Source organism: Paramisgurnus dabryanus, chromosome 6 (genome assembly GCF_030506205.2).
Source record: "Paramisgurnus dabryanus chromosome 6, PD_genome_1.1, whole genome shotgun sequence".
Taxonomy (NCBI): Eukaryota; Metazoa; Chordata; class Actinopteri; order Cypriniformes; family Cobitidae; genus Paramisgurnus; species Paramisgurnus dabryanus.
This window is the reverse complement of record NC_133342.1, coordinates 19,595,111-19,667,199: the sequence shown is the minus strand read 5'-3', so window position 1 is coordinate 19,667,199 and position 72,089 is coordinate 19,595,111. Positions and strand designations below refer to the sequence as shown.

Here is a 72,089-nt window from a genome sequence, read left to right as displayed (position 1 = left end):
CCTCATGAAGAAACCAAAATTTTGAACAATTTGCTTGTTATTATTTACCATAAGTACACCGTTACTAATAATACAAATATTAAAATAATACACTACGACAAAATCTGAGTATATTGAGGTCTAGCCTATTTGACAACACAAGGAAAATTGCTTACAGACATCTAGACATGTTATGTTAAGGGAGGAGGGAACTAGTTTCCGTTAACTTTAATGTACTTATGTAAATAGACTTCTGTCCCTCACATTAAGCTATGGAATGGCTTCAGATGACTTTGTGAAATTATAATCCAACCCTCTCAGACCCAAGTCACCCAAACTGACGTTTAAAAAGCGTGAGGCGCCGAAAAGCGCGCTGTTTACAACCCTGTTCTATATCCACGGATTCGCGAAATCATACGGAGGAGTTTGCTTTTAAATCGCTCTCGCGGAACTTTGACATCATCCGGCAGTCGGTTCTTGCGGCGCCGCATGAAGTCGAACAAGCGTAATGAAAAGATAGCAGCAACACCACGCTTGTGCGTGCTGCGTAGGATGCATTCACGTCCGCTGGGAGATTTGAGAAATGTTCGTAAAAATCTAACAAAGTAATGTTTTCAGCGGGGTGGCAACAGGGGTGGCAAGGACTTCGTCTGGGGTGGCAATTGATTAGCCCTAACTAATTGCTAGTTAGTCAGAATCATTCTTAAGACGCAGTCTTAACATCACGGCTATGTTTATGCAACCGGCCACTGATGTGCATCTTTAGACACTACAATGGCACTGATACATGTTAAGATATGTCATTACAAGGTGTTTTGAAATTAAAGTAGCTCAAACTTGCGTTTTAGTCTGGGATTAGGATAAGCCCTGTACGGGAAACCGCCCCAAAATGTTTCAATACAAGCATTTCAGTCAAATGTCAAACCTTACACCTGCCCTTTTTTCAAACTTTAGTTAGTGTGTAATGTTGCTGTGATAGCACAAATAATATAGCCTGGTAATACCATCCTCTGCTATTTTGCTTCGCTTCATAGACAGAGTCTGGCTGGGCATAATTGACAATCGTTTTCCTTCTCGTGGGAGGGGCTTGTCTGAAGTTTAAAATCATTGGTCTAAACGTAAGCCAATCACATAACGTTTGGACATGATGTGCGTTATGCGCCGACTCAGCCGCATCGAATTTCTGCAGTTTAACACCGTAAAACACACGTATGATGTGAAAACAAACCCATCGAGCGAAATACCGGAGTTAACATGGTTATGAACGACTTTTGCAGATTATGTAAAGTAAATCAGGCCAGAGCTAGAACACGATCCTTACGGTGTCTTTCCACTCACGTCTAAGTGGAGGAACGTCCCTCTCTCCGCTCAAACTCTTCCACCAGACAGCCATAACCATATGTAAATTAAATCTTCCTACCTTATTTTCTGGTTAATCAGGAACGTCACCAAAGAATGTTTGCCCACGCGTACTCCACCATTAACTGTGAACAATGAAATTCCCTTCCATGATTTCTCGATCGTTGTGCAAGTCAAGCTGTGCTGCACACAGTTTCTCGCTGACGATCGGTAATAGTTGATAAATTAAACTTTTACCAAAACCTGTCTGGAGTAGGGTAATATCCATTCAAAATGTTTAACAAACACTCTTCTTGTTCGGGTTTAAGTTGGCAAGTGCCGGTTCTCCACAACAGAGCACATAGCTTTCTGTGCCTCCATGTCCACAAACAACAACCGTACATTCGCGCTTAGCGTCTACGTCACGGCTCTCAGCCCGCCCTCTGTTTGTTGATTGGACCGGCGTTTTGAGACCGGAGGAAAACGGTTAGAATGGGAGCTATCTCAGACAGAAGCGTAATGAAATTTAGCAGAAGTACAAAGTCTGACGTAGTCAGGCTATAAATAATACCTGCAAAATGATAAAGCTCAAAGTTCACTGCTAGGCGATATATTTTCTTTAACAGAATTCCCCTTTCAAAGCCTACAGAGAATGGCCAGTTTGGACTACAGCCATATTTTTCCCGATTTAATGAAGTCAATAAAAGAGTTTTTGACTAAACTCCGCCCACAGGAATACATCAGTTGCCAGCTAAGCTCAAATGACTCAGGCTAAGCTAAGCTGCTATCGCATCACAACACACTAAACAAACTACACAATCAGAAATCGTTAAGTATTTCTGAAGGAGGGACTTCATAGAACAAGGAAGACATCAGCCCGTTTTTAGGACGGTGATAACAGCGCTATACAGATAAGTAAATTGTGTAAAAATAATGTTTTTTACACGTGAAACATGAACACGTGTTATACTGAGCACCATAATCATAGCTTCAAAAACACAGGAAGAACGGGACCTTTAATTTGTTTTTCCAGGTTTGAATTGAGAACAAATGAGACTGTCAAGTCCCTGTTTCCCAGATATATCTCCAGAGACAAAGACACCATCAGTAAAACAGCACATGTCTAACCTCATTTTATTTTAACACAATACCAGGAGAGTATTGTCTCTTTGAATAGTTCAGGATGGCACATTGTGATTTAAATAACCAGTTTCTCTCAGCCTCGAAATTTGTATTTACTCATTATCTCAAGTCAATCAGAATCTGCACAGCTTCTGCATGGCTGAGTAGACAAAGACAAAGCACACCTGTGCGTACGTTTTATGGGGACACTGCTGTCATTTACTTTCTGTCAGTGAGTAACATTTATATCAGGACCTCTCATTAATTTGCATTGTGTGCCTCTGTGGATCCTGCTAAGCCTGCTTGTGTGCTCTTATGTGCGTGACTGTATACTCGAACTGATAGGTGAATGTGAGCTTTTCATTCAAACCAAGGTAAAAAAAATTCATTCTAATTTACAAACATCAGGAACAAAATCATGTTTTTGTGAAAATATAGGTGCAGTTTTACTGAGAAAGATTTAGATAGCTCAATCACACAATAACTGGTAGTTATATGTAAGGAAATCACAGTATAACATTTATATTTGTCAAGACAACAATGTACATACATTTATAAAATTATGTAAAAAGAAAGTCAGGGCCACTATACCTCTGGAAATTATTTTCAATTCAGATTCAGGAGATTTTTCATTCACAAAGATAACTTATTTTGCATAGAAACCATGGTTATTTAAGGTGATGGATCAGGCTAATGAGTGCTGTCAGTTTGCATAGGAAGAAGTGCTCTGTGAGAAGACAGTGAATGTCATCACCCATCTCAGGAATATGTCACTCTCTTCTGCAGATGCCAGTGTGCACTGTGGAAGGTCATCATCTATAAATGTTTCAGTCCCTCTTTTGACCTCACATGATTTTGTTAAACACTCTGGACCTTGTGTCAGCCAAAGGGCCTTCTTAAATTACATCTCTTATCATTAAATATATGCTTATTTTTTATTAGTTCATGTTTATAATAATAATCAGAAAAAAGATCTCTGCAATGTTTCTCGTAGACCATAAGATAGAGTTTAAATGGAGACTCCTACAAAATCTTCTGTCTCACTATATCTAGTCAAAACCCTCACACTGAAAAAAAATGATTCATTCAATTTACTCAATTTTTTTAAGGTAAGTGGTTGCAATCAATTTATTTAAGCTACATTTTTAAAAAAATTTAGAAAAAATTAGAAAGGCACAAAGAAAACAAAACAAAAAACTTTTGTTTAAATGTAGCTTAAATAAATTGATTGCAACCACTAACCTTAAAAAAATTGAGTAAATTGAATGAATCATTTTTTTCAGTGCAATATCACATGTCTAGTACTTCAAAGTATAAAAAGCTAAAAAAAATCTAACCAGTGTCTTACACTATGCTTAGATTCCCAAAACTCAAAAGTTTTATTTTGTAGAGTTCATCCTCAGATTCTAACAAAAACAAATAGCCTAGCTATGCTAGTCACAGTTTACAGCTTACTCTTACTTTGTCAACACTTGACTCATTTGTGCGGATTTTTATTGTTCGTAAAGACCTTTAGGTGAAGCGAAGGAACATTGACCAATGTAAATCTACAGATTTCAACCTGGATCTGTAGGCTTAAGGTAAAATGTTATATTGTATATGCTGGGCCGTTTCTGGTCATTTCAACATATTTTGTTTTCAAATGGTCTTTTCTTTACAAAAACATTTTAAACTTTTTTTTATAATAGCCAGAAATGATCCAGAAACAGAATAATTTCACCTCTGGATTTGCTAACATTATAGGGCATAGATTTAATTTTCAACCCATTCTTACTGATTCCTCTGAAACCATTACAAGTCATTCTCACAACTCCTAGAAAACCTAATTTTATAAGCCATCTAGATCAGTGGTTCTTAAACTTTTTCAGTGTAGGGCCCCCTTGTGTACAGTGCATTCCTTCGCCCCTCCAAAAAATTTTCATGACAAATTTGTTCTAACACAACATTTTAAAGGGGTCATATTATGAGATTTTTTTAAAGATGTAAAATAAATCTTTGGTTCCCCCAGAGTGTCTATGTAAAGTTTTATCTCAAAATACTCTTTGTAGGCAATGTGTCATTTTGGGTGTGTCATTTAAAATGCAAATGAGCGGATAAAATGCAAACACTGATCACAATGATGGTGGTTTGTTGAAATTGAAACTCAATTGTGCAGAGAATTATTTTCTCTCTCTCTCTTTCTCTCTGCACTAAATGCCAGTGCTGTGGTTGGATAGTGCAGATTAAGGGGCGGTACCATTATAATTCGCCTTGCTACCTACCTCACAAAACAGGCGAAATTTGAACAACCTAATTTTTTACATGCTTACAATTACCCACTTAAACATGCAAAAAGTCTGATTTTCACGCTATGAACCCTTTAATTCAACAAAACATATTCAATTATACAAAGTAGTGCTGTTGGTTAGTAGCCTTATTTTTTAGGTTTATTTACACAGAATTCATGATAAATGTATGTATGTTTTTTATAAAATGTCATAAAACTGGAGCCCCACTGGGGGCCCTGGCCAATAGTTTAGGAATTACTTATATCTAGATAATATAAACTTTGTAAAGAATATCTGATGACAGTTAAATGTAAAATTAAATCCGCAAATTAAAAAATGCAAAAAATATCACAGCATCAGGTTGTGAATATTCACAGATAGTAATTTTTCTAATAAATTGACAACTAAGTTCTTTCGAGTAGGATATGAATGGAGTATTATGGAAATCACATTGTGCTATAAGAAAACAAAACCAAGAGTATGCACAACCTACTATAGTAATGTAAACATGATAGTTATTTCCCTCTCTACCCTGACTATCTGAATATGGAATTCAAAGTCATTGTATTTAAATTCTGGTGTTCTGGTACTTTGAGGGGCGGTTTCCTGAACAGGGCTTATTCTGGTCCCAGACTAAAATGCATGTTTGAGCTGCCTTATTTTTAAAACACCTTGTACTGACATATCTTAACACAAGATTGTTTTTGTAAGGTGTGTTTGTAAAAACTACTTCAATGTCTTAATGTAATTACATTAAGGCCTAGTCCTGGATTAATCTAAACCCTGTCAGGAAAACCGCCCCTGAGAGTTCGACACTTCTAAGTTTAATCATTGGTTGCGATGTCTGCCTGAACTCATGAAGGACTTCTTCAATGCCAGCTTTTCTATAGGGACCACTTTTCCTGTGATTACCGGTCCTGGTTGTGTGTGCAGAAAGCCATCCATCTGTCCTCATGCAGTCCATCTCTCTATTTAAGGCCAACCAAGTGCCACTCTGAATTATCACTCATTGGATGAGTATTACTCTCTCTCTCTCTGTCTCTCCCTGTCTCTCTTTCTCTTTCTCCCCTGGTTCTGAGGGCACATGTAATGGTTAGTTGATCAAATTTCCACTCTTTGGTCAGTGAAGTGCATTTGGATTTGTTTGGAGTACTGTATTTGCAGTTAGCATGCTTGCGGTGGCTTTTGGGAACAGCAGAGCACAAATTAATAAATTCCCTTAATGTGTCTTAATATTTTTAGGTTCCAAAAAACAACAACAATTCGCATCAAGTGCAATATGTATGCGCTCTGGAACTGCCGATACCAATTTTGTGAGCTACACCTGAGGAATCTGCAGGATTTTTCAAATAATTTGAGCGCTGCGCCCCAGCACTTATGTGTGATTCTATCTATCTACCTTAAAACAGCACAGAACCCAGTTGATTGATGGTTCTTCTCATAAAAGCAAAAAGGCTGAAATTATAACACTGACATAATGTTTGATCCATGAATGATTTTCTCCTTCACACTTCTTTATGAGAATAAATTCCAAACTCAAATGATTCCTGGGTAATGCAATATAAATTACTTCACCGGAAAGCAATGCTTCAAAAAAGGATTTCTTCCTGACAAATAATATGGTAATGTTGTATTTTGCATCTGTGGTATTTCAAAATGAACAGATAAAAAAAAAAGTAGAAAAGCAACTGAATCGTAATGGCGTCATGGGTAGGTGGGACAATTCTGAGGTCCTATGCACTATTGGGGCCCTCAAAGATAATTTTTATTAACATGTGGGCCCAACCCATATACTTTAATAAGGCCCAAAATTGCTAATGGCGCACCTTCCTACTATTCAGAAGTAATTTATAAGTTGATTTGTCCAAAATGTAAAAACATTGTGGCTCTGTTTGTTTGAGTCATTCCTGAACAGCTCCACATGGCAATATTGCCTTAAAGGAATAATCTACTCATTTTCAATATTAAACTATGTAATTACCTTAACTAAGAATTGTTGATACATCCCTCTATCATCTGTGTGCGTGCACGTAAGCGCTGGGGCGCGCTGCGGCACTTCGATAGCATTTAGCTTAGCCCCATTCATTCAATGGTATCAAACAGAGATAAAGTTAGAAGTGACCAAACACATCAACGGTTTTCCTATTTAAGACGAGTAGTTATACGAGCAAGTTTGGTGGTACAAAATAAAACGTAGCGCTTTTCTAAGCGGATTTAAAAGAGGAACTATATTTTATGGCGTAATAGCACTTTTAGGAGTACTTCGACTCCCCTGAAAAGTCCGCTCCCCTTCTCCCTCTCATAATAGGGACTTTAAGCAACAGCCGATCTGGTGGAACGGCAACGGCATTCTGGCGTTGTATTGCGCATGCGTGAATTTAACTGCTACTTTGCCACGTTCTACTGTAACGGTCTACTATGGGAGAACAGCTGATTTGCCGTAATCGCTACAACGTGAGAGTTTGTGTAAATAAATGTTATGTTTTATGTCATATGACATTGTAATTGCATCAGTTTATGATTGTACCACATGTCTTTTATATAATATCTGTAAAAAAATTTTTTTAAGTATTGCTTAAGTCTAGGTTTTTAGACTTATTTACATAATACAATAGTAAAAACTCATCTTCTGATAAAAGATTGTCATTTAATGACAAAACCAACCCTTTTCTTGCTTTTTTAAATGACATTTTTTGTTTCTCAATAAATGAATTAATACAGCGTTGCGCTGTCCTGTTTACGGTTGCTTAGTGATTTTTACGTTCTTGGCTACGGCGGTGTGACAGCATACTTCTGGTCGCCGTAGCCGTTCCATTTCCAGCTGTTGCTTAAAGTCCCTAATGGGAGAGGGGGGGTGTTATTGCGCCGAGTCGAAGTACTCCCAAAAGTGCTGTTCCGCCATACAATATAGTTCCTCTTTTAAATCCGCTTAGAAAAGCGCTACGTTTTATTTTGTGCCACCAAACTTGCTCGTATAACTACTCGTCTTAAATAGGAAAAACGTTGATGTATTTGGTCACTTCTAACTTTATCTCTGTTTGATACCATTGAATGAATGGGGCTAAGATAAATGCTATCGAAGTGTCGCAGCGCGCTCCAGCGATTACGTGCACGCACACAGATGATAGAGGGATGTATCAACTCTTCTTAGTTAAGGTAATAACATATTTTAATATTGAAAATGAGTAGACTATTCCTTTAAAGGGTGTCAGTTGTTGTGGGATCTGATCCATTTAGTGGTTCATGAAATAGGTAACAATTGTGCCATTTTAGTCCTTGAATGTTTTTATTGCTCTGCAGTGCTTTGATTTACAGTAGTTACAGCCCTTTACTTTCCCCCGAGGGTAACAAACATGGTTAAGGTGAACAACATCTTGAGAACCGAGGCCTAATAATAGCACTCTCTGAATTATTGCTTTTGCACATAGCATTGCAATTCCCATCAACATCCAAAATCAATCGATTGCAAAATTGAAATTCATAAACGTAACTTTGCTTATCGATTCAATAAGAAGTGTCAGACACAACCAAAATGATAATGGACTATGATTTATACTTCCCTCACCTCTACAAAAACTCACCGTGTTTCTTTTTATTTATCATGAGAGCATGTATACTTGAAGTTGATGACAATGAATAGATAATTTCTTATCAGTTTTATTTGTTACATCACCACCACTTTTTCAGCATGAACTGCAAGCCATCGGAATACAGATACAACATGGATTTTCTTGCTGCGTGTGTGCATTTACATTTAAGCAGTGGTGTGATAAATGACTCTGCGGTGGCTGGATGACCCAGTCGAACACGCAGACTGCTGTAGCCCCATTATATTAAAAAAGAGCATACTACATGTCTACATCAGAAATCTCAAGAGATGAAGCTCCCTTTTGGTGCTGAGCAACCACACAGTTAAAATGAATGAATGTGAAACTTCCATCTTAACCAGTGAGATCATTTACAAAGTGACCTATTTTGTCGAAAAGTTTAATTTATCTTCTCAGCTCCTGGACTACATACTATTTCATTTTGTTGTTTATTTAAGGTTACCTGAAAAAGTGACTTTTTTGAACATTTTTTGTTTTTAAAGAAATCTTTTCCTGCTGTAGTTAGTGTTTTACTGTAAATTGGTGTTGTACTGAATGCACTCGACTCAGCTTGTGCTTGACTCTTGCTGTTACCTCTTGCTCGTGAAGGTTATACAGAGGAAAGGTTAGCTGACAGAAACTGTACTTAACATGCTGGAGCTATACTGTAAAAGTGCCCTAAGCATGCCTGACAAGCATGAGACAAGCTCCTTCCTTTCTCCTCTACACCTGGTCACATCAGTGAGCTTTAACACATTCTCATTCACATTCCTCACACACATACACTTCTCTCAAAGTAGAATTGTGGGATTGAATACTCCCATGAAAATTCATGCAGTGGCTTTATTGGGTCTCTGATCATTCCAGTCAGTCTGGGAAATGTCATCTGACACATACACCTTAATATCGTGTAAGGAACCACCTGTTCAACAGGCCTGAGGTCTGGTCAATTAGGCAGAAAAAATGCATGGTTGTATCTCCATATGGTGAAAAGAAACTGTTTACACCCAGCTGGTATTCATGATTAAAAACAGTGTATCCCATATGGCAAAAATTATCTGGCCATAAATATGTTTTAAATATGATAAATACATTTTGTAGAAAGTAAAGCTTAACTATATTTTTGAATTAAAAAACATGCAGTATTCATATATCAACATTTCAAGGGCTACACAATTGATTTCTAATTTTACAACATAAAAAAATTATTCTTGGCCCAAAATTTTTAATATATTTGGCTGACCAGACTGCAATATGAAAATCATTCCAACAGGACAGAAAGGAAAATGAACAAGAATGTGATTTAAGTGTCCTTTTGTGAAGGTATCACAAGTTGCCGTTCATTGGCTTGAACGTGAGGTTCTGAGTAGGGTGTAGGAATGTTAGAAGGTGTGAAAGTATGCCGGTGCAGTGCCAGTGAAAGTTCTGTAAGTGAGCAGTATAGTGACTTATACCTGACACACGCTTCAATCAGTCGGTGGAGAGAGATAAAGAGCTAAAACAGAAGCAACGAACTTAACATTACGATGTGTGTTGAGAGAGAGTTGTACTTTATGCTTTCTTCAAAAAACCTTTTCCTGACATCCTAATGATGAAACAGTGCTCGGGCACAGATCAATAAAAGTACAGTGTGAGCGCAAGCTTGTGGGGAGTGGGGACAATTGTGCTTGGGCATGGTTTGGTCTGGTTAGGTATAATATGAGCGCACTCTTAGGAGAGGTAAGGGATTGTATAACCTTCCCAGTGTTCAGTTTAATCATCAGTAATAACTCCCACTGGATCCTGCAGGCACCATTACGGTCCGTCATCAAGTTTAACAGTCAGCAACAAATATTTTGTTTTGCTGGCATTTACTGTGTTTCTCTACAAGCAGAAGCGTCATTATACGTCAAACTAGGGGTGCTTGATGGCTTGCTAAAATATATAACTATATTTTTTAATAATACTCATGGGTCCAGCTCCTTACACAATACCTTGTTGTGCAATATCCTTGGATATGAGCCGTTTCCTAATGCCATCCTACATACATTTAACATTCAAGGATGGTGAACCTTTTGAAACACACTTTTTGTTACGTTTGTTGAGTCACAGAGATTCATATTGTATTCCATGGCCATGGGAAATTGGGTATAAACTATATTTTTAAGAGTGGTTTTGTGACTCTAAAAAAACAAACGGTGCTATATAGCACCAAAACAATTGCTTTGGATCGTAACGATAGAAGAACCATTTTAGTGCCATATAGCACCGGTGAAGAACCAGTGAAGCACCAGTGAAGCACCAGTGAAGCACCAGTGTAGAACCATATAGGGGCCATATAGCACCACATATGGTTCTACATAGCACTATATGGTTCTACACAGGTGCTTCACTGGTGCTTCACTGGTGCTTCACTGGTTCTTCACCGGTGCTATATGGCACTAAAAATGGTTCTTCTATCGTTACGATCCAAAGCAACTGTTTTGGTGCTATATAGCACCGTTTGTTTTTTAGAGTGTAGTTTTGTTGTCTATATTTGTTGCCATTATTTAAAGAGTATTTTATTAACTGAAAGACCCGTAGTTAACCAATCCTTCCTTGCAGATAGATATTTTCTTGCACTTTGTGCGACGTTTTTCCATAGAGCTCATTTGAAAAAAGGTACATTGAGGGAAAATGCAATAAAAAAGCTAGTTTGAATTATTAGGAAAGGTCTAATGCCCAATTCAGAAAATACACTAGTCAACATTCGAAGTGAATCAAAATTGATAAAAATTTACATAAAACCAATCCCTAATACCCATTATTTTATTATAGGACAACTTTGATAAACATTTTTGATCCACTTCAAATGTTGACTATATAATAAATAGAATCCAGGCTAATGTTTGGTCTCAAAGGATATGATTAAATAGGCACAAGCTGCAGAGGAAGTTGTCTGTCACTTGTGAGTAGAAAAAATCCTTAAACAAAATGATGCTGCATTTATTTGTGTAGCAAAGAAGATGAGAAAAGTGTCAGGCAAGCAGAAAAGGACAAGACTACACACTATACATTCCCATCCATTTACAAGTTGTGAGATAACACACAAAACAACATTGGAAATCAGAATTGAGGCTTTGTCAATTTAGTGATAAAGAATAATTCAAAAATGGATTGCATACAGTTTATCTAAGGTTAATATTATGATTTATGCTACAGATGAGGAAATGTTTATTTATAACAAGTGGTACCAAATAATGTCAAAAGTTTGTTGTAGGAATATGTGCAGCGTAAAGCACATGAAACAGAATATTTTTATATATTGTATCGTCTCAAAACCTCATGTGTTAAAGCGGACTTTCTAGATAGGAGGAATTAAATAGAGCACCATGCAACTGTGTCCTGTGCCCTTAATACAACTCATTTTCAGTATAGAGACACAAGTTTATTTACTTTATACCTATGGGGACATATTGATAATGATTTTATATGAAGCTGCTTATAATTTCTATCATTAGTGCTCAATCCTGGTCCTGGAGATTCACGTCATATAATGCATATTTAAACATTAATGTAAGAATAATGAAAAGTTGTGTCTATTTTTGTAACATGCCGATTACGTTGCATTTTTGAATGGTAAATGCACTTTTTGTGGTAATTGAACTATGCAGTACCCTAACAGCATATTAAATTAAGCTACAAGGGTGGGGCAGTCAAGGTCGTTTTCAGGGGTAAAGGATATTTTGGCTCTCTAAAGGAAGATAGGTGAGAAGGTTGGTGAGACCCAGCATGAAAGTGTTAATGTCATGTGCTACACCTTCATTTACGAAGTAAACTGCCAGTTTTGTTTAGACACAGTCACAAATCACTCTTCTGTTCGGACACAGGCCCACAACTATCTAATAAATCAGTACGTCCTAACCTGTCTTGTAAACAAAGGGGGAAGGGTTAAAAAAATATTATCCTTAGAAATGGGACACCACTACTACACCATCAAAGAGTATGTAATCATACTTCAAAGTACTGTAGATGCAATGTGTAACATGTTTCTATCACCTTTTGTAATAGGTTTAATGGGTTAAAGCCTAAAAAATGGCCCTGGACTTTTTCGCCAAAAGCATGCACAACACATCATCACACTTCACTTGATGATCTTTGACACAAATTAGGTAAGTATTCAGATTTTTATTAACCCTGAGGTAGAAATTACATTTTTTTGCAGTTGGTTAGCAACATATTTTGTGTGTCAAAAGCAAAACATATATTTTCAAATTAGATGTTTATTGTTTTTTCAGCATATCTTACTATTATAATACTGTACTCACAACAGAGGACCTTGCTAAAGCTGGAAGTAAACACCCACTTCAGAAGCGAAAAATATACAAATCTATGCAACAATATTTGCTGTGTGAGGATCAGGGAAAAGCTCATGCTGCTGTCTAATGAATAAATAAAACAGAAAGGCACACATCGGCTCTCGACAGCTTGCAAAGTGGACATGCTTACAGCGCTGTAAAGTTTGTGAAATTGTATTATTAGAATGGTACACTCTTAGAAAGGATTTACACATCTTTGTGTCATTTTTGTTGATTTTGTGTTAAAATATAACACAAGTCATGTTAAAATGTGTTGTTTCAATAATAACACAGAAAACAACACATTATAGTGTTGATTTTGGGACAACACACTAAATGCGTTGTCCCAGAACCCACTCATCTCTATGGAATTAGATTTGTGTCATATATTTATCTTTGTGCACACTCTAAAAAACAAACGGTGCTATATAGCACCAAAACAGTTGCTTTGGATCGTAACGATAGAAGAACCATTTTTAGTGCCATATAGCACCGGTGAAGAACCAGTGAAGCACCAGTGAAGCACCTGTGTAGAACCATATAGTGCTATGTAGAACCATATGTGGTGCTATATGGCCCCTATATGGTTCTACACTGGTGCTTCACTGGTGCTTCACTGGTGCTTCACTGGTGCTTCACTGGTTCTTCACCGGTGCTATATGGCACTAAAATGGTTCTTCTATCGTTACGATCCAAAGCAATTGTTTTGGTGCTATATAGCACCGTTTGTTTTTTTAGAGTGCAAGGTGCTTCCTTTTTGACAAGAAATATTTGCTACACTTTACTGCATGTATTTATGTAACACAGTCTCACCCCATTTCGTCAATATTTGACGACACTTGACCATTCGTCATATGTTGACGTGAAGGGTATACCTTTCGCGTCATTTTTTGACGAACTGGGGACTTCAATACTATTACGTCCGTTGCATTCTCTTTCCTATTTTATTACCATTTGCGCGTCGGTTTAGGGTTAGATTACGCAAAATTAAACAGTGTACGCGAAATTAAACAGTGTACGCAAAATTAAACAGTTGTCACCTGGCGTTGGGGTTAGAGTTAGGTTTGGGTAGGGATGTCATTATGTAAATCTAACCCTAAACCGACGCGCAAATGATTATAAAATAGGAAAGAGAATGCAACGGACGTAATAGTATTGAAGTCCCCAGTTCGTCAAAAAATGACGCGAAAGGTATACCCTTCACGTCAACATATGACGAATGGTCAAGTGTCGTCAAATATTGACGAAATGGGGTGAGACTGGGTTGTAATCGTCTGTGCTCTGTAAGTTAAAGACTAAATTAATGTTCTTACATTTATTCTCTATGATTTCATGAGATATGATCAAAATAATTTTTGCTTCAGTATTATTTAGACAACATCCATATTGAACTACACCCCCAAGTGAAACAGAACATTGGTCCAATTAGCAATAAGACATCACAGTTGTATGTTTTATGTGCTGCATTGATTTTCCATCCAGTTGAACTATACTAGAAGATCACAGTGTAAATTAAGCTTTAACAGGCAGTGCAATAGACCAGTTTACCTCATTGTTTGCTGGAAGTGGAATATATACATTTCTTTAACCTATGATGGTTCAGTTGCCCTATGTATTGACTTAAAACCTCTTTAAATAACACTAACCCATTTAATGAGGTATTTGAGACATGATTATTCTCTGGGGAACCTTAACAACTGGTGTGAGTGGTTTGCTTCTTGCTTTAAGCCACTTTAGAGCTAATTACTGTAGATCTTATAAAACACAAAGATTTATAAACTTTGCTGAGGGTTTATGCAATGGATTATGCAATTTTCTCATAGAATCCCATTAAGTTTTGGTTACACAGTCTTTAGGTATAGAAAAGTCTTTGCCAAGATGGTGCAACTAAATGACAGTTTATTGTAAACAGCTCATTTTGATCAATGTCTGTGTGAAAGATAGCATGAAGATCCTAAACATGAAGATATAAGAATACCTCAATACAACAGGAAAATAGAAAGGCATGGTTGAAGTCCAGACTTAAAACTTATTGAGGCTTAAATCAAGAATTCCTCCACAGCGTTTTTTTAAAGTGCACCTATTTCATTGCTAAAAAACAAAGTTATTTTGTGTATTTGGCATAATACAATGTGTTTGCGTGGTTTTTGGTTTAAAAAACACATTATTTTCCACATTCTGTACATTTTTGTAGCTCCAGATTTTACTCTCTTCCTAAAACGCACTGATTTTGTACAAAACTCATCGATTTGAATAGTGCTGTGTCCCTGATTGACTAATCTGTACGTTGTGATTGGCCTGAATGCCTCTGACATCAGCCGGAAATGTGACGCTCCTTACCATGTTTGAAAGATTTGCTCACAATGCATAACAGGAGTTAACTTACAGGCAGGTCCAAGCGGAGATATTTTGATAAATTATTATCATTATAAAAGTTATTTGGAGACGATAACTCACATCATTGTTTACTTTGGGGTATGTATCTAAAGGAATGTAAAGGAAATGTAAAATCCTGAATCGGACCATATGAGCTCTTTAACACTCAAAAATAGTTACAGGATGGGTGTTACCAGTTTTTTTCACAATCACCGAGGGACACTATTTTGTAAAACTTTATAACATAAATATATGAAATATTCCATATCTAAATGTGATTTGATCATGTGATTTTTCATGCATTTTTTTATTAAGTTTTAATGACATTTATTAAAAATAACAAAAAAATACTGAAAATCTGGATCTTTTTACAGCACTGCACAATAGCTCATTAAGGTAGCTTTGCACAATGTAGCCCCATTAAGTGTCATCTAAATACCTTTTGTGTAATACTGGTTAAGTAAAAGCTACTGTATGCATCCAATGTGTTTACCGCCTAAAGCCACAATATATGATTTTTGTAACGAAATATCGAAAACTTTTCCACTTTTTAAATATTTCATGTTTTTAAATTATCCCAGAAGTTCCTCTTTTAAATAATGGCTTGTCTCTTGTCATTGTCACCTATCAGTGAAGTAATCCTCGGTTTCCACTTGTGGAAACTATGGGAACACAAGTGGACAAATTACTCTACTAATAAATGTAGAGGTTCCTCATGATGTTTTCAATGTTAAATATGTCAATGACACAATTGTTGGTTTGATCACTGAAAATAAATGTGTGGACAAGTTTGTTGGTGTCAAGTTTCCTTCAGTTAAATACTATGAAAACTAGAGAAATGATCTTTGACTTTAGAACAACAAGAGACACACACTGACAAATAAAAGTTAACGGTGAGTGTAATACAGCAGTAATGAATAAAAACATGAGGGACAGTTACTGATAACATGGCGTGTGAAAACAGGAGTTATTTATAAAAAAAAAGGGAAACTTGCAAAGATTGTATTTTATGCGAAGGCTTCGGCAGTTGGGGTGGACCCACATTTATTGGTTCTGTTCTATTGCTCATTTGTGGAGAGTATCTTGACCTTTACTTTTATTGCTTGGTATTTCTCACTGTCTGTGGTAAATAACAACAAACTTAAGAAGATTTTTAGCATGGCTAGCAAGATTGCAGGAACACAGCAACAAAACATGACAACATTATATGAATCTCGAATGCGAGGAATAGCCATGCAATTCTCAGGGATGTTTTATATCCTCTTCATGGTGAATATGAATTGCTACAGTACCATCTGGACGAAGGTGAAGGGTACCATCTTTCATACCCTCCAGTATAGCTACAAAACAGATACTCTTTTAATATTACAGCTGGGATCCTGTTGTGTTATGAGTATTTTTGTTTAATATTGGTCAAAATTACGTGTTTTAATATGTTGATGTTGGTTTGAATTTGTCAATTATAGTGTTAATTATTGAGTGCCACAGATATATAAAGAATTTCCAAAAGGAAAAAATAAATGAAATAACTAACTAAATGCAGAAGTGGTGGTTTTATACCATCTACATGGATCATTCTTCAATTGGGGTGGCAAATGAGAGGCAGAAATTTTTATTTTATTTTAATAAAATGTATTGCTAGCATTTAAAATGAGTTTAATATGCTATATCAATTAAAATTGAGTCTTAATAAAAAAAATATTTTAAATAATAACAATAAAATGAAAACACTGGTGAAAAATCTACTTATGTCTGTGGTGTTACCAGTATTTGAAGTTAAAAAACAGTTATGACAAAGACAGTAACACCAGAGAGAAATTAGCCTAAATCCAGTCTTTTCTAAAATGGAGGCTGCCATCATGATGATTTCGAGACCAGGTGACATTTAGGAAATATTAATAAGTATGTATTTATCAAAATTTTGTTTAAAATATTTAAAATCTGCAAGTTATAAACATAACACCAAAGACACTAATAAAGTGTGACACATCAAATTGTCAGGAATTTAGCCAACTTTAAGAAAATTAAAGAAAGAATGCACCTTTACACACCCTTTTCTTAAAGGGGCGACATCCATTGTAATAAAATCTATATTCACAATATAACCACTTTATTTGTGTTAAAAAATTTATATTGTTGCAATTACAATCCAGGACGCATATTTTGTTACAAATGCAATCTCTCAAACTCAATTAAATATGTATTTTAAAACAAAAAATGTAATTGTTAATAGTGCACGAATAGTGTTTATCCTACAGAATACAAACATGGAAACATTTAATAATTTATTGGTATTTAAAGTTTATTTCAACTGTTGTAAAGTAAAAGGACACCACTTGCCACCACAAATAAAGCATGACCCACATGTAACACGCAGCTATTGTGCCTTCCAGCTAACTTATCACAATGCCATAATAATGTGATCAAACATGCAGATAATAAAAAAATATTCATAACCTCATCTGTTAACATGATAAGTAAATTCCATATGTGTGTGGATGGTGAAAACAACATCTCCCATCGCCCCACTCTCCTTTATAACGTCATTAAGCTTTGTGTTTTGAAAATGCAATCTCTAAAGGTGAAACCCTACATATTATGCCTTTATTAAATTGTACCTTTTTTCATTTATCTAATTGTATTAAATTCCACAGTCTGTACTAGTAATTAATACAAAGAGTAAAGTTTCTATATATTACTACATGACCATATAAGCTTTCTTTGCCTCTTCCCTGTGTCTCTCTGCAAACAAGCACAGCGTGTAACAGTATAGTAGCACTAAAGGATGTTTTCATACATGGGTCTAGTAGAATATGCTAGAGTCACGTTTTTCTTCCCCTATTTCCAATGTAGGCTATTGTGCACTTGCATTTGTTTAGTCAGATCTTTAGGGGGCGGATTACTGCCATTCATACATTTCTGTTACATCCAAATAGAGGAACAAAGAGAATGTAAGTGCAGCAAATCACGGGGTTGTAAAAAGTTGCTGAAATGGAAGACGGGTGCACTCTCTGCCAAATCATTTCAACACCTGCAAGAGCTGTTCAACTAGCATAGGTAATTTTGAAAGCCACCATTTTCCCAAAAGCATGAGAAATACACACCTGCAAAATCATTTTTAGTTCAATACAGTAAATGGAGTCAAATCAACATTCAGCACCAAGGACAGCACTCAGCCATGTGAAATATAAAAATTATAAACAAAACTGTGATTTCAAACTCTTCTCTTACATCAATGTTTTAGTCTTACATTGAACATTTCAAATGATATAAATGTTTTGCAAAGTGTTAAATGTGTTATCACAATTCAGGTGTACGGATGCAGAAGAGTCTATGCTCCCATATGAAAAAACTATTGTATACTTTTAGAATTAACTAGTTACTGTATTATATTATAGTAATTACTACACGTTGTGACTGTATTCTGTAGTACTAACTAATAGTGAATTGAACTGTAGTAAATACCTTTACTATGATAGCGTCAGAAACACCACAGTATGCCACAGTATTCTTTAATGTGGGCTGTTGTCCTCATAACATGCATTACAGTAAACATCAGTAAAGCAGACAAGCTCGCACGTCAGCTCAGAAGGGAGGCACACTATCTTTAACAGTACATCCACTGCATATGAGCTATGTAGTCACCACACGGTGGAGCAAAGAAACGCCAAAGTTTTTCGCACTTCTGAACCGAGCACCAAAGTTAAGGAACTGCAAAAATTCGGCGCGCATCTCTTCTTACAAGAGCCAAACATAACAAATTTCCAAACGGATTAAAATTCACAGCAAATGTGTTGCTTTCCCCAGATAATAAATGAGTAACCCTTGTTCAATGTGCGGATTGCGATGATCGTGTCCAACTTGACTGTGATCAGTTGCAGGAGGACGAACAGCTCGCTGTGTCTCAGTGCAGTTGATGGACATTTGGACGCGTCCTCCCCCTATCGCACCCTGAGCTCCACCGGGCACCTGCTCGTGGCGGTGTGCTTGGGCTTCATCGGCAGTTTAGGATTCCTCAACAACCTCTTGGTTCTCGTGCTGTTCTGTCGCTACAAGGTGCTGCGGTCACCTATTAACTTTCTGCTGGTGAATATTTCCTTAAGCGATCTACTGGTGTGCGTACTTGGGACTCCGTTTAGCTTCGCGGCGAGCACTCAAGGGCGATGGCTCATCGGAAAAACTGGATGTGTGTGGTATGGCTTTGTCAACTCGTTGTTAGGTGAGTGTGCTTTTTAAAGACGACGTTTAAGCATGAAATATAGGTATACTGTATCTACTGTATGTGCCTTATTCCTTTGCTCATTACCATTGCCATTGCTACGTTGGATTTGCATGTATAGGCATTGCATTAGTGGAGTATAGATATATCAAAACACTGCTGATAAACAAAGGAAAGTACGAGAAGTTTGTCTTGTTTTGTGCGACGAGTTTTTTTTCCTTTTTAACTTCTAAAAGACAGATTCGCTTTGCAGAAATGCTGTAGAAACCGCTTGTTGTCGCTGTGGCAGTTGCCAAAATAATATCTTTGTGGATGTTGCACGGTGTAATTAAAACATCATTTTCTCTGCTGTCTTCTATTCCAAGTTATTGCCATTCTTGTTGAAAAGAAAAATGCAGAGAAGGCATTAAAGGAACATGGTGTGATATGTAATGAATTTAAACCTGTGTTTGCACCGACTCAACGTGTGTCAGTGTGAAAATGTAATCCCTGACAGAACATCATTTAGTATCTAAATACTCATCTTGGTTTAGCATTGGTCTGTATCTGTTCTTCTTATGTCTGTGGCATATTACATTCTGCTAAGTATGAAAGTCTCACCATAGTTATTGTCCAATAAATCCCATTTAAGTGGAGCAGATGATGTTTTTGGCACCAGAAAGCTGTCAAACTGTCAAACAGAGCAAGACAAATAACATTTTATTGCTTTACTTTGGGAAATCCATCTTTTGGCAGCTTAACAAAGACAGAAAATTACATTTTAGTGTTTACCTGTACTACTTGACATTCTATGTAATTTCTCAGATGCTTCACCAGATTCATCTCATCTGAGAGACTCAGTAATACAAGGCTTCATGTCTCACAAAATGTTAGTGGCCATTGGTTTCCTCAGGATTCAGTGCATTGAAAGTACCCAAAAAGTTATTTCATACTGCAGGGCTGTGAGAAAGTTTAACCCCTTAGAGAATCAACGTGTTAGTTAGAAACCCTTAACTGTAGAATTAAATTTAATGAAACAGAATTAAACTATATTTGAATATGATAATACAGGTGCTATTAAAACAGCTGATTCTCTCACTCACTCACTCACTCACTCACTCACTCACTCACTCACATCAAATAACCTAAAGACCAAGACGTCCTTCACTAGATTCTCAGAGTTGCGTTATTTGGTGCTTTATTGGTTTAGTTTATGTCAGTAATCGGGGGGTGCAGAAGGATTATGGAATTAGATTTCAGTCGAGCAGACACTGCAATCATGCCCTACAGCAATTTCTGTTTATGTATTAACACTCATAGCCTTCGCACGGTTAGCTGAATGCAACATCTCAGCTTTAAGTCTATCCCAAAATTCACATGAAGTGAAAGAAGTGTCACTAGGGACACAGGAACCTGTTGAAAAAATTATGGACGAGCCTTTGATATTTAATTGCTACAGAAACATCAAACAGTCTCTCATCTGATGGACAGAAAACAAAGTGTTTTACTCAAATGCACTAGGGTTTACATTGATTACTTCTATTTTTTAACTAAATTTAGTACGTGACCGAAACATAGATTAAAATCAAAGCTCAAAGTAAACTATGTTAGCAACTTAATATACATTTGATTTCATGATTAAAACCATCCGTCTTCAAAACATAATGCACTGGGGATCCTTAGACTCCCAGGTTATTATGAAAATGGTCAATATGGTGAATCAATGTTTCGCCAGTCTTAGGGTTTATTGCTTTTAATAAGCCAGTTATATTAAAGTCTTAAAACGGTTCAGATGACCACATCTCTCCCCCTCCTAAAATGGAAAAGTTAAGGAGAAGCATGTGAATATTCTACTAGTGCAACACTGCAATTATGTTTTATTACATGGCTAATTGAAATGCTTGGCTCTGATTGGCCAGTCACGACATTTGCAGGTTTATTATTCCCAGATAACAACTGCTCAAAACCCGGATGCTGCAAATCATTTTGAGAGGTACAGTTTACTATTACACAAAAATTAAAAATATAAATTTGTCTTTCATATATGACATTATATTTACAAAAGATTAACCCAAATAGCGTATTCATTACATATGAACACCTTGTGTTATCTTAAACCCCAAAATAAGCACGTTTTTCTTGCGGAAAGTCTGCATTCATTAAATATGAGAAAATAAATTATTTAAATTCAATATTTAATATTCCATACCTTATTTATGAGGTAAATAGCCGTGTAATAAGCAGGCAGCAGGTTGTTATCACGAAATAAGCCCCTTCAGGGTGATACGTACTGTCTGGGCTTATTTCTGCGATAACAACCTGCTGCCTATAAATCATCCATTACTTAAAGGATTCATACTGTAACATTATTCAAATATGTGCTTATATTATTCTAAGGCATTGTGTCCCTCATCTCACTGGCTGTGCTGTCATACGAGCGCTACTGCACAATGATGGGCTCCACGGAGGCTGATGCCACAAACTACAGGAAGGTGGCCGGTGGAGTGGTGATGTCCTGGCTCTACTCTTTGATCTGGACTGTGCCTCCTCTATTTGGCTGGAGCAGCTATGGTCCTGAAGGCCCTGGAACCACTTGCTCTGTGGACTGGACAACCAAGACGGCCAATAACATCTCTTACATCATTTGCCTCTTTATATCCTGCCTAATTGCCCCCTTTCTGGTCATAGTCTTCTGCTATGGTAAGCTGCTGCATGCCATTAAACAGGTGAGTAAAACAGACGTGTTATCCACTGTTATCGGTTATAACTTTTGAGAAGTTTTGCATTTGACCTTGGTAGTGCAGTAGTTGATTCTGGTTGTAATATCTGTCATATAACAGCTGTTTATAGGGATCATCCTGAGGTTATAATCTTTGCGCAAGGGCACAAAGCTGGTAGGGAGTCTTAGTCATTGTCCGGTTATTGTTGGAAGCAAAGATCTTTAAAGGAATAGTGTATTTAATACAAATGACAAATTTTCAGTATACTTGGCATTGTTAACTCACCTTTTAGCTGTTTCAAACCCATATATTGTTATCTCCACTATTACAAAACATGACTACAGTATTGTTGTACTGTAAGACTCATTCTTTCCTGTATGTCTATACTATGCGAGGGACACTAATGATCTTTCTGTTTATCAAAGTTTTCTGCATGTATCTCAAGCTGTGTCATTGCATGACTTTAGTTTTAGTCCTTTAAGTTAATTAGCTCTTGAAAAGACACATTTCCTATGCCCCTTAATATAAGAGTAACCTCAAAATAACAGCCACTCTCTTTCTGCCTTTCGCTGTCTGCTTTTTCACACTGTTTTATAATCTTTTGTCTGGTTTACTGATGACTCAGATCTGTTCTTCAACTATTATTGTTCACATACTGGGCATCTTAAAAGCTTGCTGTCGTTTTGGTACAGATGAAGAGGGTTTGACATCACTACCGTCACAAACGTGCACATGCATAACAACTGAAGCTTTGTGCAGCTACAGGCAACAATGTCCCTGTTTGGGGTTTTTATTTATTTATTTGCCCTCATCTGGCCTCTAGAGACAAATGTAGCAGTCTCACTAATAAATAGGGCTGTCCAAAATATCGATACAGCTAATTATTGTGATAAATTTTTCCGCGATAGTGTGTCGATATTTCAATCCCGATCGATATATTGACGAAAGAAAACAAATCCCTCTGTGTGTGTCAAATGACCTCCTCCGCCATTGCTAGTGTTGTCACTGTCCAGTTGTCTGTCATATATGCCCATTCTCAGAAGTTAGCAGGAGTGAGAAAAATAAAAAAATGCCTGCAGTTTTTAAAGGCGACGTGTGGAAGCACATTGGCTTTAAAAAAAGTAAAAAAAAAAAAAGCTCTTTTTTACATTTTTGATAAAAAAAGAAAGAAAAAGTATTGCAATGTATCGCAACATGCATCGTATTGTGATACATTGCATCATGCCCCCATGTATTGTGATATGTATCGTACAGTGAGGCCCTACTAATAAACCCTTGAAGACGTTGAATTCCCAATTTAATAAAAAAATCTTTGATTCAACAAGAGCAAAATCAATGTATCTGCTTTACACTGACACCTAACATGTACTCTGGATGATCAAGGATAAATAATAAATTATGTAAGAAGTAGAAGAAAAGTTATGAGCTCAAGATTATTGCTCCTCTACAGGCTCTCTTGTCCCTCTGCTTAAGAGCCAGACCAATAAATGAGTGTTTTTTTTAGGAATGCTAGATTTGGGAATTAAATGCTTTAATGAAATGTTTCATAGTTACAAATTAGACTGTGTTTCAGGCTTTGGTAAAATCTTGTTGGGGTTAAGTTGCATGCTACTTGTGCTGTTGTTGTTTTTTGTGTTGGTTGGTAATGTTGGGTTTACAGGAAGTGTTGACAAGTTAAATGTGCCACATATAGGAAAATACATTAATTAGCAAAGTCAGTTAGCTGCTGTTATGTACCTATAATATGTTAAATTTGGAAACACAAGTAGACAAATAGAGTGCAACAGGGATGACATAATTTTGTAGGCCAACCCAGAAGTTAGCGGGACACTGGATCCCTCGCCAAAATGCCCATTTATTTTCCCTACAGACAGTTTCATTGGACACACGTGCGGTGACGCGATTATGCGTCCGGTCTGAACTTTACTTTCGGTTTCAGTTTTTTTTAATGCTCTGACTACTTGCTAGCTTGAAGCTTGAACAAATACCTCGTCGAAATAACAAAAGTTTTGGTTTTCTAGGTAATCTATGTGTTGTTTATTTTGCATGTTATATAAATAAACTACTTTAAAAGAACTTTGTTGTTATTGATTTTTAGCGGAGTTTACCGTAAGTTACGTGTTAACTATTAAAGCCGCTTGTTTATGTTGTTACTGCTGAAACCGTCTATAGACTTTTGGATTATTGCAAAAAATAAGCTGTGTTTAAGAAAAGACACCTAAACACTTTGTCCAACAAGATAATTTTTGTCACGAACACAACTTTTGTTAATTTTGATGTCGAAAGCCGCCTTTCCACTGCACACAACATACAGTCGTAATAAAGTTTCAGTTTAGTCGTGACATGGGAGAGAAGCTCATTCAAGTGCAAGTGGCTTCATTCCAATATTTACCACAGTGGAATAAATAAATGAATGAAACAACAAACAGCTCTGCATATATGAACAAAGATTACCTGTATTTTTTTGGAAAGAACATATAGAGACAAGATTAAAATAACGTATGTTAAATTAATAATGTATTACAGATCCAACGCTCAAAACGCATCCACCGTCTATTATGTATCCGTAGACGGTCAGCACCTCACGCAGCCCCTTTGCGACTCTCCATAGAAAATGAATGATTTCTGGTTGTCTTTGTTGGGAATTGTGCCTATTCTGTTGTGTTGTTTTTGAGATCTTTACGCTTTATGACATTTAAAGTCCCTGACAAAGTTTGTAGTCCCATGTAGCAACTTGTTATCAATCACCCTTTTAAAGACATTTTAAAGATTTTAAAAGAAATGAGTGGGGGTATTATTGGTGTGTTTTATGTCGTAGAATAAAACGTGGAAATATCTTGGACCTAACCCAATATTAAGTTAAGAGTTTAACCAAAACACAATAAAAAAAACATTGATTTTGGGACAATGAAACCGAAAATGCTAAAAAAATGTCATCCTTGAGGCAATTATTTTTTTCTTTCTTTTCATTTTTCTCAGAGGCAGAATTGGGCTGTCAGATTTAATGCTATTATATTGCAATACATCTGACAGTTTATTATATCTCAGCATATGTATTAGTTAAAGCTGCCGTCAGCAACTCTGGAGGATTGAGCAGTTTCCAAATGTTTACAATTTCATGTCCCTCCCCCACTACCATCGAGCAACCTCCCCTCAAGCTCGTTCTCGTCAGCACGTGTGCACCATTATTATTGTGAACGCATACTTAGCAAGAATACTTCGATTACTTAACACTCTGAGGGCCCTATCTTGCACCCAGCGCAATTGACTTTGTCAGTGACGCATGTATCATTCGTATTTTGCGCCGGCGCACAGCGGGGTTTTTCCCTCCACAGATGCACGTCAGCAAACTAGGGAATGAACTTGCGCTCCCTGGGCGGTTCAGCGCAAAAAGGAGGCGTGTTGCGGCGCAAACCATCTCTTATGCTATTTTGCAGTTTCAAAAAACAATTGCGCTACTAACAAAAAAAACTAGTCTAAAGTCAGTGGCGCGTTGCGCTTGGTTCATTATGCTATTTTAAGGGCGCATGCTTGACCATAATGTATAGCGTGCACAACGCGCATACACTTTGCTTATCTAATCTACACAGATGCAACAGTTATTTTTGCAAATCATAAATTGTTACACTTAAAAATATTAATACACGAGATAAGGGGAATCATAGTGGTGAGCATTGTGGTGATATTTTTTATTTATTCTCATGCAAATAACGATTAAAATATTTTCATAAGTTTGTTGTGTGGCTGTATTACGTTTATTTTATGTAAATAATAGTTAAAATGTTTTCATAAGAAACCTTAATGTATATGAACTTGATTTGTAAGAGTACTTTGGGGTTGGACCTTGCTTGCGTTTCTTGGGTCCGATTTCAAAGCCCCCAAACCCTTTCAGCGGTTAGGGTGGACGCAGCGATGTCCTCTGCTGGCGTCAAGTCCTGAGGCAGATCCACCTCCCGTTACACGGCGTGCCCGATTTATGCTGGCAAGCGTGGGATTCCCCCGTACAAGAACGTGGGTCTCCTCGGCTGTAAACCGCTCCTGGCGTGCGCCTGGTAAATCCGTCATAATAATAGCAACCCGCCATGGAACTTGCGCCCTTGCGTTTAAAGGGAATGTTGGCTAGCGTTCTGATTGGATTATTTGACGTTACGCCCAAACCACACCTATGAATAATGAACCTACTTCAGACCAACCTCTTATTGATTTGCGCCCGGCGCAAGAGTTATTTCTCACGCCGGGAAAATAGCAACAGCGCCCAAGATCCGCCCACAAACTCACTTGCGCGTTGCGCTTCGCACTTGCGTTTCAGATCGTTAAAAAAGAGCCCTGAAATACAAGAGATGGTTTATAAAGCACAATTACCTGTAGAGAAATGTGACTCTGCATTCAGCTTGAACCCTTTAAAATCTCGTAGATTCCTCCACCTTTCAAATGCTGGTCCAATATTGATCCTAGTTTTATTACGATCACGGTCGCTTTCTATCTTTGTTTCCTTCTTTTCATTGGTTGTTTTCCTAGCTCTGGTTGTTAACTGAGGAATCGGAAGTTTATTAGTGAAAGTTCTCTTCGCCATTACGCTGCGTTTAATCCAACACGCTTGTGAACTTCAGACGGATGCACGTGATATTGTATCACGCGCGAGGGGGGATCTGTGGCGCGTGCGGGTACTGTGATTGACAGGCAGATTTTACACAGCCCTGCGCTGATTGGACCAAATGAACCGGCCTGCGCTGATTGGACCAAATGAACCGGGAGCGGTGGATTTTTGCAAAACAAATAACAGGCTCTAGGTGGAGCTAGAAGCGCGGGTTTTTTTCTTAAACAGTCTAATTTATGTTGTTCTATCGGAGCATAGTGTTGGTTTCAGTGAATATGATCAAAAAATATGATCAAAATAGTTGCCGACCGCAGCTTTAAGAAGATGAAAGAACTTTACAGTATAGACGGATTACGCATCTGGTCAGAACTTTACATCCGGTTTCTGTTTGGTTAATGGTCTAACTAGTTGGTAAACTAAACTCTTGAACAAATACCTTGTTGGCATGTTGTCTATTTTGCTTGTTATATAAATAAACTACTTTGAAAGGACTTTGTTGTTATTTATTCTTAGCAGAGTTTACCGGAAGTTACGTGTGTTCCACGAAAGCCACTTGTTTATGTTGTTACTGCTGAAACCATCTATAAATTGCTGCCTCTTATAAAGAATTGAAAACAAGCTGTAAATCAATGTCCAAAACCCTTCATGAGAGTCAGAATTTACTAAGAAAGTTTTTGAGTTCTGGCTGAATTTTTGCTTTCCCTCTATGTTTACTATTTTTCCAAAGTCATCTCAGTCACCGCTTTCATCCATGTTCCCCACAGATCATAAAATAAATGTCAAAAAGCTGTTTAAACATGCTTGGCAAACCATAAACTTTACATCTGAAACAAGATTTAAAATGATCTCGCTGTATGTTTGTACCAGCAGCATCGTCAAGTTCGTTTGACAGAACTGACAATTATTACATCTTTACAAGTCTGGGAAACGGGGCCAACATGAAGGGCATTGGTGTGGTTTAGTAGAACTTGGAGACAGCACAGTGTAATATTTGACAGAACACACAGTCTGGCCTCAGGCGCTGGAAGTATTAGAGGGCCTGTGGAGATGGTGGACGGCCGGGTCTGGACATTATCAGAACTGCGGCTGCACGAAGGTCACGATCTGGGCAGCTCAATGCCTCGGGCACATGCTACTCACATGCAGAGATACAAATCCATACATGCTTTTACAGCCTGAAGACTGACACCTTCACTCACAGGGGAATAAAGGGAAAAAGTAACATGCAGGGAGAATACACTGCTGGTAGTCACCTACTGAAAATCTGTTTTGTATGCGAGTTGATATGGTTGTGATTTGATTGAATGTAATTAGATTTCATCTACAAATATGCTATTATTACAGTGCTCATAATGTTTTAATGGTTTCATACTTGGATGATGCTGGCAGCAGACCTGTCAAGCTTATTACGCACAAGGTTTTGTTTCAGTCTTTTGACTGGTAACAGCAACTTGTAATTGGTCTCCTCTGGAGCTCAATGCATGTTTTTTTCCACAGATTATTTGCCTTAATGTGAAGGCAGTGAAGTGGAGGTATGCGTGTGCTTGTGTGTGTGATATATTATTCACGCTTGAGGAACATAACCTTGTATTAGTGTAGATTGTATCTGGCAGATTGCCTGAACCAGGTGTCATGTACAACGCTGAGTATGCAGAACTGGTCCACAGGCTATTGTTTTTCTCCTGGTTGTGAAAGAACTTAAACAGCAAAATCACCAGTGTTAAATGTACACTCCTGGTGTATATATGGGTACCACCAGACCAGGTGGGGACCCATATATAAACCTGGAGTGTACATATAAACACCAGCAGTGTAGATTTAACACTGTGATTTTGCTGTGATATTATGTATCAACTAAAGCTGTAATATATAATTTATATTATTATTTATTATATTAAGATAAAGAGGCCTTAGCATGTATACGTAAGCTATAACGTGTGATCATATTAACAACCAAAGTCCATTTTTGCACACGTAACATCTAATGTTATGAAATACCTCATCAATTTATATTTCATTTATGCCAGCCTTGGAAAATGAATATCTAAAATTCATTGGGAATAACACCATCTTGGGCACTTGTAGGAACAAATGATTTCCAGGAAAGCAGCTTTCCTATTCATTCATGATGTCATGTTCTTTAATTATGATAAAATGTGTTCCCATATGGTGCGAGCAGGTTTCACTGACACACAGATGCGAAGAGAAATCATACTTTGTGCATGGCTTGATTTAAAACTGAGTGACATTGAAGTACTGGTTTTGCCAGGCACTCAGGTCCTGTTATTTCATTAGATGAACGTCTTATATTACTGACTGGATGCACAATCCATCCTACAGTATCTTTTATATCTCATCAGTATAAAGCCTGTGTATTTACATTAAATTATGTTATGCACTACTCTTTGTTGTTTTTCAGCTGAAATTGCACGCATTACGACAGGCTGGCATGACAGCTTTATCTGTATTATTTCCTGTGATTTGTTGAATCATAAAACATTTGTGGTATTAGACAGGAAAGGAAATTGTGAGATATCACAAAGAAGTATTCATTTATATGTCGTTTCTATAAAGAAAGTGCTCAGAAATCCTATTTGTATGGAACAGCAACAGATTGTTTAAGGGTTGAGTTGTGGCACTACAAATGATCCACTATATAATGATATAATAACAAAATAATGAGGTTCTTAAAGTACATAAAAATGAAGGAAAGCACAGTTCCTGCTGTAACAAGATCAACAAATACCAAAAACAAGGAAGGCTTTCAGATCTTACATAACATTTGTGTAATAAAAGACCCAAAAGATTTTTTGCATAACGCTATTTTAGGAATTATTAAACGTTCAGTTTATTTTCCTTGGTTTGCTATTTTAGTACATAAAATTTATGTTAAAATATTTGTACATTACTTAATGCACATAGGGGCGGTTTCCCGGACAGACATTAGACTAGTCCTAGCCTAAAATAAATAAGAGCTGTCCAAACTGAAAACAACTTGCACTGACATATCTTAAAATAAATAAATTTTCCTTACAATGCACGCCAGTAATTTTTTAAGTAAGACATGTTTGTATTTCCTAATTAAACTAAGGCCTAGTCCAGCAAACTATCCCATAGAGTTCAATTTATTGCAAGTTTGGCTGGTAAAGAGGTGGTTTTAAAATGGGTATTTATGTTATTTTAACTAATTCCACCATCTGGAGGCAGTAATTATTTAATAGTACTGTAGTTGCACCAATTGTACACATTTACAACAGACATGTAGTCATTTTTGATGCATTTAGTGCTGAAGATATGTAAAGAATGTTTGTTTTTTTAAAGGTCCAGTGGGTAGATTTTTTGCAGCATCTAGTGGTTAGACTCTGAATTGCAGGACACAACTCACCCCTCCCTTTCAAAGTGTAAAGTGAAGCTACGGTTGGCACCACATGACAAACACATCATCGTCTGAGACAGCGTAGTAATGAAATGCAATCTATAGAACAGTTTGTCCATTTAGGGCTATTTGGCGGTGCAAATGGCGACTTTAATGTAAGGAGATCCAATGCTACCTCACGTGAATTCGTACATATTTTACGAGTTGGCTAATTCGTATTAATTCATACGTTTTTGTACGATTTTCCTTGACCCCTGTGACATTGGGGTTAGGGGTTGGGTTTCGTTGTTTTTTTCACGAAGAAACATACTTTTTTGCATGATTAACTTCGTATGAATTAATACGAATTACAACGCGTAAAATATGTATGAATTCTCGTGAGATCCCATGGTGTATGTATGTAGAACAGTTCATTCTAAGGTAATAAAAACATAACAGTTCATTTTGTAAGGTCTTTATACTGTGATAATTATGATTATATTACATTTCTGTCAAGATATTCTTTAAAAGTTACACAATGCACCTTTAAATTGATATTTATGTGATTATATTTTGACTGTTGAAAGGCAGCCTGATTTTCTATTACAATTTTATTTCCGTATGCCCAAACAAAAACTTGCTCAATGGGTTTCTGAGGAAACTTCAGAGCTGGTTGCAATAGCACAGTCAGGTGTATGTAAATTATGTAAATGTCACAGTCCTTTGATCAGGATAAAGACATTTACTTTACAGAAACATGAGATTAGTAAGCATGTGCTATTTCTCATTATTCTTGATGATTGTCTTTTTCTGTTCTATCAAATATTTAATGGTTTTGTATATTACCTGGTGTTCAGATCAATTTCATATTCATGTACTCTATTAATGTAAACAGATTTAGTTTGCTGTCCATAATGAAAAGACACAGACACAAGTTTGCCTTCTAGACCTAATTAATTGAAGGGATTAAAATGATCCTTGATCTTTTGAGATAAAAGAGCCTGGCGTACTATGAAAACATTTGGCCTGGATTCACACACAATGCTTAGCTTAAGGCTTTAAGCCAGGGCTGTGTTTTAGTTAAATTAGGATATTTGAGTCACTTTTCTAAAAACGCCTTAGAAATAAACATTACTGGTGTGCACCTTGAGACAAAACAATAACACAGACATATTTTAAGATATAACAGGCAAAGACATTTTCAGTTAAGACAGCTCAAATATTAAGTTTTGTCTGGGACTAGCCTTAAGCCTTGTCTTTGAAACTGGGCATTTATAATTTTAAGAACTCACAAGGACCTTGCCCCCCAGTACAAAATGAGTTATTTTTGAAACTAAGCTAATAAAAAAATCTGAACTTCTGCAGTTTTATTACAACCACAGAAAAAAAACAATAGATAATATAGAGCATGGTTGCGATTTCGATAGTATGAATATGGATAATATGTATGAATGAATGAATTCAGACATACTACATCCGCCATTAAAATACATCATGTGACATATGTCGTCATAACAACAAGTTAGTCTTTAACTGGAATAAAGTTAAACAAGCGCAATTTATCCCCAAAGGGCAGCTGTCTATTATATGTATTTGCATTTGAATAGAGCTGTGTCACCGCTTTTAGACATTTTTTAATAAAACAACACCTCTCTTTTTTCTTCTTTGTTGGATAACTCCTCTCGCTGGGGCTCACAGGATAGTAAAGGGTCCATCGAATGAAGTAGTAGGTAATCCGGGTACTTTTCGCCTACTGTTTTTGAAATATTATGAATGCGGACATACTATTCACCTCGCCTACTGCTTTTTGCCTACCAGGAAATTTACAAGTTACTTTTAATAGTAATGCATTACAATATTTAGTTACTCCCCCAAAATATAACTAAATGCGTTACTTAGTTACTTTTCATGGAAAGTAATACTTACATTAGGGGAGAGCGGGGGCAAAAGTAAAATTTTTCAGAAAAACTTAATTTAGAATATTAAATTTTTTTTAAATGAATTTAAAGATAATGTTATAGACAGCAATATATTTTTGCTGTGGTCAATAACAAGTGTGGTCTATCAATACCAGGTGGAATTTTGTTAAAATGTAAAACGACTTCAGCATAATTTCACTTTAAACACTTTAAATTGTTACTTTCCACCTCACCTGCAGGGATGAAAGTAACACAACAACGAAAGTAACACAAAACAAGAGATTTTTGTGTTACACTTGTTTTTATTAAATATACATGACTATGACCTCATTAATATGTAAATGCAAACATCTTTTGTAATTTATGTTTGACATTTAAAATTAAAATTTACAGTTTTTTTTACAGTTGTATTAACTCAAAGTAACTTAAATATAAATGTGTACATTTATAAAGTAATGCGTTACTTTATTATGTAATGCACGTTACTTGTAATGTGTTACCCCCAACACTGCCTACTATATAGTATGGTAGTATGGAAGCACTTGATTCGCTGCTTTTAGCTGTGTTTGCAGGATGGTAGCTCACCAGGAGCATGGTACTACTAAACAGTAGCTGATGAACTAATAATAAAAATTAACCACAAGAATAATATACATTTTGTAAAGACTATACAAGAGCAGACTGGTTCACTGCAGAAATTGCCAAAACCAAAATTGTGATGCTGTGCTGTGATCTGTAAACACTCTGTTCATATGAGGTTTGAGAGCCTGGTGATTATGTCAAGCAGTGCACACACCATCTGTGCTTCTCTCTCCCATTCATTTCCCGATCGCATTTTGATGTGACACATGGGGGAGTTATACCTGGTGATAATCCACCACTGATTTTGAATGAGATGGTGATGTGAAACTAACACAATAAAAGTGATTGATTTACTGTGATTGCATTGTGATGATGAGGTCAGTCCACTTGTGGAGTAACGGTTGTCCTTAGATTCCTGTGGCTCTCTAAGGAAATAATGAAAGTTAAAAGCAACTCACGCTAAGTCGGATGGGTCAAGCTTAACTCACTGTGCATTACTGAAAGTTCCCTTGGCCTTAATTTACCTTATAATTCCCTTAATCTACAGCATCGGCTACATCGCAAGATCTTTTGTGCAGAGAAGTTAAATTGAGCCTAGATTGTGATTTGATGTTAATCTTGCATCTGATCATCATGTGAGTCTCTAAGCTTTTGCCAACAATTTGTACAATTAGTCACTGATGCTTTGCTAATTCGTTCAGGCCTGCCACACTGTCATTTTGATAAGCAAATCTGTGATGGAGCTTTGAAGTACGTCATATTCTCTCACATCCACAGTCCTTAATTCATACAAGCAGAGACATTTTGGAACATCCTCAACAGGTCACTGGTATTTTGAAGAATATTTTAAGTTAAAGGGGACAGAGAATGAAAAACCATTTTTACCTTGTCTTTGTTGAATAATGGTAGTCTACCCGCATTCACGAACATACAAAAAGTGCTAGACATGCTAAACATCTCAGTCTCATAGAAATTCCTCTTTTAGAAATGTCAACCAGAAAACGTCCCAATCTGAAAAACTGATGCTTATGACATCACAGGCATCTCACTGCCCCTCCACTTTAAAATAATTGGCTACAGTTTTTGAGTGGCAGCAAAGTCAGCCAATCAGTAATGAGATTGCAAGTTAAGCCAGTAGGGGAGCCAAATAGGTGCAAAACCACTTGTTAAAAATCCCCCACCCTAATAGAGCTATCTGAGAGAGGTTTTTAGCAAGCTTCTAAGGCATTATAGACCCAAACAAAACAAATTTGTCTTAATGTCACATCACAGAACAAGGATAAATACCCCGTTCAATCATTCTATGTCACCTTTAATGACATGTTGTCCTCGTATTTATCAGTGTGAGACTTCGATTCATGTATGCGGATTCATAATTAATTTTTCCTGCTCCTCCATCAGGGAGAATCAATCCCAAATCCTCTGGGACTTTCACAAAGGAATCAGGCCAGTGATTAAAGCTGATTATTAAATGTTTCTCCTCGAATCACTTTCACAGGCACATATTAGCTGGGTATTAATTCTAGGGTATTGGGGAGGGAGAAAAGGGCTCATTATACCCTGTCAGAAAAAAGGTACAAAGTTGTTCCTTTTTCTGTCGCTGGGGTGGTACCCTAAAAGGTACCTTTTTGTACCTTTATGGGTATAAAACACATTGAAATGTTGTACCTTATGGGGTACAATATTATATACCCTAGGGACCAATTGTGCTCCTTAAGGAAGAATTTTGTACCAGTTATATTTTAGGGGTACAAAACCATAGACTGTAAAAAAAGATGGACGACGCCTGTTCGCTCTCTTCCATTGGTGAAATGTGAAGCCGCCAGTGTCCCGATATGGGGCTGACATCTTAGGTCTTGAGTCTGCGCAATAGCGATTTCGGGACCAGTCATGCACAGTAGTGAGCAGGAAGGGAAGCCGCGAAGTCAAAACCCCGCCCTCGCTCTCGTAGAATGCGCATATCACACGATATTACAGCTGTCAATCATGACGTGACACCACCGTTTTTATATCATTAAATAACTAACTAAACACAAACCTATTTTAAAAACAAACATTTTAATTTACATCAGCGTGATAAAAACTACAGTAAATGACAGAAACCAGCTTCGGAAAAAAAGATAATGGAAGTGTAATTAATTTTTTTAGTTGGTCTCAAGTCCCATTGAATAACATGGGGAGGCGGGGTTTATGACCTATACTGGGACCAGTCACTGGGGGGCGATCGAGACGTTTTGGCTTCACTTTTCAGGGCTTGTGCGGCACGCTTGTACAAAACAGTAAACTGTACCAAAATAGATCCTTAATGAACAGTTATGTACCCCAAAAGGTACAACATTGTATTTTGTTTATATACCTGTAAAGGTACAAAACAGTACCTTGGGGTACCACCCCAGCGCCAAAAAAGGTACAGTTTTGTACCTTTTTTTGACAGTGTAGTTGTGCGTATCGGTTTTCACGCATCGTTTTCATATATATGTCTTCAGCGTGCAATTACACTTGCAGACCACTAGTAGGCAGTATCCACACATGTAACCCACAGTAGCAGTACAACAAGCAAAAAAGAAGCAGATTGGCGAAACCCATAGACATGGGCTGCGTTTCACTCCAGTTTTAGACACACACTCGCAAAGTTCCCTAAACAAGTCCCCTTGGGAAAATACCTGTCTCCATTTTGAAGTGGACGAGGGAAGTTTATATGGACAGACCTCCGCTCCTTTGGTCTACTTCATATGTACACTTCAGGCAGCTCAATATACCACAATGCAAGACGATTGTGACATCACTTCAGTAGCTCGCGCTTTGCACAGTTAAAATGATGGAGGGGAAAAGTAGTTCACACCTGTAAGTAAGGGCGTCCATTTGAACCCACTTAAAGTGTTGTGGCCACTGGTACAACGTAAGTAATCATAGATATGTACACTAGATGTCGCCTTGGCTGCGCCAGTTCATTGGAACGAATGCATCAAGTAGAGCCGCCATCTTGAAATAGGGGAGCCCTGCATCAGCGTCATTGTAGGCAACGGAATGGTGTAACGGAAATAAAATCACGATAAATCTTCATGAATGCGATTTTCTAGGTTTTCTTTTGGTTCATTCCGACAGTCAGACATGTATTTAACATTGAGTCCAGAAAAAATTGAATTTTTGATATTATGAAAATCTACTTTTTCTAACTATAATGCATAGTGCTAGTAGGCCTAACATCCATAAACGCAGCTACGGTGTAGCTATATCGTAAAACCCTGCACGCCTATAAATTATATTTAAGTAGCTAACAGTTGAGCTACCTAGTAACAGCGTTACTAGTGGCATTAATAAGTTGTCACCTTTTCACTTTTTGCCGGGGGGTGGGCGATAAATAGGTAGATATGATAAACTGGTAGAAATTTGTCAACCGGTAGAGATTACGAAGTTACGCACCCACGTCTCGTTGCTGTGCACGTGGTGGTGAAAACGTAAGGTTTGTACACCTATTTAACCACCACAGTTTTAAAACACCAACAACAGTCCTATATGCACATGCTGTTTTTGTGTGAGAGGAGTGTGCAAGTCGCGCATCCACTGCTCATTAAGCTTGTCAGCATTTCTGCCACTTTATTGGCCTTAAATACATATATGCGTCAGAATTCCCGTCTTTGCAAATATCCTATGAAAATTCTATGGGATTAAATATTTTATAATTAATTATTATTTTAATAACATAAACACCTTATTAAAAGAAAAAAACCTACCATGATACATATCGTTATCATGATATAAAATTAATCCTTTCATGATATAAAATTTTCTTCATCTCACCCACCCCTAGCTGATACATACATTCACCTTTTTTAATTTATCATACATTTTTGTCAATTGGCAACCCTATTATTGTTCTCAGATTATATCAGTCAATCATTAAATGTACTGCATGAATTAGATTGACTGATTTATGCAGTTGTCGAACTTGTTTTATGTCCTCTTAATTTAAGGAAATGGCACAAGTAAAGAATACATTTTTTATGTTTTTAATGAAATCCAGTTCTACTCATAACCCTAATGCATTTGTATCAATTATTAGATACTAGCAGCTACATCCACTCTCACACCTGCTACATATTCATGACCTAAAAAGGGCTTTCTGCAGATTCCTGAGAATACCATGAGAGCTGAACTAAGTGCGTGAATAAATCATAACTAGCTGATACACAATGCATCCATTTCTGTTTTGAAACAGCAGTTATTCAATCATTTTAATAAGGTTAATAAGGTTTATTTTGAAACACGATGGTATCATCTTTAATTATGTCAGGTTCTTAATGACAGAAATGTAAGAACCATAATGAAAATGGCTTTAAAATCATCAAAATGATCAAAAGAGATATTGGGGCGGTTTCCCAGATAGGGTTCAGATTAATCCAGTACTAGGGGCCCTATTTTAATGATCTGAAACGCAAGTGCGAAGCGCAACGCGCAAGTGAGTTTGTGGGCGGATCTTGGGCGCTGTTGCTATTTTCCCGGCGTGAGAAATAACTCTTGCGCCGGGCGCAAATCAATAAGGGGTTGGTCTGAAGTAGGTTCATTATTCTTAGGTGTGGTTTGGGCGTAACGTCAAATAAACCAATCAGAACGCTATCCAACATTCCCTTTAAACGCAAGGGCGCAAGTTCCATGGTGGGTTGCTATTATTATGACGGATTTACCAGGCGTACGCCAGGAGCGGTTTACAGCCGAGGAGACCCACGTTCTTGTAAGAGCAGTCAAAGACAGAGAAGTTGTTTTGTATGGGGATAGGAGAAACCCGCCCAAATCAGCGTAGGTTAAACAGGCGTGAGAGGAAATAGCCACAGTCTCATCAGCTGCCATCCCCATTGTTGCGCCAAGCGCTAAAATGATGTCAGGAGACGGGGGAATACCAAGCTTGCCAGCATAAATCGGGCACGACGTGTAACGGGAGGTGGATCTGCCTCTACACAGACGCCAGCAGAGGACATCGCTGCGTCCACCCTCACCGCTGAAAGGGTTTGGGGGCTTTGAAATCGGACCCAAGAAACGCAAGCAAGGTCCAACCCCAAAGTACTCTTACAAATCAAGTTCATATACATTAAGGTTTCTTATGAAAACATTTTAATTATTATTTACATAAAATAAACGTAATACAGCCACACAACAAACTTATGAAAATATTTTTATCGTTATTTGCATGAGAATTTTTTAACGCAGCCACACAATAAATAAAAACTATCACCACAATGCTCACCACTATGATTCCCCTTATCTCGTGTATTAATATTTTTTAGTGTAACAATGTAGATTAGATAAGCAAAGTGTATGCGCGTTGTGCACGCTATACATTATGGTCAAGCATGCGCCCTTAAAATAGCATAATGAACAACGCGCAACGCGCCACTGACTTTAAACTTTTTTTTTCTGGTCAGTGGCGCAATTGTTTTTTGAAACTGCAAAATAGCATCAGGGATGGTTTGCGCCGGAACACGTCTCTTTTTTTGCGCTGAACCACCCAGGGAGCGCAAGTTCATTCCCTAGTTTGCCGACGTGCTTCTGTGGAGGGAAAAACCCGCTGTGCGCTGGTGCAAAATACGAATGATACATGCGTCACTGACAAAGTCATTTGCGCTGGGTGCAAGATAGGGCCCTAGGAGTCGGACTTAGTTATATTAGGATATTTAAGTCGTTTTTACAAAGAAACCTTATTAAAACAATACTAGTGTACATCTTAAGACAAAAATTAAGTAATTAATTGGAGAGTTAGGTGAACAATATAATGTTTGTTTGATTGGTTTGCTGGATTTATCACATTGCTATTGTATTATTTATTAAAGGTGACATAGAATGATTGAAGGGGGTATTTATCCTTGTTCTGTGATGTGACATGTAGACAAAAAAGATTTTGTTTTGGTCTGTAATGCCTTAGAACAGGGGTTTTCAAACTTTTTGTGTGTGTGGACCACTATTTGTAATCAAGAATTTTCGCGGACCACCTTATAATACTTATTATAAAATATGTCCACACAAAGTCCTGAATTAATCTGCACATCTAAATAGTCTTACTAGCACTAAAACTATAACTGGTCATCACATCAGTACAACAGGTTTCTTAACCTTATATCATAATTATTTATATACATATTCTTAGTGTTGGGAAAGTTAACTTTCTACATGAACTATACTAGTCAACATTTGAAGTGGATCAAAAACGTTTATCAAAGTTGTCCTAAGACAAGAACGAGTATTAGGTATTGGTTTTAAGACAACTTTTAGAAAAGGGTTTGATCCACTTCAATTGTTGACTAGTGTAGTTTAGTTCACAGTTCACAAATTTTAAAATGAACTAGTTAAGTTCATAGTTCATATTTGAAAATGTTAAACTAGGTCACAGTTCCAAAAATGAACTAATTTACAGTTATTTTTTCCCATATTATTTTTTTTAATGATTGTCATTATAGCCCATATAGAACCACAGACAGCAATTATTTGATCAGTTTTAACACTGAAGCTAAATGCGTCAGATTTCATCTTCATGTCCAACTTTAAATCCTTATCCAACCAGGGTTTACATTAGCATTGACTGTCTTTTAATTTTTGTATTTGCTTACACATACCTTGAAAGGCTAGCTGGGTGGGGGTCGCAGGTATTGCACACCACACGTGCACGTTAAATAGCGTGAGCTTAGTCAAAGTCTATTTCAAGATCCGGAATATGCGTTAGCAGCCTGTGTTAATCGTTAACAATTTAGGACAAATATGATGTTATTTAATGTTAAACTATTTGAGTTGCGCGGCAGGAATTTCAGCAGCGTCTGTGTTGTTGTGATGACGCATGCAGCGTGACTGGTGAACACCGAGTGGTGGTGGTGTTGCCAGATTGGGTGTTTTTTCCGCGACACATTAAGGCTTGTTTACAGTGTGTTTTAGTCGGGTTTTCGCCTGGAAGAATATACAAATCTGGTACCCTATTGAACGACGTTAAACTGAGAGAGCGTGCCATTCACCAACACCAGAATGAATGAGTTCACAGTAACGTTTATTAGGCAGCAGTACACGTTCGCCCAAAACATGAACGAGTTTGTATATTAAAATATACATATTCTTATTTTGCCTTTTCACGGACCACCTGCAGTACCCTCACGGACCACAGTTTGGGAATGGCCGCCTTAGAAGCTTCCTAAAAACCTCTCTCAGATAGCTCTATTAGGGTGGGGGATTTTAAACAAGTGATTTTGCACCTATTTGGCTCCCCCTACTGGCTTAACTTGCAATCTCATTACTGATTGGCTGACTTTGCTGCCACTCAAAAAATGTAGCCAATTATTTTAAAGTGCAGGCGCAGTGATATGCCTGTGATGTCATAAGCATCAGTTTTTCAGATTGGGCCGTTTTCTGGCATTTCTAAAAGAGGAATTTCTATGAGACTGAGATGTTTAGCATGTCTAGCACTTTTTGTATGTTTGTCAATGAAGGTAGACTACCATTATTCAACAAAGACAAGGTAAAAATGGTTTTTCATTCTCTGTCCCCTTTAAATGTATACTGTATTTTTATCGACTTTTGTATGTTAGGGTGCCTGTTAAGACCTGGCTAGGGACAATAGATGGAAACTAGCACTTGTAGCTAGCTCTGGCTTGTATACAACAAGTAACTTGTCTGTTCAATGAGCATTGCCCTCATCAAAAAACAAAACAAAAAAAACATTGGCATTAATATATGTTCCCTTTCAGTCGGTCACTACGACGTCACGTCGTGACCGACGAATTGGGAACTCGCTTAGAGAGACCAATCTGCTTCGTACTCTACTAAAACGCCAATGAACTTGGCATTGAGATATTTGCATAATGCTGGCGCCGCCCCGCCAGGTGCGTATATAAGCAGCAGGTGCAAATATGGAAATTAGCTTTTTTCGCTTCGAAAGCCGGCATTATCTGCTACTGAGAAGCTACTCTCTGCTCTTCTGGGAACGGTTGCTGAAGTTGATTGACAAGCAGTACTAACACAGCGGACGCTCGCAGTATTCCACTGCTCTGCATATTTTTTGTTTTGAGTTTAGTGTGTGCGTTGCCTCTCCCTGTGCGCATCATCAGCTGAGCACCTAAGAGTGATTTCCCTAAAGAGTGATACGTGAGAGCTCTGTGTCTTTTTAAAGACAGCCACTCTCTCGTATATTCGGAGATCAGCGTCCTTTTCAGGATAGCTTTTCCTCCGTGCGATCTTGGATGCGAGAAGTACAGGGATTCCAGTGACGGTCACGAGCGCTGTCTTCGTGCTTGGGCATCGAGCACTCCGAGGCTGCGTTCGTGGAGAGCTTTTGCTCTCTCTGTGATTGCGGAGACAACTGTCGTTTCTACGGGTACGACGTCCGCGCCTTTGCAGTGCTGAACGCCGCCATGGTGCGGCTGTCAAGCGCTCGCAGGACGCTCTTCGCATCACTACGCTGAGTAGGACAGAGGATGCGTCCTTCACCTACCGGCCTTCTCATCCTCAGCCGGTTGAGGCTCCGGTGGAGACTGCAGAGTCGTGTTCTGCGATTTCTGCCGAATCCATTGGACCTCCTTCTGATCCCGTCACTTCTGCAGCATCAGAGGGGTACCCATTTTTTCCCTCCGAGGGGGAGTCGTCCCGGAGATGGCGGCCGTGCCCGCTCGAGCGGCGAAGACGGTAGAGTTGGAGGGGTTAATCCCTCTCCGCCCCGCCCACATGATTGGTACTTCGAAGCTTCCCGGGCCTCTACGGTCCTCACCTCCTGTGCCTGCTTTTCCCGACGGCACAAAGAGCTGATGTGATTTGCGGCAGTCTCGGCCGTTCAGCTTTCACCCCTCACCTCCCTCACCTCCCTCACCAACCGAGCCGCTATAAGGACGGGGATCCCTTCAGTAGAGCGGGGGGTTTCGTTGCAGCTGCGTTCCTGGAGGGACCACCCAACCCTTCCCTCTCGTGTTTGTATAGACAGTCGTCCGGTTAAGGGCGCTGCCTATCAGGCATGCGGAGACGCGGCTTCAGCCCTGCACGCAATAACGTTGCTGCAGTGACTTTAGAGATTTACAAGGGAGGCCGCGACCTTCAGTCGTGCGATGTCCACCACAGTGGTTCAAGATCGCCACGTTTGGCTGTGTCTGGCTAACATGACGGACGCAGACGAGAACAACTTCCTGAATGCTCCTGTCTCACAGACCGGCCTCTTCGGCGAGCCCGGGGAGTCGTACAGCTCCGCTGCGCAGACTGAGGCGATCTCCTAGGTCGTGCCCCGGCGGAAGAGAGCTGCCCTGGTCCACCAACGCCGGCTCCTCAGTCTGCCTCTCGCCGTCGGCGTCCTGCGGCGGCCACCTCCGTTCCCCTCCTCGGACCCCATCTCGGCAGCGCAGGGGAACCGGTCGTCAGCAGCTCGCCCCGCCCGCTTAGCCGCTTCCCGTGAAAATCGGGAGTTTAAGTGGCCAGAGACGGGCGACCCGGAGTGGCAGAGGATCACTCTTCAGGAGATAGTGATTCGCTCCTTCCCCCGGTAGAGGGTCGGGTGGAAAATCCTTGGTTTGCATATGTTCCACCGGCTGTCCAGCCGGTACCCACTTAACCACACATAAGAGTGCATTCCTCTTCCCTCTCCAGGTCTCCAGAGGATCGAGAGAGCTGTGAGCGTACACCTGCTCACTCTACCTCTCCTCTATCGCCAGCGGGTGTCCTGAGGAGTCCGAGCTCTCCACTGAGGAGACCGGACCACCAGCACCCTCATCGGAGTCTGCGCTCTCCGCAGAGGAGACCAGACGACCGTCACCCTCAGCGGGCTCAGGTCAGTGTCACACACACGCTCACACACACATACTGTAGATGTTTATGCTGTCACAGCAGACGCACCGGCAGTCCTACCTGTCTCGCTTCGCTGCCCCACCGCGGGTACTCGGTAGTGTCGTTAATTCTCCTCGTATGGTCCCTGGATGCTTCGCTTCAGTTCCCAGCCCGTCTCGTTGGGTTTTACGCACTATCCGCCTCCGTTACGAAATACAATTGCCGGCACTCCCCCAAATTCTCGGACATTCGTTTCACTATAGTGAAAGCGTCCGATGCACATGTACTGCGTGCAAAAGTCGATGTCCTGCTGGCGAAGGACGTTTCGAGCCGGTCCCTCTTACCGAGAATGATGATAGGGTTTTTCCAGCCTTTATCTCATAGTACCCAAAATACGCGGTGGGTTACGACCGATTTATTTACGTACCGGCTCTACAAATGTGATCCTTTAGGATGATACGCCGAGGCTCGTATTTCAATATTCAGATCGGTTTGCAGCATAGACCTGTAGACGTGTACTTCATGTGTCCATCTCCCCTCGCCTTAGACCGTTTTTCGCTCTGCGTTCATGGAGTGGACATACTAATACTAAGTACACCATTCGAGCTGTCTCTCTCTCCCCGTGTCTCCATGAAAGTGCTAGTCACGGCATTAAAATCTCAGAGAGAGAGAGCGTTGTTCACATTCTGCTTATATTTACGTCAACTTATAATAGCACGTTCTTGGCAGATGTGCGCGAACACAGAGATTTAATGCTTCAGCATCTCGCTCGTTAAGTCATCAGGTCAACTGGGAAAAGAGCAACTTTGCCCCGTGCAGAGGATCCTTTTCTCAGTATGGAAATAGACTCGATCGACTAGTTGGCGTGTTTTACAAGAGCGCGCAACCAGTCAGTTCTGACTTGCCTCGGTTTAATTCGAGGGAAGTACGCGGTCCCTCTGAAACAATTTCAGAAGCTCCTGGACATATGGCAGCAGCTGCGGCGTGACATCTGCTCGAGCTGCTTCATATGAGACCGCTTCAGCATTGGTTTTACGATCGAGTCTCGAGGAGAGCGTGGCGCAATGGCATACACCGTGTAACCATTACACCTGCGTGTCATTTCTATTTTACCCCGTGGTCAGACCCAGCATTTCTGATAGCAAGATATGCCTCTGAGTCGGGTCTCCTGGCATTCTGTAGCACATGCGATGCCCCCAGCACGGGATGAGCAGCCACGGGCTTGCAGTCTCAGGGGTGTGCATAGCACCCCAACTGCCGCGAGCGGTGCGCTGTATATTTGGGACTTGTACGCTCCACTATGGAGATGCGAGGGAAGGATGTATTAGCCGACACCGATAACATTGCGACTGTTGCGTTATTTACCGTTAAGGTGGTTTTTGCGCTCTCGTCACCTGTCGCATCTCGCTCGTCATCTCTTCCTTTGGAGTCAGAAGCATCTGAGGTCCCTTCGTGCCATTTACATTCCGGGTTCGCTCAATACAGCGGCAGACGCGCTTTCCCGAGCTGCGCGCCCCGGAGAATGGCGACTCCACCCCTCAGACGGTCCAGCTAATTTGGAATAAGTTCGGTCGTGCGCAGATAGATCTATTTGCGTCACTGGACGATACCCACTGTCGCCTGTTTTATTCACTAACCGAGGGCAGCCTCGGCGTGGATGCGCTGACACGCAGCTGGCCGCGGGGGATGCGCAAATACGCATTCACTCCAGTGAGCTTAATCGCACAGACACTGTGCAAAGTCAGGCAGGACGAGGAAAGCCTTTTATTAGTCGCCCCGTACTGGACGACCAGGAATTGGTTTTCAGAGTTAATGCTCCTGGCGACAGCCCCTCCCTGGCGAATTCCCCTGAGGAAGGACTTTCTTTCTCAAGGAAGGGGCACATTATGGCACCCGGGCCCCGACCTGTGGGATTTCCATGTATGGTCGTTGTGCGCGCGCAAGGTTTAGGTGATTTATCGCAAGCGGTATCTAACACCATCGACGCGGTACGAGCACCGTCCACAAGACGGGCTTACGCGCTTAAATGAAACCCTTTTTCATCACCTGGTGCTCTTCGCAACGCGAGGACCCCAGAGAATGCTTAACATTGTGCTTTTATATCTTCAACATAGGTTAGATGGTAGGCTGTCCCTCCGCCATTAAAGTTGATATCGCCGCTATTTCTGCTCATCACTCACTTATTACGGCAGATCAGTTGGCCAGCATGATTTGGTTATTAGATTTTAAGAGGCGCTCGCAGGCTAAACCCCTTGCGCCCTCCCTCTATTCCTCCTGAGACCTGTCCATGGTGCTGAAGCCCTACAGGTCCCCCGTTCGATCCTTTGCAGTCTGCGAGTCTGAAGTTTTTATCAATGAAAACTCAGACCCTGCTAGCATTGGCCTCCGTGAAGAGAGTAAGGGATTTATATGCATTCTCTGTTGACGATTCGTGCCTTCAGTTTGGTCCTGCTGTCTCACTGAGACCCAGACCAGGCTACGTGCCCAAAGTTCCCACCACTCCCTTCAGAGATCAGGTGGTGAGCTTGCAAGCGCTGCCCCCGGAGGAGGCAGACCCAACCATGGCTTTATTATGTCCCGTACGAGCTCTACGCCTCTACGTGGATCGCACACAAAGCCTCAGGACCTCAGACCAGCTCTTTGTTTGTTACGGTGGTCAGCAGAGAGGGAAAGCTGTCACTAAGCAGAGAATGTCTCATTGGATAGTTGTTATTATCACCCTTGCTTATAATCTGCAGGGCATTCCGTGTCTATTTAATTTGAGAGCTCACTCTACTAGAAGTGTTGCCTCATTTTGGGCACTCGCTCGTGGTTCCTCGCTAACAGACATCTGCAGAGTTGCTGGTTGGGCGACACCTAATACGTTCATTAGATTTTAGTGTTCGTGTCGAGCCCGTCTCCTCTCGTGCCCTTTCCTCGTTAGGGGAAGCACAGAGAACAGGCTCGCAAGTCGGCTTGCAGCCTCCGACTGCTGCTCCAAACTGAGCGCAGTATGGAAGGCCATCAAGGCAAAAACGCGTAATAATTTGTTTTGCCTTCCTCCGCTGCCTTGGCAGCCTGATGTTGTGGAGCATCCGCTGCCAGCCTCTCACTAGCTGCATCCTCGCGAACCTGTGTTTGGCTCAGGCATCCACATTGCGTCCCACCGGGTTCCTTTGTGAGTATTGTTCCGTGGGGTTAATCCTACTAGCCCACGTTTCCCTCAGCAGAGCACTGCTTTGCTTACACAGCCACGGCTGTCATTTATACCTCAACTACGGTTGACTTTCGCCCACCAATAGCCCTTAACGGGGCGGTGGCTTCCGCAGCGTCCCTATACCGCTCAGATAGGGCGCTTCCCAGTCGCTGGCACTACTGTGGGGTTAAAGGAACATCTAGTGCCCGGCCTTCTGCCTTAAAACCTAATTCTCCTTATCCTTAAGTGGAACCGGAGGGCTTTACGCAGACACTGGAAGAGGTCAGCCCTCAGTGGCGTTTTGGTAGGGATTCCCAATTCGTCGGTTACGACGTGACGTCGTAGTGACCGACTGAAAGGGAACGTCTCGGTTACGTATGTAACCCTCGTTCCCTGAAGGAAGGGAACGGAGACGTCACGTCCCGTCGCCACAGGGCTGCTCCCTGCTGTTTATCGGCCGGTCACACTTTCCGGCTTTCTCAGCGAAATGAAGCTAATTTCCATATTTGCACCTGCTGCTTATATACGCACCTGGCGGGGCGGCGCCAGCATTATGCAAATATCTCAATGCCAAGTTCATTGGCGTTTTAGTAGAGTACGAAGCAGATTGGTCTCTCTAAGCGAGTTCCCAATTCGTCGGTCACGACGTGACGTCTCCGTTCCCTTCCTTCAGGGAACGAGGGTTACATACGTAACCGAGACGTTTTAATATATCAGTGCAAGCAGTGTTCGAATTGAAGGGGGTCTGGGGGGGTCCCGGACCTCCTATAAGCCTTAAGGGACCCCCCATAAAGCACAAAAATGTAAATTAGGGGGGGTCCCCTGGTTTTGTATTAAAATTAAAATACTACATGAATATAAAATTCTCATTTTGCGTGTCACAAAGCGATACTGTCCGTTATTTGTCCGCAATAAACTAATTCAAATGATTTCTGTCTGAAATAAATAAACTCGCAAGTGCGCCTCATGCTGTTTGCTGGAGGAACTGACAGACGAATGTCTCTACTGTATCTGCGTGTGGAGTATTTTTTTTACCTCAGTTGCGGTAAGAATATTTAGTAATCTTTAGGTTTAAGGGTTTTTTAAAAATTATTCTCAAACAATTATTTCATAACAGTGGCGAGGCTACCCACTCAGACTGACGGCTGGTCCACCCAGTCACATAAAATATTTTATTGGGAAAGCAGAAGAAATCACGCTTAAATTATTATAGTCTCTTTAATACTTATCGCTCAAATACGCATCTTTCAGAAATAAATAAGTATTTATAGAAAGTATCTTTTGCATGTGTTTTTTAAACCTTGGAAAAATGTAACATGCAAGCGATTTTAAACAATTTAAACGCAAGATGTTAAAGTGAGCTGTTTTGTGTGCGCAAAGACAATGGCACACACACATACTTGCAGACTTATAAGCGGACGCGCGGAGACGCGCTTTTCATAAAGCATGCAAACACAAAATTATTTTGAAAGTCTTGGCAACTAGTCTCATAAAAACATTCAGTTATGTCTTAAAGTGATTGCAACAGTTCAGAAAGAAATGATATCTTTGTGTTGGTCTGAAAGTAGCAGTTCTTATCTGCTTATATTTCTGTCATTTATATTGATTAAACTACCGAAAACTAAGGAAAATCACTTCTGTATCTTTAAAAAGATTAATTATATTTAATTTATGCAATGAAGAAGACAGTGTTATTATTCATTTGATTCTATTTATGTACCTTAATACTACTGTAAGATCTTACTTTATTTGTAACTTTGTTCTTTTCTATTTTTATATGCTCAAAATTTCTTAGTTTGTTCTAATGTTATTTTCCCACCCTCAGTTTGGCTAATCCGAAAATTTTTGATCTATGATTTAAAAAAACAGAATGTAATCCATTACCACAAAAATCCATATCCACTACTATATAGTAAAATTATGTAATTTAAGAATGAGTCCACCCTATTTTACCCCTATTCTGTGTAAAATTTCTGGCCTTGCCAGTGTTTCACACTAATTTGAGGGGTAAAAAATGTTTAGATTTTAAGTTAAGGGTATTTTGGGTTTCTTTGATTAAAACCAGGATCAGGTGATTGTTGATCAAGGACGATCACATCTTACTTTGTGAAATCACAGCGACACTATAATGAGGGGGGTGGAGCTTGGCCGGGGGTGGGGCTTAGCTAGGGGACCCCCCATAAGCTTTGACATAATTCGAACACTGAGTGCAAGGTGTTTTTAAATGAAGTCAGCTCAAACATGCATTTTAATCTGGGACTATGGTAAGACCTGTCCAGGAAACCGCCCCATAGAGATATAGAAATAATACATTTAAAAGAAACAAAATATCTATTGGATTATTAATATTATATACCTGAGGTTGTTCAGAAGTTAAGTTTGTTAAGTTTAGTTCCTTTAACTTGTTATTGATTTTTTGTCTGAAATGTAGGACCTGCAAGAAAAATGCAGCAATTGCGTTTACTTATATCAGGATTGCTTTTTCCAGCAAAAATAAGGGTGCATTGAAAGGTATACAAAATAAGACGTCCTTGTAAGTGGACATCAAAATTACAGCATTAAATTAAGTGTAGTTACGTAAATGTATCCAGGTTTGAATATATACCATAGGGCCATTGAAATGTACAAAGAGAGACACTATTACGGTTTCTTCTACCACTAATAGTCTATTTAAGGCTGAAAATTGTAGACATTATTTTCCAATAGAATGCCTTAAAAGCACATAAATTGTTATGGTTTATATCTCTCAGTCTCCAGATCTCTACGGGTTTTAATGTGGCCCATACTCACAAACAGATGGACAGACGCTAAGATGCAGGAGGGTGATTGAAAAGAGTTTATGTCTTCAAATAACTAGTGGAGCAGGGAGACTTCTTGCTGAAGAGAAGCCTGAAGCGCTCTGCGGTGACAGTATGAAGAAGCCCCATGTCAGCTAACATGCAAGGATGTGCAATCCATCACATTTACTCCAAAGAGACGAATTTGGCATCAAGTCTGTGTGGACCCTTAGTAGTCATGGCAAAGACAAATCTCTGTTTTGCTTTACATCACTCTTTTTATCTCCGTTTGAGTCAAGTGAATGTTTGGCTTTGATTGAGAACATGAGGTTGATGTTTACAGGGAATAAGATCTAAGTGTTCATCTCTGCATTTAGCAAAAGTTGAGTAAATTCATTATGAGTGACTTTTACAACGAGTACGTTTTGTGCAGTTAAGTGTTCAAAAAGTGTATTTTGTTAAGTTGGTTTGATATAGTTGTGGACAATTTCTCTGGACTAAATAGCTATGCTTTACCAGGATTAGGGTGCAAATTGACAGGTCTCAAAGAGTCAAATGATGGTAGTGTGACATGTTTATCTTTCCTTGAGCAAATATGCAATTTTTGCATTGCTCAGTCAACACTCTGCAAAGCCACAATGCTAATATTTATTTAGAGAAACTGTTGGGTCAAAAAAAAAAGATCTTAGAAAATGTATGTTCTGTTATACCACATTGAGAAATGTTCCATGGATATGCAGAATTTTTTAATAAACGCACACCTGACCTGTCAAATGTTAAAAAAAAAACCATTAGAGCAATGCCTCAGCAATGTCTATGGTAACCGTGGTATAAGCTGAATAGTTGACTCAGGTGTGCTTTGAATTATTTTTAAAAATAATGCACACTTCGCTTTTGCATTTGCATTATTTTCGAATAATTCAACGGCCCGTTGTCAATTATTCCTTACTTCTAATCTAAGGCCAGCAGCGTAGGGTATACAAATGTACACCACTAAGCTAATGAAGGATGAATTTTTATTCCAGGGCTCATGTTATGTTTCTACACATGCTCTCAGTATTGTTTGTAGTATTGTAGTCCAAAACCCTACATTTAATTTATTATATAAAAGCTTGAAAATAATCATCCAGTCAGCTTCAAGTTGCTGTCTGCATAGCAGTATGTGTTTCAAAGCTCGGCTTTAATGAGAACCCTGAGGACGATATCGTACTTATATCTCTTGCTGAAGACTCTCTCTTGCTCCCTAAATTACTGTCTATTTTTGTATTGACTGCAGTTAGCCACTTGCAGGTCAGAGATTTATGCTGGATACAACCTGGCACAGTTTATGCACAGAAGTGACATTTACTATTCCTTTTAATAAAGCTTGTTTTATAATGATTACTGTATATGGACGGCCAGAAAAGGGCTCCCATGTGAACTTTAATAGCAGAGGCTATAGATTAGCATGGTACAAATCAGTTTTAATGGTAGCACATTTAATTTATAACTGTAAACAATCCAAATGTGAAATCAATTAAGCCTATACAGCCAATCTTCAGGTTAAATTTAAAGTCTCTGTAAAGCCAATCTTGAAAGTTAGCTGCGTCCAAATACCCACACTTGCTGGTCACTTGAGAGCACGTGCACGCGACATGAAGTAAATGCACAAGACTGTCCCATGTCTTAAAACTGTCAAAGTGCAGTGCCCTTAACCCACACTAAACCCACACTATCTCAAATACCACTGGTATGCAAGGCTAAGTATATCCAATCATGTATCATAATCTGGATGTAAATCGTGAGACTTTGACTCAGGTCTAACAAGATGTCGTGGAAACTTTTAATTGTAAGTTAATAAATGGATATCACATATTTTGGTAGTAAATAAAAATGTTGCACATTTCATTGGTGTAAATGGCATTATTATGTATTTTGTAAAACATCTGCAACTGCTTTTATTACATATTTAGAAATAACATTAGTTGTTTCGGTTGTGTTTAGGGACTACTGAATAAACAAAGCTGCATGCACAATTTACAAAATGAGTTTTTTACAGGTGCAAATAATTCAGAAAGTTTCAGATACGTGTAGATAATAATCTTTAAGTTCAACAAATGTTCATTCAAGATATTTGTGTGTTCATTTAATTTAGAGAAAAACTAAAAAAAATTAAATATAAATTAAAAGTAAACAAAAAAAACGAATAAGTTTTGGTGCAAATTGCTGATACCTGGATTTACATTTTTACACTTGCTAAGTGTGTGCCATTGGGTAAATAATTTTACATGCACGCTTGGGATTTTCACGCCCACTAAAATACTTGGACAAAATACAGGAAATACGTAATTTAAAGCTATGGTCTACGATTTCAAAGATTGTTCATTATTAATAACCTTGTTTAGATGCTGGTTATGGTTCTACAGTTAAATCCTAACAATATGAAGAGAAAAAAATGAAAAAAATCCATTCACTCTATTGGGTGTACAGCGGCAGAGAAGTTGACCAATGTAAGCTGTCCGGCCGGACAGCTTACATTGGTCGACTGCTCTCATCCAATCCCTGCTCCACTTGAAACTCCACCTTGCGCTCGCGTCTCCACCCCATCGCACCCCAACCCTCCCGTGACATGAAATTTCTGACAGTGTACGGTAGCTAGCAAAGTAGCAACAGCTCACAAATGGAGAAAAAACAAACCGACAGCAGCAAGCGGCCCCTGCTTGGAAGAAAGAGAAAGTCTGTATAAGAAAGAGCAGAGATATAAACCGAAACTCAAACGCCGGACTTAAAGTCGAATTAATATAGGGTCTGCTATTGACCATTGGAGGAAGCTTCAGGGAGATATGGGACTGAAAACCGACGTTGACACGGCAGACTTTTTGTTGAGCAGGTACGCATTTATTTATACTTTTATGGTGTGCGGTCTTACATAAATATCTTTATATCAGTCTGACAACATGCTCATGGCGGACTTTTTGTTGAGCAGGTACGCATTTATTTATACTTTTAAGGTGTGAGGTGTTACATAAATATCTTTATATCAGTCTGACAACATGCTGCTCATGCTGCCAGTCGGCATTGGAATGTTAGCCGTTTAGCATCGCGTATCACGGGTCAAAGTAATTATATTTATTAAAGTGCTTGAATTTCAATAGGCCTAGTGGGTTTCTGTTCGAGCCGATTGGAATTTGAACAAGATGCGCTGTGTGCTGCTATAACAATTACTCAAAACCTTAGCAATACTAACTAACTTATTGTGCAATTAATGTGCGCTAGGTAGCACTTTTGACTAGGGGAAACAAGGCTCACGAGGGGAAACGTATGACAAACATTGTTGTGAAAGTAAATAACGTCAATCATTCATAATTGTAAGTGTGCATTCCTTCAAGGCTTTATGTGTTTACTGCTCGGTAAATCTCTGTTCCGATGTTTACTACCGGTGATCACAGCTTGACTGAGTGACGTTGTTTAGGTCGTTTCCCGGTGGGAGGGATCAGGTAGCACAGAGGGGCGGGATGAGTTTTTTAAAACATCGTAGACTACAGCTTTAAATAGTTAAGTGCAAAGACTGCAAGTGTGGGTATTTGTACACAGCCATTGTTTCTAAACAGATTAAAATTTTTAGAAATGTATTGCTGAAACACGCCAAAAAGACTGTAAACTATGTAGTACTGAATTGCAGAGTTAGATTGTTAAACAATTTTTTACCATTTCTGCGTTCAGGATTATTTGGGTGGGCAAAAACATGGGAGCATGGCTCCAACACAATTCAGAGTGATTAATAAAAAATTTACATTTATTTGTAATTAGTAGTTGTTAATTTATCATTAGTAATCCCTGTTTTTCATGAATGTTAGTAGTATAAGGAGTTATGACTTCTGCTCTGTAAAAACGAGTTTGGAATGTGTTTTTTCCAAGTGAAATATTTTCCTTGTAAGCTTGACTTTAAATATTTTACAGAGTGGATCTTAAGGACATTTTATTCTGTATTTTTATTTACTGTTGGCGTAGAACCAGGATTTTTGTGTTTTATATCACTTACAATTTCTGCAGTTGGGCTCAGTGATGCTAATAATTGAATTATTGATTGGGTGTAGCGTAGCCTAGTGGTTCACAATCTGATATAGACCACGTTGTGATTTATGAAACGTTGTGATTTATGAAAAATTACTCTTGTGCCTTAAAGCAAAGCACTTAATTTTAGGTTAAATCAAGAGAGCTGTTTACTCCAAAGGTGTATATCAGCAGAATAGCAAGCCTGTGTGGAGCACTCACAAAAAGTTACGAAAGTTTCGAAAGTTGTTCTCTTTGGCAACTCAGTATATGGTGTTACTAAAATCGCACAAGGAGATGTTAACCCAACTTTGACAGCTTATTCCAAATAACCCCAAACACATTGCAGTTATATTCTGCATTTAAATCAGCCACTGTCTGGACATTTTTCTGGTGCATGCTAAATATCTCCCCATCATCTTTTATACAATCTCTTCATTATGAGCTCTGCAGCATAGAGCGAGTTTGACAGGGTTGCACTCTGTTCCTATCAGTCATTTCACCTATGGTAATTGATGAAATTATACATTTGTCGGACACCAAATTGATTCTTACAAATGTAATTTTGTTCGGGGACTAAGAAAATACATATGAGTGTTTTTTAAATATGAGTTGTATATCCTGATGGTTAAAATTTGGGGTGTGGTGTTTTTGTTATTTTAGCAAGCTTCGCGTGACAGTAAGTATGATACCTTTACCTGTTAATTTTTAACAATTATGCATTTTGCAGATGCTTTAATCCAAAGTGCCTTACTGTGTCTTCAAGGTAAACAGCATAAACAGTTGGTAGGTGTGACACATTAAGGGTGGCTTTAATAAGAAAACACTACTTGTCTTATCCTCTTTATCAAGGAAATTAAGATCTGATTTTCAGTCAGAACATAAATTACTATTTCACAAAACACACCATTATCTTATAGACAGTTTCATAAAAAGCAAATACATTGTCGCATACGCGTCTGGACGGAACTTAACTTCAGGTCTCTGTTTGTTTAATCGTCTGGCTAGTGGCCAAACTGAACTCAAAATAACACATTTTTTGGTTTCCTAAAGATGAGGGGAGATGGCGATCATGGATCACCACTATGCAAAGGGAGGTTTGGCAGTCGATCTGTATTAAGACACCTTTTTCCCATCGTTGTGTCTGGCTCCGTGTGGGTACTGCTTAATTTCAGATAGAAAAGAGTGCATTTTTAATGGATTTAATGTAGTGGATGATACTTAAGTTGATATGAATTTTAAATGAGGGTAAATGTTCAATCGACACCTGGCTAGAGCCATAGAGCTAATGACTGAAAGCTTTGTGAAATGAAAACACGCGTCAGGTACAAAGTAGGGGTGGGAATCGCTTGGACCCTCATGAATCGATTCAGAATCGATTCTTAGGGTCCCGATTAAATTCAGAATCGATTCTTGACGTACTAATTTGCATATCTGTGACGTCATTACGTCGCATTTGCTTTCAAAGCCAGGTTAATGTTTGCGCTTTTGCTAGTCTCTGAACTGTCATATACTGTACTTTAATGCAACTAGGGATAAATAATCCCTAACATAAATAATGTCATTCTTATATACATACATGTCCTGTTTCTGTTGTAAGACATTAAAACCAGTAAAAATATTAATTTAACGTGACATATTAATTCTATATGTTAACCGGCATTAACTTCCACGAACGTTAAGCGTCTAATCATCATCATTATACACAGTGATTGGCAGTATTACTGTATTTATATAATGCAGCGCACCCAGCGACTGAATAACAAACTATGTGCATATTTTTACAGAAGTATATTCATGTTATATCTAAACAGTCTGCGGATGGTTTAGGGCAGGGGTGTCCAATACGTCGATCGCAAAGGCAATGCCGGTAGATCGCACAACTGCTGCTCCACGCGCAAAATTGTCATTATGGTCTTTTGGAGTAATTGTGAAACATGCAGGTCTTTTTGAGTTGCTGCGCCTTTCTTCTCAAATGTGTTTTGCCATGCCACTGCAGCTCAGTTGTCTTTAACTTCCAAAATTCACATGGATGCGCATTCTTGCCTCACGCAGTTCCTGATTCACACGCACGGTGTGTGTGAGCGAGCAAACGAGAGGGAGAGAGAGGCAGCGTAGCGCTGATTTGTATGCTTCTGATACTGTTTGTTTCTCTAAACCGCATCTCCGCTATTTTAAGGAGTACTCGACATGTACTCAAGGATTTGTTTTAAAACTCCTCAAAAAGAATAGAGTAATGGTGACAGCCCTAAATTCAATGTAAAGATATATGCAGTATAGTCCTACAAGCATTTAAAGTGTTCTTTCTCTTCTGCTCTTGTAAGCTCCGCTATGCGCTCTTGAAGGGCGCGCTCTCTTAAAGGACAAGTTCGGTATTTTAGACTTAAAGCCCTGTTTTCAGATTGTTTATGGTGAAATAGAATGGTTTTGACTGAAATTTCGACATTTTCGGCTGCCCTGAGATTTTTCGCGTGTTTGTGTTTCACCTCACACCTCTACAATGGGTTTAATGGTGCACTGGAACAATCCTTCTTAAAATGCATTAAACTTTCGTTTACAAAGACGTGAAACTCACCATGTGGTCAGGGGTGTTCACTGGTATGCTCACACAAAAATCGCTGCAAAAGATGCTTTCCAACAGCTGTTTTAGCATTCGTTGTTAACTTGTGGACCTATTTTCCCAAACGCCTCACACCCGTACATTCTTCCGCTTAGAGCTTGAATAATAAACACTCCAGCCCAGGTGGTGGCGCTAATCCGCCTTTGCCAATTGCAAGAATAGAAACAAAGTTCCCGGCGCGGAGTAATACCGTACCTCACAGCACATCTAATACATGTCAATGGAGTTGGTAAAAACTACGATAAAACCTGTTGGAATGCGTCTTTTGGAGCGATTTTTGTGTGAGCATACCAGTGAACACCCCTGACCACTCGGTGAGTTTCACGTCTTTGTAAACGAAAGTTTAATGCATTTTAGGAAGGATTGTTCCAGTGCACCATTAAACCCATTGTAGAGGTCTGAGCTGAAACACAAACACGCGAAAATTCTCAGGGCAGCCGAAAATGTCGAAATTTCAGTCAAAACCATTCTATTTCACCATAAACAATCTGAAAACAGGGCTTTAAGTCTAAAATACCGAACTTGTCCTTTAAGTTGTCCGTGTGCATCACCGCTCCCCCAGTTGAGTTCCGCCTTTTGGTTCTGATAACGTGACGTTATTTTGTAAACTAACATTTAAGAATCGATTCTTGACATTTGTGAATCGATTCAGAATCGTCCCACGTCCGAATCGCGATTCATCTAAGAATCGATTTTTTTGCCCACCCCTAGTACAAAGTTTGAAACACTCTTGTGCCTTACATTTTTATTTAGTAAATAATTTGGCTAAGCTTTTACACAAATCAACAAAAATATGATGCTTTGAATTTAATTTACAGAACAGTTTCATTTAAAACAAATAAAACTCCGTCTGACGGTGGTGACATTGGCCTCATTATTCCAAAATGTATAACACTCAAGTCAATGGCTTCTTGCTTAAACTTTATGTAAATATTTGGTCCAAAAAATAACAATCCTGAGCACTGTGATGAACAAATATCAAATCATAACTTCCTAAAATACATAAAACCTGACAGAAAACATGGCGGTGGTGACATCTGACGGTGGTGACAAAAACCTAATATAGATAAAAAATAGATTAATTGTTCACATAGCCATCTTGTTTCCCCTGTGTTGCTAGCTACTTCAGACCTCTTCTTAAAAATGATATATTTATTTCATAATCTAATCTAATATTTTTTTTTACAAAGATGACGGTGTTGACATGTTATGGTTGTCACAGTAGCAGTGTCCAAAAATATGAACAAGTTTAAGAGAAAATAGCAAACATACAGGAGCTTGAGTGATCTTGAAGCATGCAGTAGAGCTGAAAGTTTGAAAATGGGGTCCTCAGGAATGCAGTTGACCCTGTAGTTGTCTGATTTTATTGCTTTTTATAAATATCTGACGGTGGTGACGAATATGTGGGACACATTTTGAGCAATCACAAAGTAATAGTAAATATTGTTCAAAACTCACTGTTTGTAGTTTTTAATACATATTACAATGTACTCTTTCATGTGGTAAATATATTATTCAATTCAATTATTACTTTTGGCTTTTTTAATCAAGTTGAAATGATTATCTCTTAACCGAGGACAGCTGATTTTGTAGGCAATGGGCCAGCATATAATCATTAAATAAAAAATAAAAAAAAATAAACGTATAAAAGAACCTTACATATGTGCAAAGGACCCCCTGATTATAACATTGATTCTTTTTCTTCATGAAAATTGTATTAATTTCCAACAGAATAGCACTTTTCTTAGTGGGACATGTTTTTGCCAAAGTTTCAAGAATCAGTTACATGTGCAATTTCACTGTTAGTCATGTTATATGTTGAGTTGTTGTTTGTGTGTTTGATGTGTGTGTGTCTGGGGCGCCACCCAAACGAGTGTGTATGTAGGTCCGTAAATGTGTGAAAAGCATGTGACTTGAGGCTGATCTCTAATTGGCTGGTTTCAGATCCGCCTTCAAACCCTCCCACTTTTGTTGTAAGCAAATTAATATTGTTTTTTGAAGTATAGGTCTCTGCGGAACAAAAAAGGGGCGTTTCCCAATTTTGGGGTGTTTTCAAAATGGGATTAGGTGTTTTTTTAACCATCCAATCAAAAAGTACGGAAGCCCTGAAAAGCCATACATCATTATTTTTTAAAAACCTATTTAAGTTTGAAAACGCCCCAAAATTGGGAAACACCGCTTTTTGTTCTGCAAGAGACCCCAGTCTTGTTTTTAAAAAATTTTCAACTTATGTGATTGGATTGTTCTCAGAGTTGCATAACCGCGTTCCAGATTGTTGTTTAACTGATAGTTATAGTACTGATCAGTGGAAGCAAGTGAAATATCTTGAGATGAAGGAAAATATGATTTTATCCTTACAAAATCACCCTTTATAAGGCATGCAGTCGAAGAATAAATAAAGGATTAAGAGGCTTGGACCAGATCGACCAATCGAGTCAAATGATTGCAGTCTTGGTGCTTTCACCACTTCTTATGGATAGCTGGATACGATGTAAGTCATGACTTTTATTGTTTTTCTTGTTTTAAAGTCTGAATGCGTGATAGACTGCACAAAATGTTGTGTGGCCACGTTAACCGAAAAGTCTTTGACAAAAAAAAATTTAAGCAAGAAAAAGAAAAAAAATCATCCTGCATTCCTAAAGTAAAAATTGTATTTTGAGTTTGGGTGTGCCCCCCAAATTGTTTTAGCACCAGCCGCCAATGGTGAACAGGACAGCTTTTCAAAATGTTTTATTTTGTGCTTATTTTAGTCGAGTCTGTTTTATTTATTTAATTTTGTCTTGGTTTTATCACATTCAGTGGTAGTATTTAACTCACATGTAGCCTGACATCACAAAATGACATCCAGCTATAGTCGATACCACTGGGAGACAGATCATATGTCGTGGGGTCTAAAGATACTGTTAGTGAATCATGCTGTTCATGATCAGATCAAACGTTTGATTTTGACATCAGATCAACTTTGGATTTTCATGTCAAGCTAAAGTTGGGTCTTGACATCAGGCGAACGTTGGGGGTTGATGTTAGGCCAACTTTGATCAGATGTCAAGACCAGTGCTTTAAGTGGGCCAAAAGAGGTGCCGGTACTCTATTTGTTTTTTTTTTTTTGCTGACTCGACTCCTATATTGAAGGGGTTTTATATTCAGCAGTCAGCAGACGCCATTGTAAAAAATAATAAATCCTTTTATAAGTTTGTGGATTTGCTTGAGCTATAAAGAGCTGCTGAACATAAATAAAATGTGCAAAAGGATTTTGAAAAAATACTAGAAAGAGCTACTGTAGAAAGAGCTATTATTGAAAATAAATAAAATGTGCAAAAGGTAGATATGTGAGTAAAATTCTCAGCATGGTTAAATGCTAAAACTAGTTGTTCAGATAGAAAGAGCTTAGAAAAAACTTTAAAATGACACCAAGACCATGATCTATGGGTTCAAGAATAACAAAATACTGGCCATTTGAAACTAGAAACTTATCACTTTATTTTATCCCATTGTTTTCCATTTTGCGGGTGGTAAAACTACTTTGCGTGTCGTTCAAATTCATTGAAATCTCGTTCACTTTAGCAATTAAACTAAATTTCTATTACATTTTCAAGAATGTTTTTACCCTGCACATCACCTGAGAAAATCCGAAGTTGCGTCGAGGGGAACCAAATTGACAGCCGCGACAACGGAGATTATCACGTACAGTGCCTACAAAAGGGTATTGGATAAAGCTTTGCGTCTGACCTGCAGTGATATCATTCTGGCTTGGTGGGATGTCAGGCAGCGAGTCCTCTGATTCTGACCTTGTTCTTTTACTACTCAGAGTTTAAAACAAGGAGGGCATATTAAGTGTTCATTGTATTTTAATTTTAACCGAGCAGCTATGGTTGCGTAGGGTTGCGCGTTTCACACACAAACACACACCTCCCCAGACCTAACTGACAGCAGCAAAAGCGGCGCATGCGCTTTTAACGTGTAAACTCAAGGGTGTATGGGTAATGTAGTCTCTGCTCTCGGTGGGACGAATTAGGAAGCGTACATTGTCAACGCAGCCAAAGGATTAAATTAAACAGATGTGCAAATCAAGATGAGCGTTCCGGTACGCCAAAAGCACGTTCTGGGCGCACGGAGAGGTGGTGGTACGGTCAAGAGCTATATTTAGAAGTGGCGGTACTGAGTACCGGCGCATTCCGGCCCACTTAAAGCACTGGTCAAGACCCAACAGTGACCTGACTTGAAGACACAACGGCCCTGTCCAAAATAGCGCACTTCATGTGGACTTTCAGTCTTGTGGTCTTAAATTGCACGTGCTCCCTTAGTCTACGAGTCCGTAGGGTGCCCCATCTGTTATTTTTACACTCCGAAGTGTGCTCATCAGTGCTGCCTTTGAACCCTTGATGCTGTCTTCGGCGAAGCCCGCACTGCAGCAGGCGTCGCGCACTCTACCAACCCAGAAGTTCTTGCGAAAGACAAATCAGACAAATCAGACGACGGATGTGATGAGTTCACACTGATGGGCAACTTCTCTTCCTATTTCTGGCGTGACGCTCGAGTCTGTCCCAAAATACAACTTCGGTGAACTCTCTTGGCTTTGCGTCAAGCGTTCCTAGGGTCTACACTACATGTTGTCATCAAAGTGTGGACTTTGATGAGGTCCACAAGTCTGGTGTGTGCTATTTGGGACCGTGCCAACGTTTTTCTGTGGTATATTGGTATGCAGCCAGTGTGTTGATGTCATTAATGTCAAAAGCCCAAGGTAAAATTAACTGCAGTTAGTTCACGCATTTGGAAGATGCTTTTATCTAAAGCGACTTACGGTGCATTACAGGGTATACATTTCTTATACAAGCATGTGTATTCCCTGGGTCTAAACCCATGACATATAGCACAGCGTACGCAATGCTCTACCACTGAGCTTTACAGGAGTTTGTTATGTAACGTCAGGTATTTTACATAACAAGGGTTCATATTACCTTTTTTGTCTGACAAAGATCTGGAGGTCAAAATGATTGTTTATGCATATGTTGGATCACTAATATCAGTGTCTGGATATTAGCTATGTTGTTTTCAATTAAGAATCTCTAATAAAAAATAAAGTGTGATTTAATATGAAAACCTAAAGAACATTAAATAGAGTTTTTTTAATTAGAAGTCAGTCAGAAGTTAAAAAGCTGACAAGACTCTAGCAGTTGGAGTACATAGCTTTTCATTAATTTGTAGAAAGTGAAAGTGATAACCTTGCCACAAATATTTATAAAAAGTCCTTGAACTTCCATCTACAGTTATCTATTTTATGGGAAATTGCTCTTGATAAATTTCTTCTTTATTAATCTTTCTGGGGCAACTGATTAAAAACAAGAGTTTAATAGTCAGCACTGATCAAACCTTTAATAAAAGACTTTAAGTACTTTAAACTTTAAAAACAAACGGTGCTATATGGCACCAAAAGTGGTTCTTTGCTCGTAATCAAAGAAGAACCGTTTTAGTGCCTTAATGCACCGGTTAAGCACCTGTGTAGAAACATAAGGGGGCCATATAGCACCACTATAACACCACATATGGTTCTACATAGCACTATGTGGTTCTACACAGGTGCTTCACCGGTGCTATATGGCACTAAAAACGGTTCTTCTATGATTACGAGCAAAGAACCACTTTTGGTGCTATTTAGCACTGTTTGTTTTTAGAGTGTAGGAGTATCAACGTTTGATTACAATCATTGATGTCAATCTTTCACATGAATGTTAAAGATATCAAGATTATATTTACACAGAATATTTTACATTATGTAGGGTGATTTTATGTACAAAAATATCTTTAGCTGGGTTTACAAATGCAGCAATATAAAAAGTTCACAATAATCTTCCATCAATAGCTCACGCAACACAAGGGTTTAAAATGGGCATGTTCTTGGCCATTGTAACAACCGGCCAATCACAGCATTGCTGATCAGTGTTTCTACTATGTGATGTATTGCTTTTCATGCAGTGCATGAACGCTCAATGACCTCAGATAATTTAATTCTGCCATACTAATCATCAACAGCAGGGTGTTCAAAGAACGGAATAAGCGAGATCAGAATTAGCGAGATCTGAACATCTCGCATGTGTCATTTGATCTCGGATGTATTAAGCGATGTACGAAGAACGGACCCCAGTTCTGTGGTATTACAAGCTTGAATTGCTCTAGTGAAAGACAAAGGACTTGTTATGAAATTTATGTATAAATCATGGACCATGAGTTTTATGCTCTAATCGCAAGTTATATGAATAGGTTGTTGTCTAATAAAGTGCTACTATAACCAGTTTATAATGGTTATACTGGAATGTTTTTATTAATACATCTCTTCATCTCTATTTAATCATCAAGGTCACCAGTGTGAACACTTCTATGAGCCGAAAACGAGAGCACCGGGTTCTTCTCATGGTGATCACCATGGTGATCTTCTACCTGCTCTGCTGGTTACCGTATGGGATCATGGCTCTACTGGCCACTTTTGGGTCACCAGGGCTGGTGACTGCAGAAGCTAGCATTGTCCCTTCTATCCTAGCGAAGTTCAGCACCGTCATCAACCCCATCATCTACATCTTCATGAACAAACAGGTAAGACTTCTTGGCCCTTATTTTAAGGTTTAAAGATTCATAATGTGAAAAACCTTCTGTCCTACACAAAACCATCTTTATTTCAATGAGTTAAACCTATGGATTAGTATAAATTTGATGCTATCAACTTATTGATCTTCTGAACCAGCATAAAAGAATGAACATAAAGTAACTCTGTGATGGAGTCATTCAGTGATGGTTTAGAGTCTTGGACATGGGCTGGTGCCAGGAGTGCTGTGGTCCAATTCATCTACACTGTCAGCTTGATAAAACCTGAAGATGTGTGATGTGGCTGGTTTATTGGCCTGCTCTCATGTGAAACAATCCAATTCATTGTGTTTCTTGCACCATTAGTCATAGTGTCAGCTGTGCAGTATGGTGGTACAGATGAAGAGGGTAAATAGCAGGTTGTCCTCTCCACGTGTGGTTTGGGACTGTTTATGCAGCATCAAGACTGTGTCAATTGAGAGGGCAGTACTCCAAGTTGCCTACACTGGTGCTAAGAGATCGTTTTATGGGGAAAAAATCAAGTCTCAACGCAACAAAGCAGTCTTCCGCTGGAATAAGTATAAAAACTGTGCAAAGGTCATAAACGCTCTCAGCTCTGCAGACTGAAAAACACATTAGCAAGATGTTTAACATACTCTAAATCCCAAACACAGGGTGTTTCTCCCAGGCCAACAAACTCTAAGCTTGTCATCTGTAATGTCTATTCCTGTGTTTGATCCAAAGTTCACAATGTACAGTTTCACATTCTCCATGTAGTGGAAGATAGCATTGATACATCTCTTAGCTTGGTGGCTTGAGCTAATGCTAAAAGAATAGTTTACCCAAAGATGAAAATTAAAAATGTACTCATGCCTCCTAGATTTTATATTTATATATGCCATCTTCCTACATGAGGCTCAACATGCAATGCTCCCGAAAGCACATACAGTATATGAATTACTAAAGTAATTCACTAAAGAAGACTCCATTGGGTTTAGGTTTTTTAAAACAAAACATTTGTTAGAGAAAATTTGTACTATTTTGAGCTCATTTGGAAAAATTGATATATAAACAAACAGATACAATTATTACATATCCTAAAATTGTTTGTTCAACTGAAGAAAGAAAGAAAGTCATACATTTGTACTAAAAGCCCTAATGATGTTTGTACTTAAAAAGTCAAGCAATCATAACTTAACTTAAATTTTGCATGTTGGATCCACAACTGAAAAGGACACTCCACTTTTTTTTAAAATATATGCTCATTTTCCAGCTCCCTAGAGTTAAACATTTGATTTTTACAGTTTTGGAATCCATTCAGCCGATCTCCGGGACTGGCTGTACCACTTTTAGCATAGCTTAGCATAATAGCTTAGAATAATCTGATTAGACCATTAGCATCGCACTAAACATAATATAACCAAATAATAAAAATAACCAAAGAGTTTTGATATTTTTCCTATTTAAAATTTTACTCTTCTGTAGTTACATCGTGTACTAAGACCGATGGAAAATTAAAAGTTGTGATTTTCTAGGCAGATAATGCTAGGAACTATACTCTCATTCTGGCGTAATAATCAAGGACTTTGCTGCTGTAACATGTAGTGATATTACGCACTGCCCAAAAATAGTCCCCTTGGTTACTTTTAATAGCAGGGGGCTATTTTCAGGCACTGCGTAATATCATTGCACCTGCTGCAGCCATGTTACAGCAGCAAAGTCCTTGATTTTCAGTGTTGAATGGCATGAAAGTAAATAGCACTTTACAGAGTAAATTTTTATGTTTGGATTAACTATTCCTTTACTATTCTTAACTGAAACTACATGTCCATTATTATTTTTAGTCAGCAACTACGCAGCATATCCTAACAACACTTAAAACATGATACAAAACCACCCACAACACATTAGAAGTTAAGTTGACGTGACCTAACATCATGGGAGAGACTTGGACAAGAAATACTTACACATAAAATCTATTTTTTTCTTGCTATGCAAGACACTTTCCATTTCCTCTTCCCTTTCAGTCTAGCAGTTTAAATTTGGTGATTTGTTTTATACGTTATTTGTAGTTTGATCTGCCCATTTTTTTTCTTTTCACTTCACACTGATTCCTGTTCATTTGTGTTTCCTAATGAATCAGCATTATACCAAACAAACACCTCCATTTATCTTTGTTGAAATGCAGAAATACAGATATTGTTATGCGTTATATTTAAACACTGTCTCAGTACATTTGTTCGGCGAAATTTAATTAATCATTTGTCTTGCTCTAAGCTTCCTACTCCCACATATTTTATTAAAGGAACTCTCGTGTGTTTCCTTTGTTGAGAAGGTAATTGTAAAATGCAGTATGACAAACTGACCTTGCACTTTAAATTGAGCAAACTTGAAAAGAGTTCAGAAAAGATGTCATGCCCACTGCATACAGATGGACCAGAAGCCAAGACAACAAAGAAACTACATAGCAGAATGTAAAATCATGCCTGTCATTGAGACAGACCTCTCAAAAAAGTTCACAGTCGCTCTTGTCAGATGTGATATCAGATCATAACTTCTGTCTTGCTTTCAAAAGCTTTCATCTGCTGTCTGAAGGACCTCCGTGAGCAGGATGCTGTTTAAAACGGAAAGGACGTGCAAAGGGATGTGCAAAGTTTACAAGTCATACACTGTAAAAATTTTCTGTAGAAATTACCAGAGGTGGGTAGAGTACCCAAAATCTGTACTCAAGTAAAAGTACAACAGTTTAAACACTATGAAAATTAAATTAAATAAAATTAGAATAATATACTGTAAATGGGACAAAAGTAAGTGTTACTTTTGTCCCGACAGGATCTCCTCACATTTAAACCCGATTTACTTTTATTTTGAAAAACTCTTGAAGTCAAACTTCAGGATGTGTTAGAGCACAAAATAACCTGTAGATTGATGAAACGAGAAACACAACGCGTTATAAGAAAACAATGACCGCTTTTGGAATTTACTTGGTTGAAAACACCTTACAGGATCTACACGCGGAAAACTGTGAGTAAATAACGCAAATTTGTCAGCTCTGTCAAGGGTTGTAAAGATGCTGTTTGGGATGCAAATTTTATCAGTCCTCTGAGAAAATCGCTTTGTTACTTTCGTCCCGTGTTACTTTTGCCCCGGTTCTTCCATATTATTAATGCAAGACGTAACATTATGCTGTTCAATTTGTTAGCTTTGTGGGGAAATGATATGGAAATGTGCAGATGTGAGTGTTGTTTGTAAGGTTAGACTAATTTTCCTTGCTTGTACAAGAGCGCATATGACAAAAACACTCGGACAGTGTGTGACATAGTATTATAATAAGGTAAAAGTGCCCATGGTTACCAAATGGGCAACAGTGACACACACTTACCCGTGTTGTTTCAGGTTGGAGATTGAATTCCTTTACGTTGAGATGTCAGTTCGTTTTGGTGCACAAAGCATGCATCGCATTATGAAACTATTCTTTTTGACCTTTTGTAGTGTAAACATAGACCGAACTTGAGGCCACGCATAATCTGCCTCCGATAGATTGCATAGGTCATCCTCCGCTTCAGTCATCTCCTTTCATCTATGCGCGCTAAAGGGTGATACGTAGCCACCTCTCGCAACGCACGCAGCCTCTCTAACATCTCGCGAGACTTTCGAACAAGCCATATAAACTTAAAAAATATATATTCATTAATTATGCGACAGTAGCGCAGTAACGCCACCGAATGTAGCGAAGTAAAAGTACAGTTTTTTCACTAGAAATATACTTGAGTGAGAGTAAAAAGTACCCATTTTTAAATTTACTCTAAAAGTACTAGTTTACCAAAAAATTTACTCAAGTAAATGTAACGGAGTAAATGTAATTCGTTACTACCCACCTCTGGAAAATACAGTATTACTAGGTATTACTGGCAACTAGCTGGCAGTAACTAACTGTAGATTTTAAATTTATGTTATTTACTAGCAACAATTTGTTCAAAGTTAAATGAACATTAAACATTTTCAATCTTTATCTTCTACAGTAATTACTGGCAACCAGCTGCATAATTACAGCAATTTTTTTTACAGTAATCCCTTATTGAAAAACCAGGATTGCTAGTCACTGTGTTGTGTTTTGATGGTGGTAGTGGTATGCTAATTCAGTAAGTTTCATTAGAATGACCATGCTGGCTGATCTGCTTTTGTTGCTGTTGAACAAAATAGGTGAACTATTCCAAGCTAAACCAAACCATACACCTCATGCTAATCTTAACTGACATTTTTAACAGGGATTCAGGAAATCCATTTTGACATAATCTTTAGATAGGCTACTGTGAAATACAACAGAAATGCACTGCTTGACACCATGCCCACATGTGCTTGTTAAATATTTAGATTTGAAATTATTTTCAGTTCTGGCCTTTTATCAGGCCGGTGAACTTTATGCACACATGACTTTGAAATATCCCATTCTACTGTAAATGCTTGTATAAAGAGGTATTTTATGGAAATTTTATGGTTTTAAGCACTTGTTAGTGTTACACTTTGTATTTATATGAAATAGCCTGTCATTTAGAAGGTTGTGTATACACACCTTTGGTCATGTGGATATACTTACCACGTATAGAGGCAGTTTCCCAGACAGGGTTTAGATTAATCCAGGACTAGGCCTTAGTTATTCTACGTCATTTAAGTAGTTTTTACACACAAACCTTACAAAAAACAATCCAGGTGTGCATCCTGAGACACAACAATGGTGTTTTGAATTAAGGCAGCTTAAACATGCATTTTAGTCTGGGACTAGGATAAGCCCTGCCCGGGAAACCACCCCTTAGAGTTGTTGGTATCAATAGACAGAAATGCACAGCGTTCCACGTTGTGCAAATGGTTATCAATGAATGATATTTTAGGATATTCAGCACCAGTCAATGAAGAAAGATTTTCCTGTATGTCATTTTCAGTCTTCAATTCCTCCCAGCCCGTATCTATGGAAACTGTGAGTTGAGGCGAGTTGAAGACTAAAAATGCTGTACAGATACAAGTAACATTTTTGGCCAGCAACAACCATCAAGAGAACACGGGAACAGAACATCTCTGGTGAGTTTTGGCTTATATTGTTTGATAACTGATGTTGGGATGTTGTTCAATGGGTTAGCATTGGGTACATTTGAACCCAGCATGTGTTTTGTCCAATGTTTACCCAACATGTATTTTCAGACTGTCCAAGACCAGAAAGTTTCAAACAGACTCAGAACTTTTAAATATTGATGTACTGTAATGTGCATGCAGTAAACAAAAAAAATGATTCATTCAATTTACTTAATTTTTTTAAAGGTAAGTTGTTGCAATCAATGAATCATTTTTTTCAGTGTATGTATGACAGATTTGAGGGTCTGATGAATAATGTTCCCAACTCAAAACATTTGCATTTCATTTATGTATATGAGAGCACTGAGAGAATTGGTGTTTCTAGAGCCATCGATATTTAATATCTCCCACAGCTGGGGAGTAGTTTGCAACATCTGAGATTTTATTATTCCAAATTAAGTAGCATCGATGTTATAATAAATGTTGCATGGCAGCTGGTGCAGGAACGAAATGCTTTATGATTTCCTTGCAAGGTATTTAATAAGGTTCATAATAAATTGCTAAATTGAAGTTTACATAACAAAGCTTATCTCCAGAGAGAGAAAAATGATAAAAATTCTCAGGTTCTCCCACTTCTATTAAATCAAGATACTGTAGAATGTACTTGCTTGAATTCACCCAAAGTTGCTCATCTGCCAAAATAAAGAAACTTTTAGGTCTTCAGTTTGAACTTTGTTTTGTTTGGGTGGTAACTTTGCCATATTGAGCTCATAAGTTTACATAATCTGCTATATTTCAAAATCTGCTTTCACATTACAGATGCACATCAAGTCACACCACAGAATAATAACTGTGTTTATAAAATAACAGTTCAAAAGTTTACATATTTTTTTATTTATTAGATGAAAAGTGTAATACACACATTTGTCAAGAATAACACGAGTTAAAAAACGTAATATTTCCTTTGTGGCACATCTTCACTTTTAGTGGAAGGGGAACAGGAGCATATGTATTACCAACAATTTCCAACATTGATTATATGATATTCAGATTCATCTTTTCAGTTTGAGAACAATTGAGGGATTCATACAAAACTATTACAACAAATACATTCACTGATGCTCAAGAAGGTAACGTGATGCATTAAGAGCCAGGGGTACCAAAACATTTTCCTGTTTGAGCAGATCATTGTGTGTGAACACTGTACACCTCCATTTCTTGAGAAAATGTAGTTGACTGAAGTATACATAATGCAGACAGCGTATACTAAGTACACTACGTTTTCTTAAGGGAAGTGACATCACAAATTGAAGTTAATTTGTACTGTGGTATGTGCAACTCAAGTCATAAAAAAATTCATATCCCATGTCTTACTGTAAATGCCATAAAATATTGACTTTTCACACGTAGATATCATATTGTCTAAAGAATACCATTATTTAGTTTGAGATATGTAATGTAAACTTTATTAAAAATGTGCTTGCTTTCATCTTTCACACTATCCCCGAAGTGTTCAAAGGTCAGCGAATGAAACATTGATTTGATCTTTGTGATATTGTTTATCTTCATAAAATAATTATATGTATTTTTTTATTTCTCCCGTCCTCATTAAACCCATATATCTATTATTTATGTTACACAAAAAACAGATCCAGTAATTGCTACAGCACCATTAAATATTAGACTGAAGTCTGCATCTGTTCTCCATCAGCTTTATATTGCCTGACCTAACTGTGATTTTTAATTTCAGAGCTTATTAGCTTGATAACCTTTGTCACCATTAACAATAACCATTTTTCACATATTTTTCTCTCATCTGAATGGAACGGAAAAATTGACAGTAATTACATCTTTGGAAATGATCAAGCCAGTGTACATTATCAGCAATTATTTGATTGCAAATTGTGTAATCATTCTGTTTCAAAATAAAATGTCATTGAGAAAATTTTTATACCATTTAGAAACATTACTGATGAATTTACAAAGGACAGCAGTCACTTTTCAAAGAGTATGACGTGTGCTTTTCTAATCACAATGTCTAATAAAGCTATAATTGTTGCAATTGTCTAGCCACGGATAATGGGCTGATTCTTTATTTGCTACGATGAAATGACTCAGAGATATGAGGCTGTTATTACATGCAGGTATTGAAATTAATCACACATTAAAAAAAGTTTTGAGAAAAACAAAAATAGTTTGATATACTATATGTAGTGGGTTTATATATTATTATAGTATAATCATTTCAGGGTTCTTAGTGTTTTGAATGTAACAATCATACACCAGAATGCATGTACAACTAGAAATGAAAATGACATTAGCTAACACAAATAACAATGCATTATTCTTTTGAATGCATTATTGCTAAGATGTATCTAATGGCATTTCTTGTTTGTTTGTCTTGGTGTATCTATGTCAGTTCTACAGGTGTTTCAGAGCTCTTGTGCAATGTAACAAACTCCAGAGAGGTTCCAGTCTCAAAAGTTCTTCAAAGGCAACTAAACCTTTTCGCCCGGGACGGCACATAGACAACAACTTTACTTTTGTAGTTGCATCAGTTGGACACACAATGGCCCCCAACCAAGCAAACCCAGGGGAGGAGCAGGGCCCTTCATCAGTTGATAATGTCAAGCCTGTAGTAGTGGCCCTGGTGGCCCATTACAATGGCTGAAAATGTCAGCACGTAAAGAAATGTTCACACATAATGAGGGAAATGCAGTGCGAGTTTTGGAGGATTTTACAGGGTTATGGAAAAATATTAGAATCCAAAAGGACAAAATGAGAGTGGGACTGTGTGAAAGTTTATGTTTATGGCATCCAACAACAGATCACTTATGGTAATTTAAGCTGTTTGTATTTTTTTAAATATTCTGCAGGTGTTGAAGGCTATTTATGTTAAAATGTTCAGCAACATACGCAATAGAGTACACTGCAACTCTTTTTGAGGGATGTTTTAAAAACTTTTATGAGTGGAATAAAACTGTTTTTCATACAGTATATTTTTTTGAAAAAATAAATAAAAATAGATAGGGAAGTTGCATATACATTGATGATTGTCTATGTAGGCCTGATGAATGTTATTTGTACTGTAGATCCTGTGTTTTTGTTGTACAGAGTTTTTGTTTGTTAAAATGACACAGAAGTCCACTTCCGACTGAGATGAAAGATTTTGTCATTCTTATTCTAATGATTCTATTTAGTTTGAACAATCAGGGGCGTCACTAATGGGTAAAGTTACGACGATTTGGGGTTATGGCTTGTTTCTGCATTTCCGGCAAAACTACCCCCCCCCATTCACTGCATGGTTTTGTCCAGTCTATTAATAAAGTATAAATATGAAATATAAAGTGCAAATGTAAGGGGTCTGCAACAGGTGTTACATTCAATTTGGTTTACAAATTTTCACAAAAAAAAATAAAAAAAGAAGCAAGAAAGGAAACTAAATACCACATTGATGGACAGTTTTTAATGATTTGCTAATATGTTTATTATAATACAGTGGTCCTCTTTTTAACATTTTTGCATTTGCTAACAGTGCTACAATAAATGAATGTAGTTAGTTTATTAGTTTATATAACTTTAGATTTTTCTGAGAAAAATATTGGCATTGATATACACAGCTGAATATAAAGATAAAAAGATACAAAATTTACAACATTCACTGATCTCCCTTGCATTTGATTTCAAAGATAGCATCAACACCAACAGACTTTTTGACTTTGAAGTAATTTTTTTAATTGACTCATTTTTGGTGTCTGATTTGAGATTTATGGGTCGATGACAAAACAATCTCTTAAAAGTGTATTTAAAAGAATCTTTGAATGCATTATTTTTGATTGAGAAACAATTTGATTAAAAAGTTTTGTTTATTGAACATTTCAGTACATTTAAATGATGATTTAATAATGCTTTTTCATAATATTTTGATGCCCCCAGTCAAAAAAATGTCAGATACAACCAATCATTGTATTTGCCAGATAATTTGTAAGTCAAGTAAGAAAAACAAATACTATGTACAGTCAACTGTGTGGTTACCATCATTTATCAAAATATATTTTTGTGTTCAACAGATTAAAGAACTTCATACAGGTTTTGAACAGCATGAGGGTGAGTTAAAGATGACAGAATATTCATTTTTGGTTGAACTTTTAACACTAGTGCACCATGAACTAACATGAATACCTGTATTGACATTAACAATAATTAATACATGCTGATAAACTATATCTGGCAAACAAACAATGGGTCTCATTCACTAAGCATGCGTACGCACAAATTTGTTCGTAAAATGTGTGTACAGATGTTTTAACTTACAAATCATGGTTCAACAAAAACTTTCATACTAAAATTAAATTTGAAATATATGCAAAAACGTAAGAACAACCCCACACGTACGCAATAATCAAGGAATTCCTTGTTCATTATTATTGCGTACGTGTTGTCTAAGTTGTTCTTAAGTTTTTGCATACATTTAAAATACGTGTCAAGGTGTGGAGGTGGATAGAACCCAATCGCAGACAGCTCATAACTAAAAGACGTTTATTTAATCATAAATACCCTTGAGGGGGCAAACAATGACGATGACTACAAAATAATCTAGACAGGACAGACAAAGCACACACGAGACGGTATCATACGATACACAATGAACCGGCACAAGACATAAGACACAATGGCTTTAAATAGGGAAAACTAAACTAGGGAACAATGACAAACAGGTGAAGGGAATAAACCAATCATGTATAATTAACAAGGAAACGAGGGGGCAGGGTCAAGACTTAAGACAGGAGAGCATGCGGTACACAAAACATAAACACAGACAACATGACAAGACTAAATACACTTAATAACATTCGGGATCCTGACAAAATGTTACTACGAAAGTTTTTGTTGAATCATAATTTGTTAGTTAAACCATCTGTACGCACATTTTACGAACAAATTTGTGCGTACGCATGCTTAGTGAATGAGACCCATACCTGCATATCTTGAATAGGAAAAATATATTGTTCAATCAAACACATTATTCCTGACTCAAAAATATTACATCCAATATTTTAAACATACACTGTAAAACCTAAAAGTTAACTCAACTCAAACCATTTAAGTAAACCGGTTGCATACATCCATTTAAGCTTTAAAAAACATACATTTAAGTACTGTGAACATGAGTCATGTGCATTTTGCACTTATATTTAAGTAGTGTAAACTTAAATATAAGTGCATAACTGCATATGACTAAATTTGTTTAAGTTCACAGTACTCAAATGTATGTGTTTTAAAACTGCAACCGGTTTACTTAAATGGTTTGAGTTGAGTTAACTTTTAGGTTTTACAGTGCATGTTTTTAGGAGCTTGTTTTGTCATTGACCCATTTGCCTAGAAGCACATTTTCACATCATGATATCCATAACTGTTCCAATTTAAGGAATTTAAAGTATAATTTTATTTAAGGTCAAGGTCTTTCTAAGAACAAGACAATAATGATGTCTCACAAAATTTGTTTCAGTGTCCTTGCATCTTAATATTAGCAGAATATTATTAATACCATATGAAGTGTTTAAAGTAATTGTGTGGAGAACAGCATTAGTGAAGTCAAGGGCACAATATCCTGCAAAGCACATTTAACAGCACTTACAGTACAAGTCTGGACTAATCAACAAATCATAAACTTGTTTTACACAGGAAAGTTGATTGCACACTTGAGCA

The 72,089-nt window shown here is 38.2% G+C and overlaps 1 protein-coding gene across 1 annotated transcript; it reads left to right on the top strand.

The window, feature by feature from the left end:
• Window positions 1-18,355: 18,355 nt before the first annotated feature.
• Window positions 18,356-69,565, top strand: tmtopsa (teleost multiple tissue opsin a). Its single transcript, XM_065270011.2, has 4 exons — window positions 18,356-19,204; window positions 21,581-21,909; window positions 61,092-61,325; window positions 68,800-69,565. Exons 1-4 carry the CDS (start codon window positions 18,832-18,834, stop codon window positions 69,049-69,051), a joined length of 1,188 nt encoding a protein of 395 aa, XP_065126083.1. The 5' UTR covers window positions 18,356-18,831; the 3' UTR covers window positions 69,052-69,565.
• The last annotated feature ends 2,524 nt before the right edge of the window (window positions 69,566-72,089 follow it).

Coding starts and splice junctions, on each gene's coding strand:
- tmtopsa (XM_065270011.2), top strand. CDS start 18,832: ATGATCGTGTCCAACTTGACTGTGATCAGTTGCAGGAGGACGAACAGC. Junction 19,205..21,580: donor CTTTGTCAACTCGTTGTTAG/GTGAGTGTGCTT, acceptor TATTATTCTAAG/GCATTGTGTCCCTCATCTCA. Junction 21,910..61,091: donor TGCTGCATGCCATTAAACAG/GTGAGTAAAACA, acceptor TTAATCATCAAG/GTCACCAGTGTGAACACTTC.